Here is a 71,015-nt window from a genome sequence, read left to right as displayed (position 1 = left end):
CAAGATGATAGAAAGGCAACAGTAACTCAAATAACCACTGGTTACAACCAAGGTCTGCAGAAGACCATCTCTGAACCAACAACGCGTCCAATCTGAAGCAGATGGGCTACAGCAGCAGAAGACCACACCAGGTGCCACTCCTGTCAGCTAACAACAGGAAACTGAGGCTACAGTTCACACAGGCTCACCAAAACTGGACAATAGAAGATTGGAAAAACGTTGCCTGGTCTGATGAGTCTGGATTTCTGCTGCCACATTCAGATGGTAGGGTCAGAATTTGGTGTAAACAACATGAAAGCATGGATCCATCCTGCCTTGTATCAACGGTTCAGGCTGGTGGTGGTGGTGTAATGGTGTGGGGGATATTTTCTTGGCACACTTTGGGCCCCTTAGTACCAACTGAGCATGGTTTAAACACCACAGCCTACCTGAGTATTGTTGCTGACCGTGTCCATCCCTTTATGACCACAGTGTACCCATCTTCTGATGGCTACTTCCAGCAGGATAACGCACCATGTCACAAAGCTCAAATCATCTCAAACTGGTTTCTTGAACATGGCATTGAGTTCACTGCCTCCACAGTCAGTTATAACACAGTTTGCATGTGGACTAAGGTCAAAATGCATAGAAAAGGCAACATTTTAATGTGCCTGTGGACTAAGCCTGAATGTTCCTCTTGCACCACTAGCAGGTCTGAATAGATTTACTCATTCTGTGAAATCTCTTTAATGGGTTGTTCCGAAATGTTTTACTGAAGTTCATAGTTCCCACATGATGAATTCTAGAGATTTTTGTGATCCTGTGACTTTTCCTCTAGCGTCCTCAACAAGTTGACTTTGTGCCCTTTAATAAAATGTCTCAACAACTACTGAATTTTTCACCACACAATTTGCCACAGACATTCATGCTCCACTCAGGATGCCTTTTAATTACTTCCTCTTTCTCATCCAGCACCATCTTCTAATGTGTTAAATGCTTTTATGACCAAATACCTCTACAACTAATGACATCTCCATCATCCTCAGCTGTGGTTTCCTGTTAATGCCAGGTAACGTTAGCATGCTGAAACGCTAAACTAAGATGTTTTAGCATTTTGCTCAAGGCCTCACAGAGCTGCTAGCATCAATGTAGACACTAACAGTCTTTAGTCTTGTTACAGCTGCATGCGTGTATGTGGTTACACATAAATAATGCTGCAGAGTTTGTTCCCCCAGTGATGAGAAAACACATCAACACTTCATCACAAAAAGTCTTCACTTGTTAAAAGATTGTGAAGTTATTAGAATACAGTTAGAATCTTGTTTCTATGTAGTGTGCATGAAATCAGATGAGAGCCACAGGAAAGACGTAATGGATGTGCCTGTCAGCACTAGCTTGACAGTCACACACACACACACACACACACACACACACACACACACATACACATACACACAGTGTGGTGTGAATGACATGTCCCTGTCTAAGTGGCACAAATTGAACCCCATCAGTTTCTGAGCCAGTGCACAGCTACTGGCAGTGACGGAGGACCCTCGTCACTGGGCTGTTGCCTGCGGTTATGTCACCCAGTAAGACTCAGGCCTTTTGTCCCTAGCTGCCACTGTCAGTGTCAGTAACAGCCCTGCTGGTACAGCCCATCACACCTCTCAGGCCACCATTATCTAACTCGCTGGAGTGGAGTCACTGGGTCATGGCACCTGCCATCACGACCCCTCGCCTAGAAAGTTGCACTTGCGTCAGCGCTCCAAATGGTTCAGGCTCTGAGCTATTATCATTGCCATTCCTCTCCGGGATATCAATAGGGTTGAAAATAGCACCGTTCAGTGTTTAATGATGAAGAATGTCCAGTGAGCCACTACTGAACAATAAACTGTGTGTTCTGCTCTGAAGTCCCAACAGATTGTTCGTGCTGTGTATAAAAAAAGATTTAAAACCTGCGAGCTAAATTCAACAAGTTCAAAGCTGCCAAGGTGTAAACACATTCTGATAAATGAAAATGTTTTCCTTGTGAAGATGTTTTTCCTCTGCTGGATATAAATCAAATGAAAATGTATTGGTTCCTGGTAGAGCAGTAAGGTTCAGCCCCGAGGAATCATTAAAGGATATAATGAGGAAAGGGGTCTTTATTAGTTGAGAGAAGCTTTTTATTGAAGGTTCTCTGAGGAACTATTGAGTTTTCACCTTTTAATCTTGAGTAATGATCCAATTCAAAGCTCACAACAGGAAACCTTTCCTCTTTTTATATGATCTATCACTGAGAGATGATTCAAAACTCACATTCATATCCACCCACACACAAACTGCTGCCAATAAACACCATAAATAATAATCTACTGTAAGTATTTAAGCAATGGCAGGGCATAATAATTTAAATAAAATATAAATATTATTTTAAACCACTGAATTTTTTGCATTCAAATATTTTACTTGGAAAATCCTGATTTTATGTGGCTTGAATTCAACTACTCAAACTTTCTCCATGGACTTCTGGTGTTGAGTTTTACTTGATTTTATTTCTTTATATGTTTTCGATCTGAAATATTTAATTAAACTTGAGCAAATTGAATATATTGAGCAAAAATTTAAATGCAACACTTCTGTTTTTGCTCCCGTTTTTCACAGGTTTAAGTCAAAGAGCAGACTGTTTTTTATTTTCATGCACTCATTAGATATATTACTGTCAAATTTTTGTCGCAAATTTGTTATACTGCCAAACTCAGGGAAATTACATCAGAGACAGCTTCATTTTTGTTTTCATTCACTCATTTTCTGCAACTCCTTATCCTGTTGGGGGTCACAGGGAGGCTGGAGCCTATCCCAGCTGACATTGGGCGAGAGGCAGGGTACACCCAGGTTACCAGACTATCACAGTGCTGACACATAGAGACACACATGCACATTGAGGGGTAATTTAGAGTCACCAATTAGCCTGCATGTCTTTGGACTGTGGGAGGAAGCTGGAGTACCCAGAGAAAACCCACGCTGACACAGGGAGAACATGCAAACTCTGCACAGAAGGGCTCCCCCACCTTGGAGTTCAAACCAGAAACCCTCTTGCTGTGAGGCGACAATGCTAACATGGCTTATAGTAGTGAAATGAACATTTAGTTCACAGGGAGCAGCTCTAGTGGACATTCCTGCAGTCAGTATGCCAATGACACGCTCCCTCAAAATTTGAGACATCTGTGGTATTACGTCGTTGTGAATCAACTGCACATTCTAGAGTGGCCTTTTATTGCAACGATCCCAAGGAACACCTGTGTAGGAATGATGCTGTTTAATCAGCCACACCTGTCATGTGGATGGATTATCTTGGAAAAGGAGCAGTACTCACTACCACGGATTTTACCAAATTTGTGACCAAAATTTGTGAGAAAAGTCTTAGATCTTTATGTTAAACCTCTGAAAAATGTGTTTGAAAGCATCACTTAATTCACTGGTATGATTTAGCTAGTTATGAAAAATAATAAAAGTCAGGTTTTTGGTTGAAAAAAGGTCTGTTAATACCATTAATTGTGATTTTTCCTTTCAGGTAGTTTATGTGTTAGTGTTGCACGGTATACCGGTACTAAAATAGTACCGCGGTACTAGAGTATTCCAAACGGTACTATACTGCATTTGGAAAAGACCGGTACTTTGAAATTGATTCAATTCAATAATTTAGTTAATTTATTTTACTCATTTATGCACACAAACGCCTTTCTTGTTCCTATTGGAGCACGGATTGCACAAGTGGTGTGTAAGACAACACCTGTATCAACATTTGCAGCTGGCGCATGTGAAAAAAGACAAGAGAAAGTCTGAATCGCAAAGGGAGACAACACGAGACAACACAAACTTGGTGAAACATTTGAGCAGCCAAACCGTGACGTCTGTACCGAGGTACTTACCAAACCATGATTTTTTTGGTACTGTTACACCCCTACTATTTATTGTTCTAAAGGTTTGTAGCCAAAAGGACTTTTCCTTAGGAAAAGTACCGAAGAGTATCGAAAAGTATCGAAATTCATATTGGTATGGGTACCAAAACAAAGATTTTGGTATCGTGACAACACTATTATGTGTTAAGAGTATTTGTCTATTGGAATAGACAGTAGGGGGCAAAACACATAATTCGTGGGGGCTGGAGCCTATCCCAGCTGTCATTGGGTGAGAGGCAGGGTACACCCTGGACAGGTCACCAGACTATCACAGGGCTGACACATAGAGACAGACAACCATTCACACTCACATTCACAGCTACGGACAATTTAGAGTCACCAATTAACTTGCATGTCTTTGGACTGTGGGAGGAAGCTGGAGTACCTGGAAAAAACCCACGCTGACACAGGGAGAACATGCAAACTAGGAACCCTCATGCTGTGAGGTGACAATGCTAACCACTGCACCACTGTGCTGCCCCAATTAAGTATTCAGTAATGATTAAATTTCACAGTTAGGCCTCATGTTGCTCATAAGATTCACACCCTTATGTCCTTTCTTTGCTTTCATATATATGCAATGTACAATAGAGATCCTGCAGCATCCTCTTATTCTGACCTACTTGTCATCTTCTCTTCTTGCTGGGCTCCTCTATGACCACAGCTTACACATGCACAGCTGCATTGCTCCTCACAGAGTTACATATGTAAGTAATCTTTTGGTGGTGAGAGTGAAAGTGAAAACAACGCCACTGTTATAATCTTGACCTTTTCATTACGTTTGCACTTGAGTGTTTTCCTTTGAAACGGAGTGAGTGAGTATTTTTTCTGTGTAACTGCACCTGGTGAAGGTCAAAACAATCCCAGAGCAACTGTGATTCCCGCTCAGATGACTTTGCTCTTAAGAACATACAGCTTGCTCTCAGAAAAGGAGTCCAGGGGATCCTGGGGTTGACTCCTGATAGGAAATGCCTCTTTAGCCAACAGGAACAGAGCACAATGGAGAGCATTGTGAGGAATCACAGGGTTATTATGAGTCTGTGAAGTGGGAGCGGGAGGCAGGAGAGAGGAAGAACATGTCCTGGTTTTAATTTTCTCATTTTGCGTCATTGCTCTGTCAAAATGTATAAATCACAAAGCGTGTCATCTCGTGAAACGATAGAGACCCCTGCCGGCTCTCATCTCCTCTCTGCTCCATGTCCTCTCCAGTTTTTATCATACTGTTCCCCTACAGTTACACAAGCAGACAGATAAAAGAAAAGTAATATCAGCAGACAGAGAGAGCTGGGCTGAATACAGATTGACAGACAGATGCACAAAGAGAGTATGCATTGGAAAGGAGAGAAGTCAGATGAATGGAGGGTTAAGCAGCTGTTTGCTCTGATTCCTCTCTTGCGTCACACTCAGGCCCCTCAGGGGGAACACAGCAGTTTGAAACTAACCTCTGCACTTTATTGGGAGGGGCAGGGGGATACAGTTTGAAGTTGTGCTGGATGCCAAAATGTGTTTGCTGTTCCCCTTATTTTCTTACTGTGACCCTTTGGGGAGACTTGATGTCGAGGACTCACGTCTGTTTCTGTTTCTGCTCTGATCTCTCTCCGAGCTCCAGATGTCAGCCAAGTGTTAAACTATTCCAAAGGACACACTGGGTTGTTTCTGCCTATTGAGGAGTTTTCAATAAGACCTTCATTGTTAATGTTTTTTTAAGTCAAACTGGAATTTGAATTATTTTTTACACTCGAGCAGGTCCAACAAACATTGATACAAGATGTTGTTTTTCCCTGCATAGCATTGGCAATGTGTTGTGAACGATTTTAGCTAACTGCGCCCTTACAACATTCAACATTTGGGAGAATCCATCGACTGTTATGTTTGTATTCCACTCAGAAAGTGCAAACTAGCAAGCTAGGCCGCTAAAGTGGAAGCTTAGCCAAGCTTGCTAACGGTGTCGCTTTTTATTCATGTTATTTCAACACCTGTTGAGTCATTAGTGGCTCCTACACATCTGAAGTTGTGCTCAAAGCAGGGCCCCAATTTGTCATATACCGACGCTTAATCAGTGGCCTTCGGCATCTGATACCAAAGCACTAAGGCATCCTTAAGCGTCTATAACAGACGCACTGAGCCACGTCATTATCAGACATTCCAATTAACTGACGTAGCAAGAAAGTCTGTATAGGGTGGAAGGGAGGGGTGGAGGATGGGTCAAACAAACACAGGCCTTTTCCCAGGAGACCACTGTTCATTTCCAACGAGAAATGAAAGTCAACACTGAGTTATTTAATAACAAAACATAATACGTCATGTGATATGTCACGTTACGTAATGTTTGGAACAAACATACTTATTTTAACCCAAACCATGGGTTTGTATGCATGTAATGAGTGGACACTGTACATTTCCTGTAAAAGCGGAGGTTAATTTTGAAAAGACAAAATGTATGTAACGATCAGAAACTGACACGCCGTCCCTTTGTGTCCTAAACTGAAACAAGAGGTGCCTAGAGCGTAGCTTGACACGTAGGGCCACTTTCCAAGTGGTGGTTTTTGATGAGTTGGGAGAGACATTTTACATTTTACTCTTTGGTGTAGGGAGACTTTTTCTTGCACACCGGCACTTCTCCCAAGCTGCCAATACTCTTTTCTGTCCTCTCCTTATCAGGTTCTCTGGGTGATTCACAACGGCCCTAAATAAACTGCATTTCCCAGGGGGCACTGGGGGTACTATATACCCAAGGGGCACTACATGGAGCTCAACTGTTCCCGTTCTCGCCTGCTTGCTTTTCTCCGTCAGCGGCTAGTCTAAATAAGTCGACATTACAATAACGTTGGCTTGGCTCCAAATGGGCAACACAAAGAGAGCACAAATAGAGTCAGAAGATGACACAGCAGAGCTTTACATGTCAAATCCTATGCTACTAAATGCAGGTCGGGAGCAGCCGGCTGAGATTAGTGCCACTCTTGGCAGTGAAGAGCCTGTTGATGTAATGTTGGCATCAGCAAGACCACCTGTTGACACCACCACGTGTCGTGATATACCTTTGTTCAACGTATTGACATAGAACTAGCAAGTAAAGTTACTGTGGTTAGATTAAGTAAAAGGAACATGGCGAGGACGTACCTTGGAACAACAAAAGACTAACAAAAGAAATTTAATAAGTAATGCAACTTTTGTGAGTAATTAGCAAAGAAATGTATACTTTTTCAATGAGTAACAGATTACATATTCCTAATAGCTTGCCCAACACTGTCCATACGTTAGTCCATGATTTGAATCACGACACAGAGCGCGACTGGCACAGATGGGAAGAAGGGATATCCAAGCAATATCTTGTCCCTGGGCTAGTTTACTACTTTTGCTGCTGTTGAAATGAACAACTATTTTGTGCACCATTCAGAGTACTGACATAGAGGCCGCTATCAGGCATTTACAGGCAGTTTCCCCGTACTAATAATGTAACAGTGTGAGGAGTGCACTTGATCACTGGCACACAGACCCACACATACACAAACACACAAACCCAGTCGTGCCTCTGAGAAGAGTTTGACGCTGATGCACAGAGAAAGGCAGAGGTGGTGCATTAGATGGAGTGTAGAGCTGCTGTGAGTCAGGCTGTGTTGCCGTGTCAGCTCGTCCAGACAGACGCTGCTCTCCAGGCTGTGTGTAGGTGTCTCTCAGGGGACAGTCGGGCTTTTCTGTTACGAAACCCGGAGTCCAGGCCGAGCAGCCACTGCAGCTTTTCAATACTTCATGACATGCAAAGGGGCCGCCTGCCTGGTAACACAGCGGAGCACTTCATCTGAGGGTCACAGTGACTACGGAATAAAATGTTTTTAAATCAGACATCCATTAACAGATTATCTCTGGACCTCACTTTTTTTGAAAAGCTTGTTACATGACAAACTCACAGTAAGTGTTTCAGTCTGTGTTTTAATTACAGTTATCAAGGTCTTTCCTTAGTCACCATGTCAGACAACTTAATTATGTTTGCTCTCTAAAATATCAGTTGTAGGATTTTGTACAGGTATATGTGACTTGATGTAAAACCATGTGGTGTGATCACAACTGGAAGAAGTTTTCCTAGAGGGCTCTCAAACAGAAAGGGATTTCCTTTACACCTAAAATAGAGTAAAACAACTGGGTCACAACAACCAGGTTGGCGAATATGTGGGAACAGAGAGGCAAACCACACATATTTTTTGGGGATGTCACAAGCTACACCAATTCTGGGAAAATGTAGATCTTACAGTTGATTCTGGGATATGCAATACGTAATAACTGCGAGGTTATGTACCTTGGAAATACAAATGATTGTGTCATGGATTATGACAGCTATCTGGCCAAGATAATACTGAGTAACAAGGAACTGGTACAAGACTAAATCCCCCACTGTAGAACAATGGTTGGAAATTATAAGAAAGATTTGTGCTCTGGAAAAAATGACCTATCAACTTAGAGAGAAAATGTTTTTGTTAGTAAATGGAAGAAATGGATGATATACGTGGAAACAGTGGAAAAAACATCTGGACCAAGTGATATATGAACTTCAAGATACTGGATATAAATATATTCACCCTTTTTGCTCAGTTTTTACTTTTACTTTTCTGATTGTGGAAATAATGTTGTACACTGTATACACAAACTAAAACTCAATAAACATAAACGTGCTAAAAAAATAAAGGGATTTCTTGGTTAGGGCAAGTGACAACCTCTAGGGCTGAAAAATGAAGTCAACACTGAAGTGCAAAAAACTGCAGTTCCTCTAATGGCCACTTGAGGCTGGCTCCAAAATCGAGTCAAGCCCCATTGACGCCCATGTTGAAATGCCCAACTTTAAAGCAGAAATAAACATGTTTACTGCCTGGTATTTTTAGTTTTGGCCTCTTTAGCTAATGTCAGCATTCATGACAACTGTACAGAGGGAGAATCTTTATATTACTCACCTGTTTACATTTTATTGAGGCTTAAAGTAATGCATAATTGACCTTTCGCTAAGCCCCGCCCCTTTGTGATGGTCCAACAAGCTGTCAAAGTAAGCATGCAGTGCACACTGTAACTAACTGCACTCCCTGAAGAAATGTTATCATATTTTTGGAAATCAAGCACATTTTGTACACATCTGTCTGCTTCTCTCTGGAATCACTGTTTCATTTTCCCAATAATCATCTTGTCGGACCATTACAAAGGGGTGGGGCTTAGCGAAAGGTCAATTGTGCAGCTCATCTAGGCTTTCCAAATGTTATCAGACCAAATGGATCAAATCCTGATAGTGAAACAAGTCATTTTGCAGTTGTGTGACACTCAAAAAAACATATCCAGTGATTTACAAACGTCACTTTCACAATGCAAGTCTATGGGAAAAAGTCTTTTTTGGGCCGCGGGGCAACATGTAACAGACCTGGACGTTGTAGTTCCACTTTTGGCCACTATATGAAATTGGCTTCAAAGCCAAGCTCTGTTCCTGCGGGCTTGATGTTACTGGTAGCGAATCCAGCGGACGGCACTAGGCTTATATGCCAGTAATCGCTGACAACACCGTCATGAGTTTGAGTGAGCAGTACCTCCATTTTGAGAACCATGTGCAGAGAATCCCTGCTCTGAATCATAGATATGTTCTGAATGTCGCATACAGCTCCTTCATATATTGGTAGTTAGCATCAGTTGCTGGTAGGAAAGATATATAATACAGTAGGCCTATGTTTAATATTCATTGTTTTTCTTAGTGAAAATGACAAGAGTTTTTAATGTATGATCCTGTAACCCTCTATAAGAAAACCCATTGAGTTTTAAAGCCAGCAGCTTTGTGTGTTCTTTATTAATGACAGCAGTGTTGTCAGTGACTCCAGTGGCTCTTGGTGTTTGTCACTAACTTTACTCTGCTCCACATTATGAGCTCAGTATGAGCGGCGTCTCTGCTATTGGTGACCTTGCATACCACAGGCTTATGTAACTGTAACGGTCTCTGTTTTCATAGACGTGTAACATGAGCTCCGCCACAGACGTCTATAAGCACCGTGTGGTGTGTGTGAGTGAGATCAGTCTGCAGCATGTGTCGCCTCTCACACAGCTGCTATTAAGCACACGTTTCCATCAGGTTTCAGCACGGAGGTGGCAGATTGTGTGGTGTTGATTTAATGCAGAAAATCTTGAAATATCAGTGAGAGAAGTTTAAGACAGTCAGCTCTATGAAGAGAGTACATTTACAGTGCAAATTTTAGGTACTGTTCTGCTGCTTTATACTTTTACTCAGCTACTTTATTAAAGATATTCTACTTTTTGCCTGATTTCATCTGATAGATTAGTTAGGCTACTCTCAGGTAGTCCCTTCCTGTCTAGTGAAAACCATGTATTGCCACCACGCTCCATGGTAATAGCAAGTATGCATGCTGGTAACTCTAATAAAGTGAATTAGTGATGTCACCCTCATACATGTCACAGCTCAAGGTTCTTAGGTTATGTTTTTATTTCATTCATTCATGTTTGTTTCCTGTTTTACTTTGAAACTCACATCTCCTCTCTTTCAGATCACTTCACTTCCTGCCCCTGTGTGTTTTCCCTCCCTTTTGATGACTTCACCTGTGTCTGATTGTCTGTCCCACCTGTGTCTCGTTATCCAGCCCCTCACCAGACTATTCAGAGTGTGTCTTGTTTTCTCTCAGTGCCAGTTTGTCTCAGTTCCTTGTGTGTCTAGCCGTCCAGCCTTTTGTTCCCATGTGCCCTTTTCTTGACAAACAATAGCCAGCTAAAATCACATTATTACAATATATTTCATGTGACTGTTTCCACTAGGAATTTTTTTAGCACCAGGGGGCACTGAATAAGATGAATTTATTGTTTATCAGGCAACAAATGAGACAAGATATAGCCAGCGCACTCTGATGTTCTTCCACTTTACCCCACTGAGGAACAGAGATGGCAGCTCTTGAGATGGACATTCAGTCAGTGTGTGTAACAGCTCAGATTCAGCCAGTGCAAATCACAGCGGCAAGTGAAGGTCGGTCTCTAGGCTGCTGCTGCAAAATGCATATGGAAACACGGCATGTGTGGACTCTGTGTTGTGGTGGGTGCTGGTCATTTGTTGACGTAAGCGGACTCCATTTCTTAGCTAACATTAACCCTTGTTGCACGCTGTAGCACTGTAGTAGAGCTGTAGAGAGATGCAGCATGCTTTTGGGAGAAGTTTGCCCTGAGGGCTTTCTGTCAGAAAGGGATTTCTATGGAATTTCCTGGAAAGTTTGGCCCAAGTCCTTTACATAAAAGTCAACCCTCAGGCTGTTACAGGAAACTGAGAAAGTATGGAAAGGTCTCTGTTTTTAAGTTACGCAACAATCTGTTCATCCACTGACAATAACAAGTATAAAACATGCAGAAAGTTACATAATGCACCTTTAATCCCAAAAAAGTGTTGACAGGGGACTTTTACGTTTGATATTTTAAGTAAATCATGCAGATAATACTTACATACTTTTCAAAAGTAAGGGTTTAAATGCAGGACTTTTCCTTGTACTGTTTTCATATTTGGTATTTTACTGACACCAGTACGCTTGTTTATGTTTTCCTGAATGTGCGAAGGTGTTGTTTGTTTGTGCCACATGACGGGAGAGGTGCATATTGTTGTTCTGACTCAGGAGCTCCATTTTCGGAGCCCCTGTCCTCCCATCTGTTTTTATCATCTCTTACGTCAATGCCTCCCCTACTGTCACTGAGTGAAAGGGTTTTCCCGCTCAATGTCCCCCGAGAGCTGCTGCCAGCGCTGCTTTATTACTGTAGGCACTTTAACAGTCCGAGTTGGAGAGAAAACTTCAGAGGAAATACTGAATCACCTTCCTGAGTAGCCCCCAGACTTCCGTGTCTCCTTTGTTAGGAGCCTCGTTTTCCAAACAGGTATTTGTCCAGCAATATAGTAAACTATTTTTTAATGTTTTCCTTTGAGTAAAACGGCAAAAGTGAACATAAGATCATGACGTCAACAGGATGTGCGCTCACTTCCTCAGAGCAAAGTGCTTGTTCCTGTCATTTGACTTGAGGTCATGCAATAACTTTGTGTTACACAGACAGGAAATAATAACTGATAAAATCGAACAAGCAGCTTTGAAGTATGGTTCTTGTAAATGAATGGAGACACAGCCAAGCAGAGGATTCACAAAGTGACAGAGGATCTGAGCATGTGATTCAGAAAATAACAGCTGTGGACAAATGGGGAAAGAAAAAAAAGAGCAAAAGAGGGGCAAGAGGCACAAATCTCTTGGACGGGACTGTTAATTACCTCGACAAATTCAACAGAGCCTCATGACTGCTGGGCTGGAACAAAATATTGCTTCTTGTCTCAAACAATCTGCTCTACTAATGCCAACCCCTGCCCTCATACTCAACCCATTTCTTTGCCCTCCGTGCGGTTGTGCAAACACACATGACCCACTTAGGGAAGCTCACACACACAGACACAGACACAGACACACACACACACACACACACCGAACACACAGGCTCACTGCAATCTTGTATAACCAACAGTTCTGAGGAATGAAAGACAGACTTGTAAACATCTTGCAGACTGTTGGCTGTATTGTGGAGCTGGAGTAGCTGACGTCAGTGCAGGCTGATGACTTCATGTGTCCCCTACAGGCTGTGGAGGTGACAGACGGATGGATTGATTGACAGAAAGGTGACACAGATAAACAAACAAGCTGCATCGAGACAAAGCAGAAAGGAGACCCGGTCAATGAGAGGAGAGCATGAGGCAGCAGTTTTGACCTATTTCCTGCAGATAAATATGACAGTTGCGTGTGTTTATATTGACACAGGCAAATGTCCATTGTTGTGTTGTTGATGTTTTTAAAATGCAACATTACATTACGTCAAAATCTTACATACATGAGGGGCAGGTCTTGAGTTTGACATTTTGGCCAACGCCATATTGCTACTTGCACTTTTGCACTTAAAGATTCTGTATGCGACATTCAGAGAATTAATATAGCAGCAAACCATTATGTCCTATGTAAAGATATAGTGGAGTCATGGCATCCTGAGCACATAATGAAGTCACAATACCTCTGTGTGTGTTGTAATCGAGCTTCTCTGTTCGATGTTGTGGTACTTGTGCCAGCCACATGTTAATGTCAGGGCATGCGAGTCCCTGTGAGTGTATTCCACTGGTTAGTTCATTGTCGCGGGTTTGAACTGCGCTTATATGGCTATTACCACTGATATTGGGATCATGCCGTCACGGAAGCGTAGCACCCACCGTGTGGTTTCCCTCCCAGGAAACAATAGCCAGTCTTACACTGTGTCTTCGACGTGCTTCGCAGTGATGTGTATTAGGTACTATTGTGGAATGGAGGGACAGAATTGTCTCGCCTCTGAGCTGGGATCAGAGGTCGTACCAGCACCAAAATGATGTTTCTATAGTCATTAGAATAGGATCACGGGTGTCACATTTTGGAGATTTTCAAAGTAGCTGATAGCAGTTAGCAGCTAACTCAAAGAAAAAGAATAGCAGCTGAAAATGTCCACAAAGTGGGACAACAATGAGGCCTTGGAGCTCCTTATCCTCCGAGCAAAGGACGAGATCAGCCGCCATGCAACAGAGAAGGTAGATGATTGTTGTTGCTATTGTAAGGCAGGTTTCTCTGGGCAACTTGATCCACCTAGATATCCGAAAAAGAACGTAGAATGACAACTGAACATCAGCCACAATATCTCACATCTTATGTATACATCACTCTGCCAAACTTAATCATAACTCTCATCACCTACACCTAAGGCGCACAATATTAGATAGTACCAAATTTAACACAAAGAGCAAAATAATATATTTAAACAAACTGGAATGTAGTTAACATTAAATTATGTTGATGTAAAATAATGAGCAGAGAAAAACGAGACAATCTACTAGATGCATCCACACGAAAATAAAGCTCATCTTACACTATATTATGCCATTTTTATTGTTTATAAAGCACTGCAGACACGTATTACAGCTTTTTGTTTTGGTTTTCTGTCCTGCAACTTTAATTATGGGACAGCTGTGGTACTTTGGTTGAGTCTCACTGCTCTCATAGCAGATGACCCCACTACACACCACCTGCTCAGCACCAAAGTTCAGAACTTGTTCCTGCTGCCTCCAAGTGGCCAAAAAAAAAAAATCATTATTTACGTGTAAATGAAATCTGTGCACGATGTTAACAGGATACAGAACAACCACACCTTCTTTATGGCTCCTGAGCCGAGCACACAGCTTTTGTGTTCACTGTCCGTCACTGGTTGACATGAACGCCAACATGGAGCAGCAGTTCAGTCAGCATCCACTGTGTTAAGGAGTCAGATTAATGCTGAATATTGAGGGAGTACAAAATAGCTTTCTGGGCAACCCTGTTCCCATACAAGTGGTCATGTGATCTATTGTTCACCTAAAAATATTGATTACAGCTGAAGGTCGTTTCCCATGACTGAATGTTGCACACAGGAGGCAAGTTAATAGATTCAAGAGTCAAGACCTTTATTTGTCCCTGAGGGGCAGTGAGTTTTGCTGCAGAAGCAATAAATAAAAATAAACAGGACAGGGCTAAATAAAAAACCACACATCATAAATAACGTATAAATACAGGAGTGAAAAAGGTTAATACATGAATGACGAGTTACAGCGTTAGTGAAGAAAAAGGAGAATATCTAATACAGATGAAATTATAACGCTATGCAAAGACACCTGATGAGACTGTTTCTGAAAATCTACACTGAGGTACTTTATAAATGCAGTTTTGTGTCGATGACTGATGGAGACCAGCATCATCCTGCAGTGACGTCTTGGCCAGCTGATGTTGACAGATCAGGTGACCACACGCAGAGGACAGTCAAGGACAGTATGATGCGCTGTCTGTGGCTTTCCATCATGTTATATTGGTTGTGCTGTATGACTAGTTTGCCCCTGTGGAGCGGCCCTGTTTAATAATGAAGCTGATGGTTACAGTTTCTAGTTCAGCACACTGAGTGTCACCTCCACGTGAAGTCAATATTCAGTGACACTGGAGCTGTTGAGTCACTTGAAACGCTTTCTATTTTTTCCTCGTCAGGAATGACAGTCCAGTCGCCACAAGAAAATGTTGGCGTTGTACGTTTCTGCAAACCAGAGATACATTGCATTTGTATAATTTACACGTATCATATCAATGTTTCTGTAATTCAGATTACATGTAGGTTATATAAGGTGACCTTGTCATTGTGTGGTGAAGGTGATGGCGGATGATGTGAGACCTGGGCGTCACAGCTGGACGAGACCTTTGAATCCACCCACGTCACTGAGTTTGAGGTGACTGCTTTGTCTGGCATCATGATATGAAACAACGGCTTCTCAGTTATAATAAAGAATGACCAACAAGTGCCGCAGGGAGACATACACCATTGTCAAGCCCTTGTTCTGGAACCAGTGAGGACTAATAACAACAATGGCGAGCACTGTAGACAAGATAGATGATGCTATCAAGGCTGTTGTAAATCGGCATGTCTTCTTAATATTGCCCAAACCTCATAGTTAGTTTTACTTTTGCGTCACTGTGTAAACCCAAAACAGGTTTGTCGGCTATGCATCAGTGTGGACTTAAAATGGCATTAGATTCAGGCAGACACGTTGTCTCTAGTGATTGGTTAGGAAGAAACTGAACCCTCCTCCCGAGGAAATCAGTTAGAGTGGTTGCAATGTCTGACTAAAAATGGAAATGGAGTGTAACAGGTTGAAAAATTATCAGGCAACTGTTCCAGACCAACAAACAACACCACTGGCTGTGTTTTAGTGAGCCATCGCTGTGTTTCCAGCTGCAATTGGAGCACCAAAATCATCTTTTCCGGATCATGACCAAGTGGTTTTTGTGCCTAAACATTACCACATGTTAACTACAGCTTTGTTGAAACGTACAGAAATGTAAATACATATGTCTGCTACATAATAACAATGCCAACATTCATTCTTGTGATGTGGTCGCAAATGATGGTGCGATGAAAAACAAATAAATTAGGAGTCACCCATTTTTTTGTGAGAGGGGGAAAAAGTCGTCTTGAAACAGCAACCTGGGATTTGAAAGTATATAATGCAGTAAGGGCAGTAAGGGTAAACCAATGCACTCTCAAAGAGAAAAGGGAGATAACATAACACTCAGTGATGGTATTATTTGCTAGAGTTTTTGTCATACAAAACCTAAGCAAAACACAAATGCAGTGATATATTTTTAAAGGTCCAGTGTGTAGGATTTAGTGTCATTTAATGGTGATGCTGCAGAATTGAAACTCCTCCTGTGTGCAAAGTGTGTAGGACAACTTCCCTGGCCAATATCTGTATGTAGATATAAACGGCTCATTCCAAGGTGACAAAAACAAAATTATTCTTATTTTCAGGTGATAATAAACTAATGAAAACATAGTTAGTGCCAATAGATGACCCTAAATCCTACACACTGGACCTTTGATTAAAACGTATGCGTTTGTAACCTACAGTTAGTATTAGCTGATAATAGCAACAGGTCATACCAGACCATATGAGGCTGTGGCAGCAGTGTATTAAATTAAACTAGGTTGGATCTTATGTTGAGTTCACACCAAACGCAATGAGAAGTTTGAACACTAAAATAATTTGCATTGACCCATTTCATACACGCATGAAATTGCTGAATCTATGAATGAACTTCAGCCAATACATCCTCTGTGTCATACATCTGAACTTGAAATTGGTCGTTAAAGTTCAGATTTTTCAACTCTCGCAAAAAGGTGTATAATGCGAAATCATACTACTCGCTTCATTCGCACCACTTAATTCCTGCATTTCACATCTAATCGTATCTTTACATTGACTTTACGTATTGTTTTATTCGCACCTGGTGTGAACACAACATTACGGTTTATGGATTTAATTTTCATCATAAAAGGGAATATTTTGTTTTTTCTGTTTTCAAAAGTCTAACTTTAAAGTCTTTAACAAGCAATTTAGAAATCTCATTATAACTTTTAAAAGATGGATATGCTACAGGGTTTAATGTGAAAACAGCAGAAGAAGAAAAAAGAAAGCTTTATGGTAAAAAAATGTTAAATATTGCCAAAAGACAGGCTCTTTATGATGTAAAGGACACTGAATTACTTAGATTTTGGACAGCCAAGTGCCTAAAAAGTTAAATACAGATGTTCAGAAAGAAAAATAAAATAAAAAAAAAATCTTCAAAACTATCACTTGGTGTAAAATCAGAAACATGTGCCAAAACAATTGCAGAAAAATAAACGGGATGACATCCACTACATGTGGCTCAACTTATCCTCTAATATTAGTCAGAAAAAAATAAATTAATATTAATCCAATCATGTTATGAGGACATGCTGTGTATGTGTTTCCTTCTAACAAATATCCTCAGATGATTAAGCTAAATTAGGTTAAAGATTAAATCACATTTTCACGAATTAAAATTTGCTTTTGATCTTGGCATATAGTGTTTTGCCTCTTTAACTGGTTTCACATTAAGCCTTTTAATATTGTTACAGACAGTTGTCCAACTAACAACCATGTTATTTGTATCATAATGCACATATTTTGATATTTTTTAATATGGATTTATTTTATATTCTTAGTGGTGTGGTTGTTTTTGGTATTTGTTTTGTCTTGGTTTTGTATATTCTATATTATTGTACCGACCAAATATTATTGTGTCGTTTATGTGTTCAATTTGGAAAATATCAAGGAAAAAAGAAAATTTATTTTACCTATACCCAAAGCATCGAGCTGCACTTGAATGCAGAATTAATGGTATCACTGACTGAAGACAGTGTGGCCCTTTAAGCTCAACTGAACTCAATGTTCTCATGAGGAACTGAATATACAGGACAGTGTGTTTCTGTAGAGCTGTTGATGCATCACATCCAGTGCACAGCCTGTGTGTCAGTACTGCCTCCTTCTGGTCTATTGAGACACTACATGTGGTAACAACAGGCCACGTGAGGACATAACATAACAAACAAGAGATTTGTCTTTTTAATATGAAAGATTTCTCTTCTGTGATACACCATTTACTTCTGATAAGACATGTACATTTCATCTATCTAGAATAGAAATATGTGTGTCTCTTGCTACTCTTTAAAGTTTCCACATCACACTTGCGTAATTTGAAACTCGAACCGTGATTGACGTCAAAACTAGTTTTGTCAGAAAACCACTCTCATACAAACACTTGAACTCAGATTTAAGGTGAGCACAGAGAAAAAAAACTTTCCTCCATCAGCAGAATAATTTGGAAAAACAGTCTTCTGTTCGTATTATGTGTGTTTTAAGACACACTACTTCTAGATTTCTCCACAGATTAGTCCCAGTTTACTCTGTACCAGGCAGATAGCAGACAGCTTATATATGGCATGTGTGTGCAGGCAGTTTGCTAAAGCCAATGTTGTGGACACAGTGTCCCATGGTGGCAGTGGGGTTATGGTATGGGCTGGCACAGTGGCGTAAGGTAGTTACAACAGGCCCCATTGCACGCTATTGTCTGGTCACATGTTCAGTCTCAAAACAGCAACATACAGTAAATGTTACCCAGCAATCATCATTGCATCTGTATGTAACAAAAAATCCAAAGAAAATAAGAAATTATTCATTTAATTTAATCATTTTATAGTTTATTTATTTGCCTTTTTCAAGAGCATATATGGCAAATGGCACTTTTTTGAATATAATGCGAGTTCTTCTTTGAACATAGGAATATTTCCAAGCCGGCAATCACACATAAAGACCCATTCTCCCATTCTCTACCTGACTCATTGTTGGAGGGCCCGCTTTCTCTATGGGCCCCCCACCTCCCAGGCCAGAGAGCAACCGCACTTGCTGCACTGTCTTTATTTTACGACTCTGGGCTGGCATGAGCTACAGACAAGGAACACAGGTGCATTTTATTGATGGCTGTTTGAATGCACAGAGATATTGCAACGAGATCCTGAGACCCAATGTCATTACATTTGTCTGCCTTGCTGAAAACATCCACGTTCTTGCAAGGCCGCCACACTCAGCAGACATGTCACCCATTGTGCTTCTAGATAGGTAGGTAGGTACGTAGGTAGATAGTACCGTCAGCACTGTCTTCCACCAATTTATATTACTATATTTTAAAGGGTAACATCACTTTAATTAAGAATCCCAGTGTGTATTTCCATGGTCTATTAAAGTTCAGTCAATATTTGGGAGTATGAGCTCTCAACGCCAGAAACCAAAGAAGTCTCAAACTTGTGATGTTATAGGGTATATCTAGGGCAGCTGGGGCTCAGAGGTAGTGAGTCGTCCTCCAATCGCAATATTGGCAGCTCAATCCCCGGCTCCTCCACTCCACGTCGAAGCATCCTTGCGTAAGATACGAAACCTTGAATTGCTCCTGATTGCTGCCCCATTGGTGTGTGAGAGCGTGAGTGGTCGCTGAGCAGCAGGCGGCAGCCTCGGCCACCTGCATGTGAACGTGACATGNTCCCCGGCTCCTCCACTCCATGTCGAAGCATCCTTGCGTAAGATACGAAACCTTGAATTGCTCCTGATAGCTGCCCCATTGGTGTGTGAGAGCGTGTGAGTGGTCGCTGAGCAGCAGGCGGCAGCCTCGGCCACCTGCATGTGAACGTGACATGTTGTGTAAATGCGGTTTGAGTGGTCAGAAGACTGCATTCTATTTACCATTTATTACGTCTGGAGCTTCTCCATAGACAGTCATTTGGAGCCTGATTTGTGGACTCATAAAATGTTTGTATTTTTATACCCAAATTAGCTTTATTCTGTTGTAGTGTTCTATGTTCTGAATAGAAAATGTTCCCATATACTCAGAACATTCCCCTGGGTGCTCTGTGCCAACTAGAACATCTTTCACAGTTCATTATTAATGGAGCAGCTCCAGACTTTATGTTAACTAATATTTTTGGACTGTCTCAAACCACAGGAATAACACGTGAATTTTGAAAATGGGCATTGTTCCCCTTTAACATCTCTTTATTTACATATTTCTTCTCATTATGCATACACATTTAATACTGTGACAGCCTGTGGGCCTCTGTCAGGGTTTGTGTGTGTTTTGTGTGTACTTCCAGGGTTCCTGGTTTCTCACTGATTAGAGCTGAAGGTCATCACCTGGGCCACTGTCCAGATTGCTTTAAAAGCCACGCTGCTGGTTGTTTTTTTGGACTTCTTCTTCCCTGGTGCCACATCAGGTTATTTTCTAAGTTGTTATTGTCCTTTGATATATTCAAGCTAAAGAACTTTAACACTTGGATGTGAACAAATTACAAGAAACTCAAAAACTGTACTTAAGTTAATGTATTTCATTACTTGAGCACCATCTTAAATGGCACAAAACATCCAGGACCACAGCACAAAGTTAAGCTTCAGCAGATTATATTACCCTGTGCACAATACTATAAAACACGACCGTAGCCAGGGCAGAATGATTTCTGACGTACAAAACCCAAAAGTTACACATACACTGACCCATCTGGAAACCTGTACAGTAAAAAAAAACTCGCTGCAGAAATGATATAAGCTCACTCAGTGTAAGTGAACATGAAAATACAGCAGGGCTGATCTGATTTGAGGACTTTATGTTTGAATCTACTCTGGCTGTTCTCAAAACAAATTATCAGGTGTTTTTCAGAAAAGCGAAGACCAACAGAAAAAGATCTTTTTGCTGCCTTCTGTTTTAAAGGACTGTCAAAGGAACACTGATGCAGGGCTTTCATCTGAAACTGCGACCTCAGAGCAATGAAATGAGCTGAATAACTAACTATACGTTTGGTTTAATAACATTTAGTTCTTACTGTATTTCCAACAGGAAGGCAGCACATAAAAACATTATTAATGCTATGTAGTAACAAGTATGATTCATCAGTCATGTTAAGTAAAAATGTTAAATTTAATGAGGTGAAAGTCATTTTCAGAAATCAAGAACAGACAAGTTCATCAATGCTGTCACAGCTTCAAAATCAGGTACCTCTCAGTCAGTCCTTGAATAGACCTGGAAGGGTACAAACTTAAAAAAAAAAAAAAAAGACTGGGGATGGATACCGGGAGGGAGGGAAGGACAAGTAGTCATGGCTTGTGGTTCAGAACCGTCCTGAACGCTCTCTGTCTCGGGAGCGACGTCTCTCGTGGTCACGGCCACCTCCACCTCCACCTCCACCTCCACCTCCACCTCCTCGACCTCTGTCCCTCGAGCGAGATCGCCTCTCTCTCGATCGAGACCGGGACCTGTGGCGGCTGTGGGAGTGCAGGAGGAGTGATTATGAATTACTGTGAGAACACCCAGACGTGCATGTTCACCACTCACAACAGCAGGGCACTAGGGTGTAAAAGCAGAGGGGGGCGCCAGGTGTTGCCAATTAGCCCTCTATCATCCCCTGTCATCGAAACACCCTCCCTACACCGCTACCCCTCCTCCCGTAGCATGGCTCTAACTTTAACCCACAATCGCAAGTAGGTGCAACAACAATAAACCAGTTAAACTCCACCTTGATTAAAGTTCGGTAAGTTTTTCTCCTGTTCGTTTCTTCCCTCATCAAAATGAGGGAGTAGGAGGAGGTAGAGTGTACGGCCCGGTCCAGCAGGGAGAGCTCAGTCCGCACAGATGTCTCTCCTTGGCTCTGCCTTCCCTATGCTCTTTTCTATCCATCTAATCCTTTGGCTCCCACTTGGACCCCCAGACGGCACTATTACTCCCACTCAGAGTCTCAAGTTTGTGCATCAGGGATTGCAACATCTAGTCCCTAACTGAACTGAACTGTAGTGCCTGAGTGTAGGTAAGGTAACTGATATTCATACCTCTTCCTCCGACGCCCATAGAGCTCTCTCCTCAGTTCACGTGAGATGGGCTTCAGATGCATGAAGTTACAGAAGCCACCACGAGTGCATTCCCTGCGGAGAGAGGACAGCGTGGCGCAGTTAGAGCAGAAAAGAATAATACGTCAAATAACATCTGAGGTAAAAGACATGGAGGAATGTCAGTGGAGAACAAGTTTAAAACAGCAGCTGCAACATACAAGCTACAGTTTGCTGATGGAGAGAGACATCATCTTAAAAACAAAGATGTGCGACATACTTTAGGAATCAGAAATAATTGGATTATCTCAGGGAATAAACTGGGAGCATAAAGAATGTAGAAAAGTAGTAGAAAGTAGAAAGTAAAAAATATAAAAATGATCCTGTCCTTTATCTTTATGGGAGACAACTGGGTGCAGCGAGGTCATAGTAACCAGACATATTATTTTAAAGGGGTCATTGTTGCAATGGCTGAAACCCTGAACAGAGATGTCCTACAGATTTAAGTAAACACAGTGTTGAACTTCCTCTTTGTTTCATCAAGAGTACACCGTCATCGAAAGCATTAATGGGGAAGTGTTTCAATGAGCAACTGTTCTTCCAGGTTCTAGTCTGAGTCTGCCCTCCCACAATTTCTTATTGGTTTATTGTGTAACAAGCTGTGTCCTATCACGTAGCACTCACCCCATCTCATATTGGCGACAGCAGGCTTCTCTGAAGTCTGTGACGGGGGAGAGCTCAGCATGGATTGGCTGTCCATTAAACCACCGGTTATTCAGGTCTATCACGGCCTTCTCAGCGTCCTCCTCATAACGGAACTACAAAGGACCATCAAGAGACACACAGAGTTTATTTGAAGAGAAAAATCACCAGCTCTGGATCCAAGCTAAAAACACATGGCATTACAGCAGTGGTAACACTGACAGATTTTAGACCTGACACCCACCTTCACATACACATTTCCCACTAGATGGTCCCCGAGGTTGTCACATACGTTCATCTCCTCCACCTCGCCATACTTTTCTTCCATCTCTGTGAAGACCTCCTGCGAGAGAAAAATTAAGGGTGACGTCATGTAGTTGAGTGTTAGGGTGCTTTCAGACCTAGAGTTCGCTTGATTTGTTCATTTTAGTCAAACCATACAGTTTCAGAACGAGGCACGGCTACAACTAGAAAACAATGTTTTGATGCTTTGGATGTGCTGAATGTGCATATTAAGGCAGTACAGGAGGAGGTGCACATTAATAATCCTCCAGGACGGTAACATGCTCATGTTTAACCCAAACAATATGTCATGTGACTGCAGCTGGTTCGGATCGAGGTCCGAACATGTTCACACCTGCCCAAACGAACCACACTTAGAGCCAAACAGAGCAGGTGTGAAAGCACCCTTAGCTGAAATGTTGAGTTTCAGTCCATTAAAGGAAGAGTTTGACATTAAGATATAATTTGGTGCTTTTACATGTAAAACAGACCCACTGCCCTAATGTGACTGCATGAGGTTTTACAACAGGAAGTATTTATAGTCATGTTTTAAGTGGCCCAATTATTATGTCATCAACAGCTACATACTGCTTAGGTTTTAGTTAATTATGAGGAGAAATCTTAAATTATTTCCTCCAAAGAAGTCAAAGAAAATGTATCCGGGGCAAAGTGGTGTAGTCATGGTTTGAGGCAGACCTGCATTATATCTTCAGAGTGGCATTACTTACCTCAAAAAACTCATCATAGTGCTCCTGCATCTCCATGTCACTGATGGCACCTAGTGGTTATAAGAGAGAATTATAACGGGAATACAAAACAACGACACATGGATATTACATTATAATTTCTGCAGTAAATTCTGTGTTAAACACAAATTCTGGACACAATGTGCTTTTTTCAGGAGGGAGAATGACTGGATTGAGTGGCATGAGGTCACTTGGGTGGACTAACATAACGCTGATGCCTCCAAACAGGCTTCTTAAGGTTAGATCACTCGTCAATACAATTTAACGCCTGCTTTCAGTAGAGAACAATTACGTTTATAACTGTACAATAAATACAGAGGGGACTTTAGGTGCGACTTCTTGCAGGTTAAAACGCTGACATCACATCATAGGACTACCACTTAGGTACTACCTGAAGAGCTCCTAGAGGCTGGTGGCCTTAAATTTATTTTAATCTGTAATTACAATATTGATAAGATTCCAGTATTAGTTTCTGCTTTGCCTGAACAAATTATTTTATCCTGAGCTAATTTATAAACATGACGCCCCCCTCCCCCAAATAATCTTCTGAGCAATCGTTACATTCTACATAAAAGCAAGCCCTTCCTCTTTTAGAATTTGGTTTGAAAACAAATTCCTATTGATGAGTCAAACTCTCAACAATTAGGGCTTTTACTAACATATAAATAAATAATTAATAAATGTGGTCTCCCAGTTACACTAAAGAAAATACTCTGCACATCTCTTCCAATGCAAATTAAAAACTGTCAGAACGTATAGAAGCACTTACAGGTCAGCCCATCAGCAGACTGGGCACTGTTCTGAGGGTTCCGGTAAATGTTCAGGAGGGCAATTGTCTGAAACACAAAAATGTTAATTAAGAAATGGATTGTTTGTGTCAAGAGCACAGAAAACTATCAAAGAAACACTGTAAATATCCTTAGCAATCCTATGCTGACTGAGTATACGGATAACCAGAAAAAAGTAATGTTTTCAGTGCTTTCTGCAAATATATTCAGATATTCAGATAAACCCTATTCAAATATTTCCCTGTCCTGTTGCCTGCCTGATATTAGTAGGACTCAAAGTCTTTAAGTTCTACTAATATCAGCCAGACAACGTAATCATCTTTGAGTCAAAGATGCACACTACATGTGACTAGAACTTGTAGCAAGTCAAGTCATTTTTTCCCCTAATACTAAACATTACATGGTAGATATGCCCTGTCCATTACAGAACTAAGTCTCCCCATAATTTCCATTTGACTGAAAATATTAACTTCCCTTATCAGTTTATCTATATTAGGATATTTTAGAACAAGGAAAAAAACAGTATGATCTTACCTGGCTGAATGTCGGTTTATTGTGTAATCTGGAGCAGCGGTCGCCATGTCGGCAGGCACCAATTTTGAAATAAAAAGAGCAGTTGACCCTGGGGAGAAAATACAATAATGAAAATGAGTTAGGGCAGGGTTAAGCAACCCTGGAGCTGCATGTGGCTCTTTAGCCCCCCACCTGTGACTCCCTGCAGCTTTGACTAAAAACTATATGAATAAATAAGTTTCAGTTTCATTTATTATTGTTGTAGGCCTAAAGTGATTCCATTTTTTCCAGTTGTAAAAATGTGCAGCCTATACACTGACTAAAAAAAAAAAAGTGTTTAAACACTTCGTCAACTACCCAAATGGTGCGTCTACAACTTCTGCTTTGTGCCTTTTACTATGAATTTTGTGGAACCTTAATGGTAGTCTTGGGTTATCCTTAGTAAGCTAATTATAGATCCCAAATCCAAAAAAAGGAAGTCTCAAAGGATGATAGAGAATTTAATAGTGCCTGGACAGAATTGTTTGCTTTCACCACCAACACTGCAAAATTCAAGTACCAAATAATCATAACTAGCCCACTGCAGAGTAGCCACCTTGACTTAAAACATATTAATGAATGTTTGAATGTTTATATCTATTGGTAATGTTGGAAGGCTAAATTAGATTTAATAAGGGATGCACGATAATATCAGCACGTCATCAGTATTGGCCGATATCAGCTTTCAAATTAATTATCCGAATCAGCCAAAAATGCTTTTTCTTATTTTGCACAATGAATGAATATTACATACATTGAAAAGCTTTCTATTTCACGTCTCCATCTTCTGGTGGGCCGTCATGATAAGAGTATGCATGAATAATATGATGTTAATTCCACTACAGAAGACGGAAGAATTTCCACTATTTTTTCACTAAAATTGGGTGGGGAAAAAAGTGTATATATTGATAGCAGTATCAATTATCAGTTAAATAAGTTGTTACATATTGGCCTATTGGATATCGGCAACAAAATCCAATATAGTGCATCCCTATTGACAAGCTGTCTCAAATATGATGTACAGCTCCAAAAATATGTTTTAATTATTGGTTTTGCCTAATCTGGCTCATTTGATAATAAAGGTTGCTGACCCCTGAGTTTGGGTCAATATAAAAACACTCTTTACACTTTGTTACTATGTCTGAAAATTCAATCTGGCTCAATAAATGTAATCTAGCAGGGTGTAGTCTAATTTATACTTGAAAAGGGACTAAAATGATAAATGGATTATAGAAAAAATGCCACTATTCAATTAATCAACTTATGGTTCCAGGCCCTTCTGTGTACATCACATTATTTCTTTTGAGCCGGGTTGAACAAGGCCATTTTTGTCTGTGTTACAGAGAGTTTAAGAGAAATAGATAGTGAAACAAATAAGTGTTTGTTTTTATAATATGTTTAAAGACATCATCATGTCTCCAGGGGGTAAGCAATACCAATATAAACGACTTTAATATGGAAAATCCTCTATCATCTTAGATTAAAAAAGCTTTTCCATTAGTTGTAAAAGATCCGTGTTTGTGTTTCACTTAATTGAGGTCTGTAGGGGCATGGCAGGAGTGTTAGGAGGCAGTGAAGTTGGAACAAAGTAACGTTAAAGTAACGTGATACACTTAGTATCGAGTAGAGAGAAGAGACACACCTGCTTCCATTCATTTACTTTACTGTGAATTTACTGCTCAAAATGATAAATAATGTTAACACTGTGCGATTAAACGGATAGGGAACCGTTAATTAACGTTAATAACAAAGTGAGGGGCTCGCACGGTGGGACTATCCGTGAGTTTCCCACCGTAACAAAGACCATTATGGGTTTTACAAAGTAGCTAACTATGGTTGGCTGGCACGAGGGTAGGTGGGATTTGGAGTTAAATTTAATAAAGTTTGATAACCGAAATTATTCTGTTTTATTTCTGAAAAAAGTAACTCGTTTTAATTGTTTTCTGTCCGTCCCAGCACCACACAACACAGCACACAGATGCAATCACGGCGCGGTATTTTACAAACGTTAGCTAGCATGCTAACACTAGCTTAGCTTCTAGTTGCTAAAGCCGGCTACCAGCTGAAGTCTACGAACACCGCTTTATAACGTGCTGCTAGTCAACGGGAACTTCAGCGAATATAGCAAACAAAAACCGCCCAGCAATCAAATAAAACAACGATAACTACTTACTTATCTTTCTCTGTCCCAAAAATGGATGCCAGGTACTCTGCCATCTTGGCTCGCCTGTGTTCAAGCACCCGCAGCAACGGCGATACTTCCGGTCCACGTCCTTCAACATAAATGTATAATCTATAATCTCCAACATGTAGCTATTGACAAAACCTGCACACATAAATTAATTTTAACAGTGAAATAGCCGCACTAGGACAATATCAGGTAATTACATACAATATCCATGCAATAAGTGCTATCTTTGTGAAACTTATACAGCAAACAGTGCTAGAAAATGAAACTAAATTTTATTGATACTGTGTCCAAAAGTTGAGGATTTAACTGTGTTGGTTTTAGAGCTCATAGTTAGGTAATGTACTGGTTTGCATTGTGTATGCCAAACTACTCCTGTTAGAATTATGTACCGTAATGTTATCACCGAAATAATAATAATAAAAATAGAGACCCTGTGACTCAGCCAATCCTATAATGTGCTTGGATTTTGAGTCTATAATTTTTAAGTTTAATAATACACAAATATGTAAATATATACTCACTAGCCTGTTCTGCCCTCACATTTTCAATGAACTGTAATTATTTTTGTTTTCATGGTACTATTCATGGAGCTCATCTTGTGTCTGTAAAGCTAATTTTAAAACCACATAGGTTATAAAAGAAAACTGCTGACTATCAGTCTTTATGTGCAGACTCTAAGGGTGAAGTGTAAAACTTCTTCACGTCTTATTCATATGTGCCTTTACCAGTACATGCACTTCAAAACACTACTTGGAATTGACCGCTTTTATTTTGAAGTTACGACACCCAAACAGGATATTCATCAATATCGGTCATTTCCGTCTCGACCGTGCCTTTCGAAACAAGAGCTGCCTTCATACTGTACGTACACAATACACTCTTTATGTGCTGCACATGTAGCATCCTTCAATACCTCTGAATCTACTGGTTTAACCCTGCAGTAATTATTCGCTACGATCAGGATTTAAACTGAAGTGATCATGTTTTGCTGGATGAATAAACATAATGTGAATTATGTTCAAGGACTAGCAAATGTGATTGTATATAAATGCAAATGTAAAGCTAACTTTAACCTGAGTACTGGGGGGGGGGGGGGGCAGTGTACCTTGAAAGCATGACTTATACACATGATGCCATAGGATCCAAATGGTCTTTCTGTAGCCTAAATCCTTACAATAGTCTGGCTTTTTACATGTAGTTTCATTTCATTAAATCTTTCTTAAATGACAAATCTTAGTGATCCCCAGGGAGCAACATTATGACAGACATGAAAATGATACATTAAACAAAGGAATCATTAAGGCCACAAACAAGACCAATTTGTTTTCATCAAGTTTATTAGTAAACTCAACATTTGTATGCATTTAATTTAAAAAAAAATCAAGCAAGAGTTAGAAACATGACTGGAAAACATCAGAATCACATCTACAGATATCGGTTTGTCCTTCAGATATTAAACAGCAGAACAGCAATAGTGCAAATCTGTGATTCAACACATTCAGGATTCATGATAATGTAAGAAATTTTTAGAGGCTGATGTTGGACAGGCAATTGGTTTTGCCATTGCACAGAACATGCAACACTGAATATCACAGTTTGTCTAAACTATTCTTTACAAGTCTGCAAAAATAAAACGACCAAACATACTAGTGTGCATTAATGTAACCATCACACAGCTTTTACCTGATACATAAAGACACAAAAGCCAAGGCTGGATAAAGAACTGGAGAAAGGCTAAATGCTTTGAGCTCATATCTAGGCCCTCAGCCCTGGAGGGACCTGTGCTATGGTGTCTTGAAGGGTACACCCATCTCTTTTCTGGCCTTTTACAGTACACCCACCTATAAGCCAAAAAGAGAGGAGGGTATACCCAGTAGACCTGCGCATACCCTCCTTTCCTGGGTCCTCAGCCCTGGATGGACCAGTGCTGTAGCATAGTGGAGAGTACACCCACCTCTTCTTCTGGCCTTTTACAGTACACCTGCTTATCAGCCATAAAACACTGGAATATATGGGAGGGTATACCTACTTCTTCCTCGGGAACTCACCCATCTACATAGTAGTACGCCCACCTCATCCACTACACCACTGGATCAGGTACTGACTTGATAGGAGCCCTGAACTGGCCATTGCATGTTTATCTAGTAATAAGATTTAGTACATGCAGCCTGTGTCACCTTTGATATGTTATGCTTAAATTGTCCATATTCTTAAACACAGGAAATATGACTGTTTAGGGGGATGTGCGTGTAGGGGGAGGCTGAATAGAGGCACACGACTCATCTTTACCCCTGGGCACCCTAGCAGGGTAACCCACCCTGTTGCAAGTATCTAAAATAGCTGCTATCAAAATAGTGGCCTCTGCATACTTTGATTTTATTCCTAGGCTTTATTTCCGTACTTAAACATCTTACAGGAAACAGGAGGAACTTCAAAATAAAAATGCGGTCACATGAGGACACACAGCATGTTATTGAGTTAGTGGAAGCTGATGGGAATATGTTTATTTAAGCAATCAGAGTGTATTTTAAATGGATGATTAACCATGATATTTGAAGCTGATGGGGAAACATGTTTATTAAAAAGCCAAACTTCATGTGCTGGACACATATTAGCTCTAATAATACGATCCAAAATTATGATAAAGCGAATAAAGTCCACGCTAAAATAAAGAGAAGTGACATTTAGTGTTTTCCATACTAGTTTTAGGGTAACTGTCTTGCCAGTTAGTCTCCGCCCCTCCTATGAGTGTGTGTGTAGTTGACCAAAAACTTGCATGATACGACTCGACTGTGAGAATTTTGGCTGCTTTATCTACCACAGTTGAACACAATCCAACATCTACCAAGGCCTGAATTTTAAAAGGTATGGGTATGTCTCACAAAACGTGCTTGTTTTACAGAAAGTGTACTTAACTGCGGTCATGTAAGGGGACTGTTTGTCGTGCTTGGTCTTCCCGCTATTTTGTGGCTCACTAGCTAGCTAGCTGTTGTTGACTACTTAGCTTAGTGGGAAGAGGACGCCTACCTTTCAAGCTAGTCATAAAAACACACTCAGAGTATTGGCCAACTTCCACTGCAGCTAGCAAGATAGCACAGCTGCTCCTGGCGATTTCTGGTTATCTGGAAAAACTGAAACAGCGTTAGTTTATTTTGGACAAACCCAGTTTTAGCAGTTGTGTGTTAGCTAGGTTGCTAACAGCCGTGAAGAGGAGACTGTCTGCTGCCGCGGCGCTGATCACCGTCCAACCTCAAACACACAGTGCGTATACATCCAGAGACGATTAAAAACTCATTTTCAGTCCGTGCTTCTTTGTATAGCAGCAGTTTGTGTGTAACCGAGCGTTTTTAGAGTATATTAGCAACATCGCAGTGGCTCTGTGGTGTTAGTTTCCCTGTGTAGCTTGTGTCGCATTTATCGCGGCTGCTCTCGGAAGTCTTGTAACGCTGTAAACCTTAGCCAGGATTTCCGGCTCCTTTCCATTTGCCCTATGCTGTTTTGTTTCCGTTTATTCTATTTCCGTTTTAAAAGTTTTCTACGCGCAGAGTTAAAGTGTGATTTAACAAAGATTTGTTTTCGCTATGGAGCGCAATGCGTTTCTAGGATATTTTAACCGTTGTTTAGCACGTCGAGACCGACGGTTGTGTAATGGGCTGCCTCGCCCCGCGGAGCATTCGCTTCCAAAACAGTAGCTAACTTGGTTCACTGTGGACCAGCTTCAGTGGATCCACACGTGTGGCCAGGTGTTTAAATCCAACATTTATGCGTTTTTACAACATGTGTTCACGATGTGTGGATGTGTTTGGTGACTGTTTTTGGTAACTAATGGCCTAGCAGTTGGCCTTTAGACGCCAAAGCCTCGCCCTCGAGTTGGCTAACGTTAGCAGTTGGAGCAGACAGTGAACTGTTCCAGGCGGCCAACGAGGAGTCGAGGCTCAGAGGCCTTTACAGGAGAAAACCCCCCAACTGCTGCTTCATATTCACATCATGGACCCTTAACCCACTGCCACACATTTATACACTGCAGCCGAAATATTCTCTGTCAGCTGGGCATCAATTATGTCAACTTTTAAAGTGCTTTTCTAAATGTTTGTGCCACTAAACCTTTCAATTACAGAATAATAAATGAAAAAATGCAGTGAGCCATAGTGTATTTGTGCAATTTAGTGACATTACTGTGTTAAAATCAATGGTTTTAATGTATGTTTTTATATCTTCATGGTAGCGTTAAAATGACAACATCATTAAATCATTTATGAAATTTAATGCCATTTCAAATGTGACAATTTTGACTCTTTTCTTACTATGTTTATACTTTATTATTTTTTATGATAAGAAAAAGCAGACAACCATTAACACAAGCAGGGACATCATAGGTAGAGGTGAAATACTTAACATCTAGCAAAACAGATAATGGGTCCCCTATGTTTACACTTTTCTTTTTTTATTGAATATTTTGGGGTTTATATTAAAGTTTGCAGTGGTATGAGATCTTACAGTACGATAAACGTCCCAGAAAATATTGCGGTTCCATGGTATTATATGATATTTTTTTATTATCAGTCAGAATGACCTTTAAAGGAATGAAAATGGGAACGTTATTTTTGGTTGAACAAATGTTTTAATACTAAAATTGAAGCGATTTTATCAATAAACGTATGTGTGAAAAAGTCTCAATCAAGGGGAGATTCTCCATCCAGTTGCATTATAACCCACAATAGAGAGGAAACTGTATGAAAGTTTCATATCACAATTATAGTGACCAAAATTATCACAGTTATGTGTTATATTGTGGTGTTGTTAAAGGTACTGAAAATGTCCAAAAAATACTGATACACACACACACTGAAGTCATTTCACCAAGTTTTATATTGAAAACCACAAAAAATATTAGCAGCACTATGCACTTTTAAACATTGAAATAATATCATAGCCAATACCATATGTAAACATGTAAAAACATATAAAATGTGCTTTAACATTTAGGATAACACATCTCTGAAATTCTTGTTTAAGTGTCTGTGCCATTGTAGATGCAGATAAGGGACCGCCAGCATCACTGGGTTTGCCCGCTGCACACCCACTCTGTAAACAATAGTAAAACAAAACGTTGCGTGCTGCACCTGGGAGACTGTTGCTAACTTTGGTTGATACTGGACTGTATTTATCGTGAGTTATTCAGAGCATCTTAATCAAACACAATTGAAATGATAATTCAAATTTTAACGTGGTAATACTGTCTGGAGTTTCACAATGTTTCATCCCTAGTACTGACACAGTGGCATGTACACCTCTAAAACTGAATAGCTCTACGATTTAGGGCCTCAACTACAGCACTTATTAGTGATAATTAATGTCAGTTAATCGCTTGTTCAATTTTATGTATTTATTTTTCTTTTATTAATCGCTTGGGCTCTGAAATGTCTGAAATTGTGAGAATTGTGCATCACTAATTTCCAGAACCCAAAGCGATGCCATCAAATAAGTTGTTCTTATCTAACATACAGTCTGAAACCTAAAAATAGTCAGTGTACAATGATATAAAACAGAAAAGAGCATAACGTTTTCACATTTGAGAGGCAGGAACCAGAGAGAGTTGGGCATTGTTGCTTGATAAATAACTTAAATGATCAGCTGATTGACAAGATTGTTGATTATTTTAATGATTGTTTCAGCGTTACTGTCTTTATGAATATATTGTTAAGTGTTTCTCTTCCAACACTCTTTCATTACTTTCCCACAGTTTGGCTCTCTGCGTCGAACAGAATGTCTAAAAGTGAAACAGAAGAGATGATAGAGATCGAGATCGATGAACGGGAGAAACAGGCGTGCCTGGAGGAAGGGTAAGCAAGATGATGGTGATTTGAAATGCATACCCTCGGCATGCAGCATATACACATTTACAGTTATTTAACCTCACTTTCCTTTTACACGTAGGGTCGAGGAGCAGACCATCACTGCATCAGATCTGATTCAACAAGACATCGACATCAATGAGCCAATTGGCAATTTGAAGAAGCTCTTGGAGCCTCGTATCCAAATATCACTTGACGCATATGACATCTGCTTGCAGGACATCCAGGTAACAATGTACATTTCTTGTTGCTGTTGCCATTAAAACAGTCTGAGAGCTATCCCTTGAACAACAAAGTATGTCCTTCTTCACTTCTGACTCAGCTTACGTGTTGTTTTGTTCTCAGCTTCACCCTGACCACAGCCTCTTTGATCAAGGCGTAAAGACAGATGGCACTGTGCAGCTCAGCCTGCAAATTATAACCAAACCAGGTACCAATAAAGTGCCTCAAAGATCAGAACATGTCTGTGTCGATGTTCACATTTGCACATTCCTACATCAGCCTCACTAATTTGTGTTCTTTCCCCTCGTCCAGGTGAGGAGAAGCTAAACATTTTGGAAATTGTGAAGCCAGTAGAAACAGTGGAGGTGGTGATTGATCCAGATGCAGCAGGAGAGGAGGGAGCACTGGTGGAGGAGGGTCAGCTCATCGCTGTGGAGCGATCTGGCCTTTCTGATGAGACCTCCGAGCAGGTTACACGCTGGGCCGCAGCGCTTGAAGGCTACCGCAAAGAGCAGGTCCGCCTGGGCATACCATACGGTGAGAAACACTTTGATGAGATACATTTCTGTGCGGAAGACAATCCTTAATGTGGTGAGAATAAACACAGTTTCTCTCGCTCTCTTCAGATCCTGTGCTCTGGACGGCTGATCAGGTGATCCACTGGGCTGTGTGGGTGATGAAGGAGTTTAACATCGATGAGATGGAAATAGGCAGCATTCACATTCCAGGTCGAGATCTCTGCTCATTCAGCCAGGAGGAGTTCCTACAGAAAGTGCCCAATGGAGAGATACTCTGGAGTCACCTGGAGCTCCTGCGTAAATGTAAGTCAGAGAGAGTCGCTGTAGGTTTTAGGAGACTATGCGTCCATCTTGCACACACTGATGATGGGTGACAGTGTTTTAAGGAGTCAAATGAAGGTCAAAGTTGCATCTGATTTGTACGCGGGTCTGGTGAATTTGATGCAGATTTTGTCTTAATCCTTTGTGCTTCTTTCAGATGTGTTGGCAAGCCAGGACCAGTCCGGAGGTGACGCCACTGTCACCATCGATCAGCGTAAGTGTTTTACTGAAAAGTCTGCCAGAGGGGTAATTAAAGGTTTCCCCGAAACATGACAATACCCTTACATGCAGTCAGCTGAAGACTGGAATTGGCCAGTCATGAGTCACTCAAGTTATCTGATCTGATGGGACACAACACAGAGAACCCCTTTACTAGCCTGCAGGGCAGCAGACAGTTCATTCAAAGGGAGAAAAATGTCCTTTTCTTGCAGATGGAATAGCTTTATTAAGAACCAGGGCTTCCCAGAATTTCTCAAAGCTCCCAGTTCTAATTGATTTCCATTTCGATTTGTTCCAGTATCAATTTTATTAGGAATATATCAGTTATAATACCAATTTTTCTCAGATATGAAAGGATTTCTCAGAGGATTCATGCTGTAAATTGTACAAGAAACCCTCAAACCTGGTGTATATTTAAAGATACCAAAGTTTTCATTTAGAATCGACACCCCAAAACAGTCTCCCCATTTTCTCAATCACAAATGGACCAATTTCTCACCTTAGACTTTGATCAAAAACGGTTAATATCAATTATTTATGGGAAAAACCCCGGCCCCACTGCACCTCTCGAAGACTCCTGGGAACAAGACTTGGGTGTTCACATTTCTGAAAACCACTGGAGCAATATTCTTGCCTTTATGCACTCCTTATCACTATGTGCCAGACACGGGACTATTGCATTGCAAGGTCCTCCAGATGGCACACTTACCAACACCAAATTGGCTGGAAAATACCCTGATCAAAGTGATGCGTATAATAGATGTATGAAATCCCCAGCTGACCATTTACACGTTTTAGACATGCCTCAGGCTAACTGACTTTTGGTCCAGTGTGTTCGACACCCTTAGACAGGCCTCTACAACACAGTTCTGGTACCTAACCAGGCTAACTACAGGCTATCTGTATTAGTATCCATACAGTAGCAGGTGATAAGCCAAGTACGTGCACATGGCTTTGCTTTTGTCCTGCTCTTCTCTGTATTCATAGTTTTTAACTGAAATGCACCAGGTATCTGCCTTAGGCTTGGCCATGCCTTCAGTGGAGCAGCTCCTGGTATGTTTGAATAAACAGAGGTTCACTAGCCTCTCATCCGGCCACATCTCGTGCGAAGAACCAAAGTGCGGCCACACAAGACTAACCGGGTTGAAGCTTCACACGTCTCCGGTCAAAGGCATACATTAAAAGACTCATCTCAGGATTTTATGAATCGATGTCGAATCATTTAAACACCAGCAGTTGTTCTGATGAACAATATTCTGTTTATCTCTAACCTTCCTGTCTGTGTCTGCAGCTGTGCAGATAATCCCGGCCCAAGTGAGCACACCCACTGCCATCAAGGTGTTGAAGCAGAACCGTGGCCCCAGAGCTCCCCGAATTTCAGGAGGAGAGGAGCGCAGCTCGCCTGGCAACCGCACAGGTACTATACACACAACACACATGGGCTCTGTATGTAGCTCGTATGTAGACAGCTTACAGGCCTCTGTTCAGATAGCCTGAAAGTGCTGAAAAAGGCAAAGGATGATGGGTTGGAATCAGACCCTCGGCCACTACGACACAGCCTTTGTGCAAGAATAATGAAAATAATTGAATATGAAATTGCTCCAAAAATGAAACTAAATTGAATGCTGTGTTTCTGTGGTGCTAGGAAACAATGGTCAGATCCAGTTGTGGCAGTTCCTGCTGGAGCTGCTGACAGACAAGGACGCACGGGACTGCATCTCCTGGGTGGGCGAGGACGGCGAGTTCAAACTCAACCAGCCGGAGCTTGTGGCCCAGAAATGGGGCCAGCGCAAGAACAAGCCTACGATGAACTACGAGAAACTCAGCAGAGCCCTGAGGTTTGTTTCTGTTTTTGAAGGGTACTCCAGTGGCTCAGCATTACACTTCCATAGAGTTGGTGACGGATTAAGAAATGGTCGCAGTCACATCCTGACTTGTAGTCCCTAGGGGGGAATATGATCCTGACACACTAGATCCTACATTTCCCTCAATGCAACTGCTTGATAAACAAGGGGGGCCTTTCTGTTAAAAAAGACTGAGATGATGATGATGATGATGACAAAGCTCTAAGGCCACAGAAGACACTATAAAGCTGTTAACATGATGAGTTATCACCTTTTTTTGCAAGTACTTGACCCAATGCAGATCTCCGTTATGACAGCGGCATTGAAAACATGACATGGTTTGCTTCACTCTTAAACTGTGTGGTTTTATTCGTGAGATTCTGACATTCATGTTCTCATTTAGGTATTACTACGACGGGGACATGATCAGCAAGGTGCAGGGCAAGCGCTTTGTCTACAAGTTTGTGTGTGACCTGAGAACTCTGATCGGCTACAGCGCTGCTGAGCTCAACAACCTGGTGACCGAGTGCGAACAGAAGAAACTGGCCCGCATGCAGATGCACGGCATCGGTCAGCCCATCACTACAGTGACGCTGGCCACCACAACACTAGACAAAGACAGTTGAAGGAGGCCGCGGCAAAGCGCCGTCCAGCTGCCAAAGTTTGCTCTCCACCGCTGATTGGAAATCAACTCTGTTCTCTTCTTTTGACACAGCTGTGTTTATCAGGCACAGGAATGCAAGACTGATCCCCGATCAGTACGGATTAACAACTTTGTTATTGTCTTTACAAGTTAGACTGAGGCAGGTTAAAAGTTTTATCTTTTCTTTAACTCTAACCAAGAGACGTGTGTTCAGGATGAGGAGACAAATGTCTGCGTGATTACTGAGATGTGCTGTTGTTGTGTGCATGTGACTGAATGCTTGAATGTCTGACTGAGCTGTGAGCTTTGTGTAATGCGTTCCTCGTCTGTAGTTTAGGATCATTTCCACTGTATATACCGGTACTTCATGTTTTTGATAGCCACAAGGACAAGTGTATTTTCATATTTTCCATTTATAGAGGATCTGTTTTGTATTTTATTTAGTGTTTGTTCCCTGAATTGTTGGACCCTTTTTTGTCCACTAGAGGGAATAAAGTGGCAAGCATTTTTCTTAACGTCTGTGATTCAGTCTCTTCATCTCTCAGCCTTGGAAAGTAATGTTTTATTTAATTAGTAAATGTGTATTTGACACACCTCAAGACCTTTCAAAGATGCAGGATTTTCTTTAAAACAATGTATAGAATTAGAAATAATACCAGGGTTCCCACAGTCATGAAATTCCTGAAAAAAGTTATGAAATTAAGAAAGCAGTTTTCCAGGTCTGGAGCTGATTTGGAATTAAGAGTGTGTTTTGGTTAAGTTTTGAGTTTACATGGTTTTGGCTATTGTTTCCGATACACTCAGAAAAATCCCCAAACGTCCTAATGTACGTACAATACGTTGCTTATATTACTAATTTAAAATATTGGATCACTAGTATCAGATACACAAAGACGAGACCAGCATCACGTCATCACCAAGGCCACGTCCCTTTTTGGAAAACAGGAAAATGCCAGAAAGCTCCGATGAAGGCTCTGTGCTGAAACATGTAAGTGTAGCTTTATTGTGATGTGAGCCAGTTAAAAAAATTAAATGTGGGTATTTTGTTGTCCTTTTCTCAGAAATTTGGGACACTTTACCTTTTCATACTTTTTGGAATTGTTGAAGCACAACCTTCTTTTCAAAACAATCGCAAAACAATTATTAGACACGTCCATAAAACACATTTAACAAGAAATAAATGCAGAGGAACTCATAAAACAAAATTATAATCCAAATACAGGTGAAATTGCATTAGGGATCCTTGGTTTTCTCATCCCCAAAAAAACATTTTGCAGGGTACTCATATTTTCTGGTCTGGGGTCTCTTTTATAGACATTGCATACGCACAAAACGAGTCCTGAAAGAGGCATGCACTACTTCCTACGCAAGAGTTGGGGTCTATAAAAACAGACTTGATGGGTGAAACTTTGACCCATACTTAACAACATTTTGGAGGTAGGAAACTGGCGATGCAGATGGTGAGGTGGAAGTCTGATTGTAGTTTTTTTGGCTCTTGTCCATGTGTACATTTTTAGTATGGATCCTACACATCGTTCTATAAATGAGACCCCTGGTCTGTTGGCATGTTGCAAGTTGGCGGCCATATTTGCAGCTTGCAAATACCCAGGAAGTGTGTTTAGTAATGTGTGGCTGTATGACTATTTAGGCCTATTCAATCAATTAGATTAAGTCACAGAAATCGAGTAAAGTATAATGGAAAAGTTTTGAAAATTCATTGGTGACAATGTGTGGAACCCTGTAATCCCTCTCAGTTATCACTATGACCAACTAGAAATGTGTGGAAGAGTATTTTTCTGCAGAGACTCTGCCCTCTGCCTGTAATTTCTCATTTTCTGTACTCGGGAAATTTGTGGGCATGTTTCCTCCACAGCTTTCAGTTTTGCTGGTGAGCGTGTTTATAAACAGAAACCAACAACCCTGCATAGTTTAAAATCCTGCATGAATCATCATAAAAGATCCAAAATGACAAACAGCCAGAAATGTATGTACATTCAAAATTTTATTCATGGTATAGTGAGTGTAGAAAGCCTTTTCTTACTCTAAGCAAATGGTTCATTTAACTACACACAGAGGAAGGTCACTGAATCGATGAGAGAAACAAAAAGCATACTTTTTTTTTTTCTTTTTTTAAAACACGAGCCTCCAAAGACATCCAGGGTGAGCATCGATACAAATTTTTAACATTCACCTGATTAAGAGCTTCAGTTAGTGTGTCTGTACATGTGTGGATATCATATGTAGAGAGGTGATATGTGTTGTATTTCTATGGTATAAAAGCACACTATGCATGTCACATTCATGTTGACTGAAGGTGGCGTTAATAACTTAATAGTAATGGGAGAGGGAAACGTGTCTCCATGCTGATGTGAGTCGTGGTCATCCTCCTATTGTTGTTAACTCTTCACCTCTTCGTGAGGACTTGACAACAGATAACGCAGACAAAGAAATATCCACCACAGGACGAACAGAAGCACTGTACATGTATACACAGGAAATGTAGAAAAATAGAATGTGAGATTTGGTGAAGGAATGTGTGTGAAAAGGAGAAAACGTTTGTAGGCCCAACGAGTCCCGTCTCTTTAGCAAATACTCAAAAGTGCTGCGCTGTACAATATTGCTGACGCAGCCGGAAAGAGAGGATAAACAGGACAAACGGGGTTGGAAAGAAAGACTGAAGAACACACGAGCAAGAGACGGAGAGGTGGAGCTTGATAATGAAACCAGGCCATTGAGAGCCAGATCTCCATCTTCCAAATATTTACAATCAAGAGAAAGAGTGGAATGATAAATCTGGAATGATACACTTTCAGAAAACCTTTGAACTCCTTGTTCTAACAAAAACCCAGATGTGCAGCGACAGCGTGAATTGGCATCAGGGACTTAACAGCAATAATAATATTTGGTGATAATAATCAGACTTCAAAAATGACAGAGTGCATAGAACGCAAACAGTAACAAAATCGTCTTCCTTTCGGATACTATTACACTTCATATATTACATATAGAGCATTTTGCCCATGCAGCTAACACAACAGTGAAGCATGGAGATGAGCGTTAACGAGCCAAGATTCAGTTAAAGCAAGTCTGTGTGACGACAAAGCAGACCGGGTTCTGAATACTCTTTTTCTTCTTCATATCACAAGGTCACAAAGAAGACACTAGAAATGTACAATCCTGCTAAAATATCTAGTAAGAGAGGACCGCTCCCGAGGACCTCAACATACAGTATACTGTATCTGTCATCAATATTGCCATGCACTACATTTACTTACAGCTAATCTCTGTCTTAATATATTACACATAAAAAAAAATCAGAAAACAAAACATTCAATATTTTTCAACTTTTACATATTTTGATTATGTAGAATTTTTCTGCATTTTTTTTTTTCCTTTTTTGAAAAACAAACCTGAAACAGTTGGGCTTTAATCGTGCGGAGAGGCGCTTTGAGAGCCCCTCCTCCCATTGCCAGCTCTAAGAGCTGTTATGTCATCAAACACAGCACAGCTGTCATCGGAGAGTGGGGGTGGGGGTGGGGAGGGTGGAGCAGTTTGAGGAAAACGGAACAGTTGGAGTGATGAGCGAGTGATTGGGAATTAAACTGCTTAGATTTACATCGTCTCAGCTCCGAGACGTCACATAAATCATCAGCAGGGTTTTTCAGTAGGAACTCTATGACCCTGTTTACACCTGGTATTAAGGTGTCCTGGGTGATCAGATCACAAGTGGACAGCTCTAAGTACATGTGTGAGTGAACCAAATGTGTCCTCAATGCGTCTGGAGATCCAAACGCTCAGACCACATTCGGAGCTGGTCTGGGCCAAATGTGGCCACATTGTTTCAGCAGTGTGAATGCTACTGTGTCCTGGGCCACACTAACGTCCTTGCTTATCTGCTACCCGACCGGATAATAAAAGCCTTCTGTCTGTGCAGTTGCGCAGGCACAGATCCGAACTACCGTCTCCGAAGCAACTCTGCTCCCAAAGAACAGTCAGTTCAACATCTGCCTGGTTAGCAAGAGCTAACACAGCAGAGTTTACAGCAAGACAAACCTCCTCACGGTTAAAAACAACTAAGCAGCTGGTCTTTGCAAACGGAAATTATTCACCAGTTTATTTTGCAGTGGTCACTAAAGACCCATGTGAAGATGCACTCTAATGCCTTGTGTTTACAGACACACTCAAAGCCGTCCACTTGTGATCAGATCACCCAAGACGCACGATAACACCAGGTATAAACAGGCTGAATAGAGTTTTTGTTGTTACTGGCCAAAGTGCAGGTGAAAAAGGATACCCTTGTCCGATAAATTGCAGGTGGATGTAAGCTCTTTACAATCAAGTGATCAGGGATTAGGCAGGCTTTGTTCCATGTTGTTTTCCTTTGGCTCAAACCCCTGACTGAGACATGAACTGGTACAAAGGCTTCACTTATCTGCTCCTAACTTTCCAACAACATAAAAACGAGCCACCTTTGCTTTGCCTTTAACAAGGTGAGAACCTGAAGGTGTATGGGCTGAGGGCAAGGGACCAGAATGGAACAGACCTGACGAGTGAAAGTGTGAGGGGAGGAAATGCTGATGAGCAGTTCTTTTAGTTCTGCATCTGCTCGAAGAATTTGTAGGTGGGATTTTCATAACCGTTCTGCTGCATCTTGGCCAGATGACGCTCCTCTGGTGTGACTGCTGCATCCACCTACAGACCGCAGATAAAGCAGGTTAGTGAAACAAGTCTTTTATGTAACTTAAAAAAACACATGATAACACTGGGAAACATGACCCCTCAACATAGGACTTTACTTACCTCAATTACACCGTGATGAATGGAAGTGTACTGTTTCTTCCTCAGCATCACCAAAGTAATGACAATGACAGTTGCTATGACAACCCCTCCAACCATGAGTCCAATGATAGCACCTTTATTCGACCCCACATCCTCAGCGAAAAACACCTGCCGATTAAAAAAAAAACTGTTGATGTGAACAGAGCACAGACTCCACTGCAGGACCAAAGATAAGGGGCATGTGTTTTCATACCAGTTTTTGATGGTAAACTTCATAACCAGCACTTTGCCTCTCTTCAGTCTCCATCCGCACTTCTGGCATCTCCTCTGGTTTCAGGGCAGATACTGAAATTAAATACAGACAGAGTGTGTAATAAAAAGACATTTAGTTATGTCATCACAGTTGTTTATCCTACATAAAGTAGGAAAGTATTTGTACAATGTGATATTACACAATCGCGTCCCAGTTTTATTTGCGTCAACAGTGAAGTGATACACTCTCTTCATTGATTCAAGCTGTTGTGCTTATCAGCTGTTGCTGGTGGTAAAGTGCAAAGAGGCGCAGCAAAGTCTGTGAAGAAGACTGCTTGCAAACAAACTTGATGAAAACAATGCATGATTTGAGGGTTGTTGTTTTTTTTTTTACAATAAAAAACATACCTACATACATAGATTTTTATGAGGAAGGAACTGTATTTAGCCAATTAGAGCACAAAGAAAAATGCTATGCGTTTTAGTGAATTCAAACAACTTTTGTTTGTTTACAGAACATCTTAAAAGGTATACTATGCAGGAATTGGTGGCTACTGTTTGTAAACTGTTTGGTACAGCCGCTGCAGTGATGTAGGTGCTGTGCCAGACTGTCATGGTCCCAACCTTCACCTATGGTCATGAGCTCTGGGTAGTGGCCGAAAGAATGAGATCGCGGATACAAGCGGCCAAAATAAGTTCCCTCTGTGGGGTGGCTGGGCTCAGCCTTAGAGACAGGGTAAGGAGCTTGGGCATCCAAAGGGAGCTTGCAGTAGAGACGCTGTTCCTTTACGTCAAAAGGGGTCAGCGGAGGTGGTTCAGGCATCTGATCAGGATGCCTCCTGGGCGCCTCCCGTTAGAGGTGTTCCAGGCACGTCCCACTGGTAGGAGGCCCCGGGACAGACCCAGAAAACACTGGAGGGATTACATATCTCGTCTGGCCTGAGAACGCCTTGGGGCCCCCCAGGAGGAGCTGGGTAGAGGGACGTCTGGGGTGCTTTGCTTGGTCTGCTGCCCCCGTGATCCGGCCCCAGATAAGCGGATGAAAATGGATGGATGGATGGATGTTTGTAAACAGAATCTCTCGTGAAAGTGAAAGTCTTCCCCAGCTTTGTAAGTTTTGCGTTTCACCTTGCTGGCACGATTTTTCTGTACTGGAGCTTCCTCTTGGTTGCGTGCTGCTTTCGGTCTGGCACCTAGTCACTACCTTTTTATAAAGCCCCAACCTCACTTCCTCACTGAGTCCAGAAACATCTCGAATACAGCAAAATAATAAGAAAATACAGGTAGGGCAGCGATTGGGAGGGATTACTTTTCAAAGAGTCAATATGTTAAGAAAATCCTGCACAGTATACCTTAAAGATCTCATGCTATCACTATGGTAAATGTTAACTTGTTATATTGTATGAGGACTATGTCATTAGACAGTTATATGTAGATATGATCAAACGTAATATTGATTAATTGCCATGTGTTCAGTACTTCCTCTCAGCCATGCGTGACTCAGTAATACACACAAATACACTCACCAGGTCGTGTCGGGAGTCCTCTATCTGGAATTGGACGAGCATCAACAGGTTCCACTGCAGGAAATAATTAAGACCATTTTTGAAAAGGGATCAAATGCAAAATTGCAAAATCAAATTTGCATGGATTATCTGATCAGTGACTAATTTCAGTGAGCTCCTGCTGAGTTTCACACTTTATGGTATTTAAACAAGTATCTTTACCATGGTTCTCTGTGTTGGGCTGGTTGAAGCTCTCAGGGTGGATGAAGCCCAGTCCGTCCAGGCCGGGGTCCATAGGAGCAGAGCTGTAGGCCTGGTCAGGCATCAGCGCATCATTACCGTAACTCACTCTGCCATCCACCTGCAACACAAAGCAACATAAATCGGGACGGATCGATGTGGGACCCCTAAGGGAGGCTTCCTTTGAAAGTGTCATTTCATCCTGATGATTACCTGCTAAAAGGCAGAAACACCTGACATCACCCACAGGACTTCAACTCGCTGAAGTCATTATTTTCCCAATACACAAAGCTGAAACTACGCCTGTGATCTGACAGTCTAAATCTTTTTGCCCTTCAGGCACAGTATCCTCCTGGGAGATCATGTATTTTCAGATGGATGATTGATTTCTCCACTTCTGTTCATTCACTGTACTTGATTACAGTCATCACTTCCTGTGATCAGCGGAGACATTTTAAAAAACACTGAACAATAACTGTATTCTCTGCCTTTCCTTTGGCCACTTAGTGTGTGTCTGCAGGGTGGTTCTATTCATATAAGTGAGACAGTGCGGCTTTCACAGAACAGACTCCCTACATATGTGAGTGGGTGCAACTCGACTCACCCGCCCATCGCTCTGCAGGGAAGAGACTTGCTGAGACAGCTCCGACTGAACTCTCTGCATTATAACAGCTGTGGAAGAAAATGAAGACAGAGAGTGTGAGAGAGGGAGACACAGCATGGTGATAGATGGGAGGGAGAAACAGTGCCTCCAGTGTCCTGATTACTAAAGAGAGACTAACAGGAGAGCTGCTGCTTATCAGCATATTATCCATCACTGGACCTCAGACATGCTGTTTAACCGGTTTTAATCCTCACTCAGCACTAAGAGAGGCTGTGGGGCTACTTAAATTAAGTCTGGTGGTAATATTTAAGGTTGTTTAATTAAATGTTATTCCAGTACAGTGGTGCTGGCAGCAGTAGATGCATTTTTTAGCTGTGTCCACTCACTATGATGTAAATACATTTGGATGCCGATGATTGGTGCATATGTCACGGCCAGAGGTCAGATAAACATTTCTGCCGCTCAGTTGTGATGCTAGCAATATTGTGTTACTTATCTTGTTTGTTAACAAACACAAGTAGTTAGAAATGAGCAAACAAAAAAACTGAGCATTTTATAGGCTTTTGAAATAAGAAAGCAAAAAAGCCTCAGCAGCGACAAGTATGCAGAGCCATGAATAGCTGAATATCACGGGATCATCATGATATTGGAATTGATGCAAAGGCTGTTCTGCAGGAGTTTGATGCAACAGGGAGACGCAGAATGAACTTCAAATAGGTGGTTCTATTCTGTTTTCTTGCTGGCTGTTGTTATCAGGTCTATTGGCTCGTCTTTGAAATGCACGTGATAGGCCAATCAGAGTTTTATAGTGGTGTTGTGTCAGTAACATTTATGTTAATGTCTTGCTCACTCACTGAGTAAACTGTACATGTCCAGGCGTGGGAAGTGCGTGTTAAAGGTGCCCTACAAGTGGGCAAGCAGATAAAATATAATCCTGCTGGTGCCACTGTTCCAGTGTGAGCTCATCTCTCTTTAAAGTAAACACATAACAACATAACAGATACAAAAGACATGTTTAAAGCTGCAGTTGGTAACTTCTATAAAAATCCTTTTGTGGAATTTGCTAAAAGTGTTCCTATATTCAGACAATAGTAGATGTGACAGATAATCTGTGTCCCTCCTTCTAGTGCTCATTTTCTTGCATTTGCAAGGATCTGCTGTGTCTTTCCAAAAACAACCAATGATCATTGCTCTGGCTGGTGGAGGGTGCTTCATTCTGGCTTGGCAGTTTTCAACATGGCAACCACAAACTTTCTCATTTTAAAGCTAAACAGCATATAAAGGCAATACAGTAACAATCTTGATTCATATTTGATCAGCAATGCATAGTTTGACAGTTCAACCATAATTCACAAGCAGTCACTGATATGACTGACAGCAGTGTATTATAAGGAGGCAGAGGGGCATGATTTTTTTCCACAAATTATCAGTCTTGTGCACTAGAGTCAGGATATATTGACAATTAAGTAAAACAAAAAAAGTATTATTCTTAAAGTTACTAACTACAGCTTTAATTTCTCTGCAAGTCAATTCTCTTAACGTACCAACCTGCTACCAATCATTATTTTCATTATCGCTGATTATTCTCCCAACTAATCACTTAATTGTCATTTGGTCAATAAAAGGTCAGAAAAGGCAAGAAAGGCAACAAAGTGCATTTTGTCTTTGGGAGACGGTTCTCTTGTGGGCAGACATGATTTTTAAAAAAAAAAGTTTTTTTATGAAAGTGAAATGTTTCATAGCATTTACTGTAGATACAAAATAATTAATCCTCAGACCCTGACTGTAAAGAGAAGTCATTCAAAGTCAGTAAGAAAAATAAAAGCTGACACTTACAGACTTGGTTTTGGATCTCATTCGCCACACTGGGCACTTTGTAGAGCAGGCCAACAGACTGATTCATCCTCTCATCAATCACACGTAGGTGGGTCAAAACCTAAAAGGTCAGAAGAAAGTGAAGAAGTTCCAGATTAATTTGGAAATTACACATTACAAGTTTAGGATAAAGGGGTTTTTGACTTGATGTGTGTGAGTACCTGAGGTCGGATCTGTGCAGCCTTCTTGGGATCGACCGTGCGGACGTGCTCGTAATGTTTCAGCGTGTGCTGCCTGTCCTTCTGCTCAGCACGGACGTACTTCTTCAGCAGGCTCAGCACCTGACGGGCCTGGTGGAGGCAGTAATGTAAGGTGTTACTGATATTATTACACTTATGCATGCCTTGTCAAAACATATCTGCTGTTTTTAATACAGTTACACTTAATTATATTTCCTGCCAGGTACGACTGCAGAATAATTTGACACATTGGGTAAATGTACTGAGGCAGCTATTGTTACTTGTCTCTTAACTCTCCTATTAAATGGGTCCTTTGACTGTGAACACACCTATGACTTCATGTAACAGCTCTGCTTTTGTTGAAAAGTCCAGAGGTGTGTGTGTGTGTGTGTGTATGTGTGTGTATATGTGTACCCGTGGAGGGTTGGCCTGTAGGGAGCTGAGGTAATTTTCCAGAGCCAGGCGACGGCGGCTGTTGAGCAGAGCTTCCACCCGGGCCATGTGGGTCTCCACTAGCTGCTGCCTCTCTCCTGCTGCCTCCCGCTCCAGAGCCTCAACTTTCTCCTGGAAGTGCTGCAAATACAGTACATTTTACAACAACCCATTAATACTACATATGTGATTATACACACCAACAGTTCAGTTTTTGTGTTTATAAAAGGTCCTCCACCTTGGACACAAAGGAAAGTGTTAGGAAATACACATTTACCATGAGGGATGGTGGAGGAAAGGATCACAATACTAAAATAATTTTGGTACTTGATATAAAAATGTAACGGGTTTTTTTTGTCTTGCTTTTAAACAAGTTTAATTATTCCTTTCTGACGCGCCGCGCTGCTCTCCTTCAGCCCACTGCTTCATGTGTTGTTCTGACATAAATTGAGCTTCTTGAAATGTTTTACTTTACAAACATGTTCAGGAATTAAAAGGCAGTTTCTTTTTTAGATTATAACCTTGTTTTAGAAATCATCAAGTTAAAAATAGATTTAAAAACACTGTGAAACAAAAAAAACAACAACAACACTTTTTCATGTTATAACCCATGTCCCTGTGTTCATCATTCAATTTAAGTCAAACATATGGCAAAAATGCACACTTAAGTTTTTTAATTTGGAAATCACTCTTTTCTTACATATTATTATATAATATATATTATTTCTTACATTATCCAATCAATCAAAAATGTAATAAAATATATAAATATTTATATTATTATTATTATTTATATAAATAAATAAATTGGCAAAAGACTCTGTAGCTCAACATGCCACTTGTTGTTTATGTACGATGACGTATTAGAGCCATTGTAAGAAAAAAATTAAATAAAATACAGAGCTGGGAGAGTGGGATGAAATTGCTAGAAAAAACTCAGAATTTACATGGACAAAAATTAATATTATGAAATTACAAAGTGGTAAATTTGCAAGGAGATTAAAGTCACACATTTATGAAAAAAAAAAGTTATTTTGAAAGTCAAGGAACCACATCACTTTACTTTGCAAGGTTGAATCAACCTCATCACACCACCGACAGCCCCAGTAAACGGGAAATCCCAGCAAACGTAGAGGCTTTAAATGACCGCTGTTCAAATGTCCAATCAAGATTTATCATTCAAAAATACTTCCAAAATGAAAGTCGACATTATGAGGTTAACAGGAAAATGCCGATTAAACTATTCTGCTAAAGTGTATGTACACAGTGTGCATTCAGCAGCTTTATGCATCCTAAAAACTGAAGATAATAAGTCAGCTAACTCTAAAAATAATAAGCAAACGTTGACGCGCACAGAACACAATATCGCTCTCCTGAGTGAAAGTCCTGTGCTTGACCCAATCACCCACCATGACTTCCTTCTTTGTCGCTCTTTATACTACGTCACCTGACCTTCTGCCAGAAAGCCCAGGAGACAAAAGGATATTTAAGGCTTTTTTTTTTCGTTCAGTGTTTTCTCAGAATATTACCCCTCTTCCCCAGCTCTGTATTTACTTCTTTTTTCCTTACAATGGTCCTAATTCACATTGAAATAAAGTAATAAATAAACTTGTCAGAATCTTCATCCTCTGCCACCTGACTCATCAACCCAGCTGACTTTTCATTCATTTTGGCCAAGATAACGGAACAAAAATATTTTCATAACAAACACCTTTGAAATTTATAACTGATGGTTTAAAAACACAGAAACACAAAAGAAACTATGACGTGCGTCCTACCTGGATGACAGCCTTCTTGTCAGCGCGAGGAAGGTTCTTGGCCTGCCTCTCAGCCTCCTCCCACTCTCTCATCACCTGGACACAAAGAGGGTGTCACATCACGGACAAAAGCATCACAGACTGACAAACTCAGGCTTTGTCTCAACAGATCAGACATTTAGACGCCTTGACAGGGAAATACTCCAGACAGAAATGTGACACACAAGCATACCTGGGACATCTTCTCACGGTGTTTGGCCTCCAGGCTTTCCTTGGCCTTCTGGAAGTCAGAGTGTTCGTTGTCGTCCCCGGGAGATTCGAGGTACCGATCCACGGCATCTGGAGGGCTGGGGGCCATGGTGGGCACTGAAGAACAAGGAGGCAGGAATCAAATACCGGGCAGGGGGAAAACATTTAGATGATATTAAGACAACAAGTAAAGAAGATGCAGAAGAAACACAGATCCCAGTGCATCTGAAACACAATGCATTCCATAAAGGCAACATAACAAAAGGTTTCAACAATTATAACTGAAATTTAAGTATGTTAAAAATATCCACTATGTTAGGTACATACAGAATGTTTTAACACACACACAAATAACAGTATAAAAGACACACAGGTTATCGAGGGACAAAGGATGAGTAGTTTCCCAGTACAAGTGTTGTGTCTACATCTCTATTTAATGTGGGAGCCTGGAGATAAGATGAAAAGTGCCGAGTCAGGATCAGGGCAGACGCTGCACCACTGAGGAGTATGGGTGGAAACAGCAAATGAACCCATTAACCTTAAGCAACACCCTCCCCCATTCACACACATAGACACACACTATGGATATCAACACGACAGACATGTTTATGACACCATTAAGAGACCCATAGCTGTCAGGTCAGGCTACTACGGAGCTGCAGCAGCAGACACAAGACCTTGCATCTGCAAGGCATGCAAACACACGTGTGCAGAGTAATGCATGCAGGCACACGCAGACATTCAAGGTTCAGTATTCACGCTGCCTCGTCCACATGCTGTAAGAAGTATCAGTTAGTGTTATTGGTTAGAAAATGATGAAATGAGTAATAAAATGATGTCGAAGTGAATGACTACTAGAGTGTCATGGCTGCTTTCCAGTAGGGACACATCAGCTTGCCTTTCTTTTCATTTTCCTTTCACTACAGTGTTCAAGCATCAATCAAAGAACTGACTTTACTGATGTAAAATGGCTGCTCTCAAAGCTTCTTCAATGCTACAGTTGGTAACTTTTAGGGAAAATAACTATGTGTCACATGCTGAAACTGTCACTACATTCTGAAAGATGTACGAGACAGAAAGTCTGTGAAAAAAAAAAATCACATCCCTCCTCCTCTTCCTCCTGCTTTTGATGGCATTTGCTAGAATCTACCGCGGCATACCGAATACAGCCAATCAGAGCCAAAAAATCTCTGACGCAGTGCCAATTATTGTCAATCACTGCTGGTAAACTTTGGCCAAACTGTCAAACTAGGCAGCACTGATCAAATATAAATCAAGATTTTGTTACTGCATAGCCTAAATGTTCTCAGAAACATATTTTAGTGCACTGTGCACAGCTGTAAAATAAAGAAGTTTGTGACCACCTGCCATGTTGGAGACATTCGACCAAAGTACCAAGCACCTCCCACCAGCTGAAGCAAACATTCCCATTTTACAGCTGAACCGCACACTAAATTATGCTTCTGAAAACATCTGAGGGGAGAAATTGGCAATGAAGTAACAGAATCTTAATCAGTGCTGTCTTCTCAGCTCTGATTGGTTGATTTCATTCACATGCGGTATTGTCATGAGAAGCACTACAAGGTAATTATCTGTCTCCGTTATTGCTGTGTGAATAAAGTGACAGTTCAGCAAATATGAAACATTATTTTTTATAAAAGTTACAAACTACAGCTTTAAGAAAACAGCTGGTGATATTCTATATTTATCTTACTTTCAATTAGTCCAATAAAGAGATCAGAAACCATCAATAAACTGATTCGACTAACAAATAGTGCCTGTGTAGTTGAAGCCTGGTATAGTGAATTCCTCTGTGGCATGGGCCTCCATTGTTGTCCAAAAACCATTAAAAACACATCAGTGAGCCACACTGTTGCACCAACTGATGTTTCACAGGCACTGTGGCTTAGTTTCTAAGTAAATCCCATATTCATTGTACTGGTAGCTGTAAACACTAACTAGAGAACCAGAGAACCAAATGTGCTTTAATCTGTGGCTCAAAAATTGTCCCCAACGGATGCTACATTTACTCCAGTAACTTGACGTTTTAGGGAATTACATTTTCAAACCACATAAATATGTATTTGTGATGCACTTTTTAAGATCAACATACTCTGTAGGTAAGGAATGGGCTCAAGGCTAAGAGCCACCAACAGGATAACAGAGTTTGAAAGTAGACAGACTGATGCATTGTTGGTTTTGGTCTCTCCATTGGACTTCCTGACGGTAAGACAAATATAGAAAATCATCAGCCTTATCATTTATCAGTTTGCTTCATCTTTACCACAAATTGAAAAACACTGTCTTAGTTTTGTTTGAAAGGTACGCAAACAAAAATCTGTTATACCAGGGACGTGGGTGATTTCATGGCCTTTTCTTTCCCAATCAAAAGTTTATATCTTCTATCTTGAGAAAATAATCCTTTAATACTCAACACAAAACTAGAAGACAAGCAAGCAAATCCACTTGTCAGCGGTCCAAGTGGTTAAGAGCCAACAGACACTCAGGACAGGGAGAGAAAGAGAAAGTGGATGACACACAGACAATCTGCAGCAGCCTGAGGACAGGAATCAGGCTCATGATGCGGCCCCCTCTGGGTTTCGACGGCTCCAGTCCTGGGACTTACGCGAGCTGCCGCAGACAGCTAGGCAGTACTCCTCCGAGTCAAAGTTATTCCTGTTGCCCCCACAGCCCCCAAACAAGAAGGGAGCACAGCGGCCCTTCTCAGGCACGAAGTACCAACGCTCCAGCATGGCGTGACACGGGCCTGACTCGGCACGAGCCCAACAAACAGCTGAGATAATGTACACACAGGCAAACGCAAATTAAGAATCAAAATAAAATGAATGCAAAATGTGAGCTTGTTATGTAAATAACAAAACAACACACGATGAAAAACAACTGCTAAATGAATACACGTGAACAAACGGTGTGTATCCACTTGATTTCTCACCTCGAACCACTTCCTCGACTGACTCAGTGGTGGTGGTGGTTGTGGTTGTCATGGCGATGTTAGCATTGCGCTCATCGCTATCCCGTTCATCGGTCACGTCGTCGTCTTCCTCATCCTCCTCCTCATCTTCGTCGACGTCTCCGTTCTCATCCCTTTCAAAAGTCTCCGCCTCTTCATTTTCGTCTTCATCGTCCTCTGCAGTGGCTGGCACTGTCTCTGCTGGGCGTGACATGCTGCAGGGAGAGCGGCTGGTTCAGTTTATGTTTCAACAAGTGTGTGTGTGTCCATGAGACTGTATGAATGTGTGATAATACCTGTTATCAGAGTATTCAGTCTCGGCTCCGCCCCACCAGACGTCTGACTCCTCCCCTTCTAGTTCAGCGCTGTCTGACTCTCGCTCCGCCTCTGCCGGACAGCACACAAACTCCACACCACGGAAACGGTCGATACCACATGGCAACAGCATCCCGTAGTCATGGAGATTCATGGAGCGGTCTCCGCAAGACTAAATGTAATAACAGGCATTAATCATCACTTCCTAAAACTCTATAAATAACCAAAATGGAACCACACAATATTCAATCATTTCATGAGAATTTGAGAGCTTATTGTGGTAAACCTTGGTGAGTAGAGATAAGGAGCAGAGCCACACACTCATTATTCAGCTCTGATGCACAGATTACTGAAGAAGAATCAATGTTTGACAGTCGATTGTCTTCGTGGGTGACTGAACATGAATGAACACTCAAAAAGGAGTGACAATAAATGGAATAATAATCAGAACAAAGTGGCGGAGATGGCTGATGACAGAATCGAGGGAGGACAAAATTAAGGAGTGCTGAGTCATTCAGAAGGAGCCAACAGAAGACCAGATAGAAAAGAAAGAAAAGACCACTAGCAGATATAATGACAGCAGGAGCATTACATACAGTATGAGCAGTGTTGGGCAGGAACGTGTTACAGTACATTTTCCAGTAACGAGTGGTGCAACAAAAACTCATTATACTTGTATTGTCTCCCCTACTGATTTGAAATCTGACAATCAACGTCATCCCTAGATTTATTTTCACAATTGCTGCGCTGCACGTGCACTTCACAAAGCAGCAAGCTAGCTCAGAAAAACGAAACGCTTACATTCAGCAGCTGGAAATACTCCTATTACGTGATTTTGTTGGGAGGAAAGATGGCAAGAACATGACGTCACACCTCTTGAAACATCTAACATTGCTACGATAGCACAACAACATGAAGCTTGTGGAAGTACGCCCCACCAAAAGTGAGCCCTCCTCCGCAGTGGAGGATGGCTGTCGCCCAACTCTGGCGAAACAACCAAAACTGGATTTTAATTGTGAACAGCTGCAGGCTCTAAGTTCCAAAGAACTAATGAAGCTTGTGGCTGGATATGTAGTGATGAAATATTGCCTGTCTCCACAATTACCTCTCCATCTTTTAGACAGATCCTTGGAAAGATACTGGTCACAGGCGAATTTTTAGTTTTGTGGAAGTGACAGAAAAGTTATGAATTAATGTTGGTAGGGAGTAAGAAGTAAAAGTAATAATGAGTGTTATTTTATTTATTTTATTGAGTTATGAGCCCAACACTGAACATGACGTGCAGACAGTGACACTGAATGCTGTGTTATTGTCTCACCTCTTTGGCTACAGTGTGCCAGTGCAGGTGACTCTCACACTGATCCATACGCTCCTGATGCAGGAACTTACACTTGTCGGGAACAAGCAGGGCGTCGCTCACAAACTCCCCAACTGCAACATAAACATGCCTTTGCTTATTTCATGCAGTTAGTATTTCAATTCAAAAACATACACACACACAGACACACTCAGTAACATACAACTGTATCATTAAAAACTGGTTACCCAGGCAGCGGTATGGCACCACAATGTGAGTGTGACTGCGGCATTGCTTGCGGCCTTTCTTGCACCAGTTCTGGATGCTGACGGGCTGGTTGGCCTCCACAACATTTGTGATCTGCAACTCTGGGTACACCTGGAGAAAAGCGAAAGATTTTCTTTCTTACTACATTAGTTGTGTCTTCGAGTCTACTTGCTGTAGTTAGTTTCTCTTTCACTGCATGGCAGTCTCACTCTGTTTAAATACCTCTTGGCAGTACTGCAGGATGCCCTCTTTGGTGCCGATGCAGCTCTTGGTCCCAGAGGGATCCGACTCCCATTTGCCACTCTGCACATTGATGTGCATGTTGAGCTTCCCGCAGAACATGGCCACCTGGGGCTCAGTTAGCAAACCCACAGAGTCATCAGCAGGCACCTGGACAGAAAAGGGGAAAGAGACAACAACGATTAAGATTGACAGTATGACACTGGCTTAAGTAGAGCTTACCCGTAAATATACTGATGTATCTTATGCGTATTTAGCCACTCTCAGTTTATTCTACTTCAATCCTGTTCATCCGTCTCTGTATACAGTTCTGGGATTACTGAATCATAAAGATAAATTACTCAATAACATCGCTGCACATTTAAGGTATTATATAAATAAATAAAGGAATTTACTACTGGTTTAAGCCTAAGCAAGGCATGATACTCTGTTTCATCCCTTTGAGCCCATAAGCCGGAGAGTTAAGCATTACGGCCACGGGGCAGCACATGTGTCCTTTGTTAGCCTGTCTTATGAGGTTTTATTCATTTCTTATATCTAAATAAAGTGCAATACGAGTGTGGAGAAGACCATATGCTATCACATCAAAGATAAAGTAGATAAACTTATTAACTTACAGGCTATGAATATCCAGCTGTCAACCTCGTCTTTCAGCTGAGCCAGTTTTAGGTCTTGTGCTGTCCAATAGGACATAGCTCTCTGCGCTGTTTTTCTTCCTTTGTGTTTGGGGAAACAATTGGAGGAAGTCTTTGTGTGTTTCCCCTTCTGTGCCTTGTATTTTTCTGGCAGACATCAGAGAAGACTGGTGCTGCACGCTGATAATACGTGAGCCAACAGGCCATCTGCTGCCAATCTTTAAATGACTAACTCGGGCTTGATGCTATGTTTGCCTGTCAAGATATGCATAACATTATCCTCCTGTGATTTAGAATGATAGCCCATTGTTCCTTTCTACAGAAATGACTCTCTTCTCACCTTATCAGCCCACTGCATAATTCTTTCCATCATTTATTTAGTCATGGAAATTCCTTCTTTTTTTTGAGCGCCTTGCATCATATCGCACCTCAATCTTGCTCATTCTGTTTGAACCAAAGTAGTTAAAATAGGAAATACAAACTGTAGGAACCAGCACCCACTTGAACACAGGGAGTGCTATATGAATCTATGTTACAGTCTACAGTGTATAAAACAAAACAGTGTTAATATGTAGAATGTGTGATTGGTGGGATGAGAGTCCTAACACCTGCAAACCTGTGCTTCAAATAACAAAAGTCTGAACATACCAGTCCACGTGCAGTTGTTCACCACATGCCCCTGGCTAATGCCCTTCAAATCAAATCCCTTGTAAACACATTTAAGCCACAAGGCACAGTGATATCAAGTCATGTGCTACCAGTAAATTGCACTTGTGCTTACTAGCTACTGAGACAACCAGTCCAACCCGGTCTTACATCAAAGAAAAAGCTGAAAAGCACTCCTGCATGACAGTTAGGGAGTGTGGCAGCAAGCTATGACAAAAGGTTATCACATCTAGGTATTGCTGCTGCGGGGCATGTGTGACTCTTTTAATCATGACTCAGCCTGCAGCCTTAAGAACATGCAGCACAAAAAATGCAATACATAGCAACACAATGGGTGGACTTGACTAGATTAACCAGGCTGGCTTGAGTGAATCTCACCAGACAGGTCATAAGACCCAAGGAAAATGGCAATCGTAAAACAGTACAACAAAAAGACAAGAAACTGGGAACAGGATTGTGACACCATAGCAAACAAAAATACAAGTGAGCATGATAAGATTTATTTGCATAGGCCTACATGATGTCCCACCCAAATAGTACAGCTTTACTATCTTAGGGCAGTCACGGCTTTGGCAATATAGTGATATTCGTTGAATGCTACATCAAATAGTGTGCCCTGCATAATTCTGCTGTAGAGACATTTTTCACTGCAGCACAGGGGGTTGGTTCAGGTGGGAAACCTACAGAGGGTGTGTTATTATCTTGTGCCTGCATTATAGTACAAAAATTTCCCTGAGTAACATGCAGCCCCAGATGCAGCATGGTAATGAGAAAACAGATGCATGCATATAATGATCTGCATTATGCAATGTAGGCCCTGTTCATATTTCCAGCTGGTCCTGAGCTGGGTATTTCTCTGTGGTCCTGCACAGCAACAGCAGCAAGCTGCAGGCGCCATCTTGCTTGTGTCAAACTAAAAAAGGCTGCATCCTTTTCCATTCTCCTCAGCAATATCACCACCCTGCAGCTGCAACGCTGCTGGACTGGACCAAGTGGGCCAGGTCGACGCAGCAGCAACAAATAACACTGGACATTAGCATTGCTAAATAAAGAATCAACGTCGCTCCCACAGGGTGTAACATATAATAGTCACATCACGGTTGAATGTGTTGTGTTTGTTAGGTATATCTGAGGTATTGACGGGTTTATTGGAAACAATTAAGACTTTAAACAGGGTAAAATGATTGCATACGACGTTATGTTAGCCGTTAGCGTGTAATATAATGGAAAAATAAGCTAGCGTTAGCTGCCTACACCTTATCCACTGCGCTAGTTTGGTGACCTAACGAAGCTAGCTAACAATACAAAAGATAACAGCCGTAAACTACAGGTATTTTTATTATACAGTAAAAGAATAACGTTAAAAAAAACAACCCAAGACTAACCAAAACATGTCCAACATGGCAGGGCCGACCTGTCAATCACTGACATCTAACGGTAGGCCTTGGTAGCATTGCTGACATAATTTGGCTTGCTAATTCTACGCAGTAAATCTGTGTCACAGTAAAAACCCGTCACATCAATGGACACGTATAATAAAAGGTTTCTGACTGTCAGGGAAAACTAATATACTGGATAAAATGAAGGGTGGGCCTCGGTAAAGCGCTGTAATAATGTTATCTTTGGTAGCAGCACGGTTGTTAACGGTTACACAGCCTCCATGTCATCAACGGAACGTTATAAAATACGCAGTTACAGACGTTACATTACATTTCAGTTTAACTGTTAGTATAAGACGTCGTTATTCAGATTAGACACGGTGGTTGGCACTGTGGTGGGTTTGGTGGCCGCTGTGGCTACAGGCCCGCGGATGAACGGAGCCAAGGGAACGGTTCAACCGACTCCCACAGCCTGAGATTTCTCCGTTGTGCTCACCTCGGATGAAAGCGTCAAGGTCGCCACCAGTAACAGCAGAAACGCCGTGAGCTCTCCCATGCCGTCCTCCCAGTATCCAGCACCCCCGTTATGGTCACGATTATTCCGTTAGAAATAAAATAAAGCCGGTGGTTGTTTGTGTCGACAGCAGCAGCGGCGGCTGAAGTGTTCCGATCCCAATCCCGGTGATCCCTCCCTGTTTAGCTCCCGACGGTGACGGCGTGAGGCTGGATGTGTGGGGGGTGGGTGGGGGCGAGGGAGTGGGTATGCGTGCGCGCGCGTGCAACTGTAGGCTTTCCATTAATTTTATTATAGTAGAAAATCCTAATAAATGAAGCCACTATGAATCAAATAGTGTTTTATTATAAGCCAGCCATGTTGTGCTATGATAATATTCACGCAGGGCCTTCTGATTCCTGACTTGGATCAATATGGTTTCCATCGTCCCGAGTGGGAGGCGGATTACTCAATCCCTCTGCAGACACTAATTTCCTATTATATGTTTATGACGATGATCCGGAAACTCATACCAGAGGCTCCTGAACTTTCACTTGGTTTCACTCAGTCTGAAGACCGACGTGTGTGGATCGCTGACATGATCACGGGTCGGGATTTCAACCACCTGTACTTGACGGATCTTGGAAATGTGACCAAGACATTAACACAACGCGGGGCGGATTAGAGTAACCATACTTCTAGACATTTTTGGACCAAGTTAGCAGCACATTCCTCGACACACGAGTCTTTTTTCACACGCGGGGTACAACATGAGGACCTTTCTGGGAGTGTTAATGGTGATCATTGTCTCAGGTATGCCTTCATATCACTCAAACTCGACAGTAATGCCTCTGGCAATGTATTTTAAATGCTATGGTGCAGAATAATCAAATGAGTCTATTAGTGTGTCATTATTAACAGCAGGGTATATTGCCCAAGTAGCCTACTGTAGACTGTACTGCAATACTGGTTATTACTGACGCATGATTGACATGTACTTTGTGTTTCAATTCCCATTTATGGATTGCCTAACAAACGCATCACAAATTTGTGACCCAGTTCCCCTTGTAAGATTTCAGCATTTATGAAATCCAGCCTAAGAGTTAAAAAGTACTGTGTGGCTGCAGGGGTTCAGAAATATAAGTAGGTCTAATAATGTAACACTGATTTAACACTCAATATTTGAACCAGCAGCTGCTCTGGTAATACCTAAGATCAATAGAGTTTTGCCACTAGTGCCACATAAATGCAGTGTTGGAAAAGTGCAAAGTACAAACTCAAGGTACGTGTACTTTAGAGCACTTTATGCTACTTCATACTTCCACTCAACCACATTACAGAGGTAAATATGGCACTTTTTCTCTCTCTTACTTACTCTGATTTTAAGAGTCTGTGATAAACTGAAGGATGAAGTGTTCCTTAATGTGTTGAGAAAATCCTCCTACATCTGGAGCTAAATAAACTCTTTAAAATCCCTCTTGGATCAGATGAAAAATGCATCATGACAAAGCTGAAAACACACTAGCCGCGCTAAAAACATATGGTGGTCTTATAGAATAAGATGCAACAGTATGTAAAGGAGTTAAAATTAGTACAACCTTAAATATCTACAGCAGTAAAGTGGGACATTCACAGTAATGCAGCAGTAACATTAATCCACAAACATCATATATAACAGTAAAATACTAATACAAAATTACTTTTACTTCAGTAAGGTGTTGAATGCAGGACCTTTACTTGTAGTGGAGTATTTTCACAGTGTTATATTAGTGCTTTTACTTAAATAAACAATCTGAATACTTCCTTCAACACTGTATGAATGTAAGTCCTTTAGGCATTCAGTATAAAAACAGGGTTAAAACAACAAGAGGGACTTGTAGAGGTCAGGGCGTATTCATGGAGTAAGGTGAAGTAAGGTTAATAATGAAACTTTACTTGGATTTTGGTTTGTTTGATTCTTATGTTTAACTTCATGTTACATGTTTTGTGTCTGTCTTTAACATCTTTGGACTGAGCTGGTAGTAAAAGTTTCTCACTTCATCAACACCCCTTGAGTAGTTTTACAGAGCTGTAAATCAAATCCAAATGATTGGTTTTTGTTGTACACGTATAAATGTGTCATGAGGTAAATTCTTTGAATTCTCTGTTATGACTCGTTTACAAACTGAAACAATGCATTGTTTAATCAATCAATCAATCAATTTTATTTATAAAGCCCAATATCACAAATCACAATTTGCCTCACAGGGCTTTACAGCATACGACATCCCTCTGTCCTTAGGACCCTCACAGCGGATAAGGAAAAACTCCCCCAAAAAAAACCCTTTAACGGGGGAAAAAAACGGTAGAAACCTCAGGAAGAGCAACTGAGGAGGGATCCCTCTTCCCTCTTTAAGAGCTCCATAATGACTGAAGGCATTTCTTTAATACATCAAGTAGCAAATACATTTATATTGTTTATTTAAATTCACTTAAACACCCTTTACTTGTCAGAGTTTTGTGGTTTGGGCTTCAGTGAAAAAGTCCATTATTTGGTTTAAGGTCACCAAAGCATGTCTCCTAGAACAAACTATTTTATTTGTCGGATATCAGCAGGACTGGAGCACTATGTAGGTCAACGTTTTTACATTGTTTAGGCTAAATGATCTCAGACATCACCAGCTGGCTTCATCTGGTTTCGTTCTTCATACACTTGAGGTGGAATACAAACAAAGTGAGTCTCTGATTTTTAACTAGGAGTGGCTTTGCAGTCATGTTTTAACAACAAAGAACCAAAAGGTCAGGGTTCACAAATTAAGCACCATCAGTAAAATCTGCACAGTTGTTTGCCAGATGGAGTTTGTACAGTTTATAAATTGATTTTAATATGTAACTATGAGGCACTTTAGTTATCACAGGCACAGCAAGGGGAGACAGAGGCTATGGGAGGTCAATGGGGGGGACAAGGGACTTTGCTAATAAATGCAGTGAAGGTGTTACTGTGGAAGGAAGTAATTGGATTAGTAATAACAACGCAAACATAAAAAATGCTAGCAAATGCATTAAAATTATAGAAGGGGGAAATGAAAGCAGGACATTGGTTACTGGACACGACTGGATACTTAATTCAAATGTCATTGTGGTAAAAAATGACGATTGTTTTTGTTACACAGAGAAAGTGAAGTAGGCTTTAAGAATTAAGTGGAATGAAGTTGAACTAGTCTTTTATCATTAATTTAAAGAAACAGTGTACAGGGGCGCTCAGTAGCTCAGTGGGTAGAGCAGGCACCCCATGTACAAAGGTACTGTCCTAGCCACAGCGGCCGCAGGTTTGATTTCCGCCCCAAGCCCTTTGGTGTATGTCATCAACTCTCTCTTCCCCTTTCACTCTGTCTGTCCTATCTAATAAAGGCACAAAAAGCCAAAAGAAAGAAGATGTAATATTCAGGAGGATTTAGTAGCATCATGTGGTGAGGACTGCAGATTGCAACCAGCTAAAACTTGTCGAGGTTAGAATTCTCTCAGTGTTCATTGTTCAGGAAGTTTTTACCAGGAGCCAAATTATCTGCAGAGCAAAAACACTGAATAAGGCAGTTTCACGTTACAGATTGTTTTTACGACACTCTTGCCAAGACAGGGCTGCTACCTGTGATGGCCAACTTGAAAATGCAAATGGTACATATTTTTCCTACAACCTGTGGTGCTATTTATCAAGCTAGATTGTTTTGGTGTGAGTTGCCGAGTGTTGGAGATATCGGCGGTAGAGATGTCTGCCTTCTCTTGAATATAATGGATCTAGATGGCACTCGACTTGTGGTGGTTTAAGTGCCAAAAAATACATTTGAAGATCTCAACAGCTCTTTCCTGAAATCATAACACTTCCTTCTGTAGCGTGATACAGTTGGCAGGTGTAGTTTGGAGGAAAGAAGAAAATAGTTCCTGTGAAACTGCTCACAACAAGGTCTGTGGATTATCTTGAGAATCCAGGTCATGATTTCGGAAGAGACATTGCTGTTGAGTTTTGAGAAGGCGGACATCTCTACAGCTAATACTTCAACACTCGGCAACTCACACCAAAACAACCTAGATTAAAAATACCTAAGCTTTATTAGTTTCGAGTGAAAATCAATCATAGTTGTACAGGTAAGAGAAAAAATGTGTATTTTTGATTTTGGGGTGAACTATCCCTTTTAAGTACAAGTACAGATGTATCATCAGCTAAATACAAGCTACTTAAAGTATCAAAAGTAAAAGTAGTAATTCTTGACTCACATGTTATTGCATATGACATCATTAGAGTGATAATACTGATGCATCAGTGTGTAATTAGTATTTTAGCTGCTCGAGGTGGAGCTAGTTTTAACTTCTCTCCAGTTTTGTTCCAACCTTTGAAGGGTCACGAGATAAATCTGTCAGAATTGTAAGATGATTAATGAGGGGGGAAACAAGTGGAAATGAAGCTCAGATACAGCGGTCTGTTTTCATTGTTTGGATTTTGCTTAAATCTTGGCTTTTGCTTGTGAAATACGTGATAATTGTAGCTCTTTGGACCTCAAACAGTTACTTAAATGCAACCATGTGAGAAGTTCAGAGAAAAAAATTCCTGGGGAGGAGATGTTAACAGCTTATAAACATCTGAAGCAAGGCAAAGTGACTTAAGTTCAGTGTGATTTTAATGAAGTCACAAGACAAAAAGTTTGGGAACAACTGGATTAATCTTTCGTGGTGTTTTGTATTCTATTATCCTATCAGATTTTTTAATGTCAAATCTTGATTTGAAAAGTAATTAGTGAATACTGGTGTTAAATATAAGTTGTGGGGTAAAAAGTTTCCAACAGTTTCCTCTACATGGTAGTAGAGTAGAAGTATAAAGTAGCATAAAATGGAAATACTCAAGTAAAGTACAAGTACCTTGAAACTGTACCTAAGTGCAGTAGCCTACATGAATAAGTGTACTCAATTCCTTACGACCACTGGGATCACATATTAGCAGATGTCCTCCAGATGTCTGCCAGATGCACTTCTAAAGAAAATGTGAAAATGTGCGTCTGTGTTTCAACTGATAACTATTAAAACTATTCTAACATGATGAAGGGTAGTATTTAAAATATTTCAGTCCCCTGTTCACACTGCTCAGCATCACACAAAGGTCTAAATGGACCAAAACGCGAGTATGATACATAAATCGTGATGCTGAGAGAGGAGAGAGCAGTGTGGGATCTTCTTTCTTAAGGCTCAAGTGATATTTCCTATGCACCTGCATCTGAGATAGCTTAAAAATTACATACCATGATGTGAAAGTGACCCCAGCAGGAGCAGAGACAGCTGTAACATCTTCATGTCAAGCTCAAAAATGGCTCTTCTTTAGTGAACCTAACTCAGTTGATTTTATATTTTCATAACACGTAAGCCCACTTTTGAACTTATTATTCATGTACTCACATTTTTAAGGCAGACGTTTTTGAATTAAATGTTTCATTGTATATGTGTTTAAAATATTTTTATGGGAGGTCAAGAACTGCACTTATCCCAGTTTACCTTTTCTCCAGGTGACAACGAGGCTATTAAAGGCAGCTTAGACGGCAGTGTCCTTCTGCAATGCAACTGCTCAGAGAGGAATGTGAATGAGAAGCTCCAGTGGCAGAAGGAAAAACCATTCATGTTGATGGTGTTCAGACACAATGAGACGAATTCAATGTTTAACGAAAGATACAAGGGCAGGGCCAAGACATTTCTGTCCGACAACAGAGACAACTGCTCCATTCTGCTGAACAACATCACAGCAGACGACCAGGGGATTTACAAGTGCAGTTTTTACATTCAAGAAACATACCAGAGATCATTTGTGAATCTAAGCGTGTCTGGTGAGTCAGTCATTCATCACGCATACCGACAGTGTTTGATCACTCTTTCCTTCATGCGACAATTTCCAATAGAGAAGCAATGAAATTTTGTATAATTTTAACTTGAGTCTTCTCTCACCAGCGGACTACCATGTCTGTCAGAATTGCGACAACCCGAGTGGAAGTGGAAAGGTTTTCCATTGTTGCGTGAAAGGACGCTACAGGAAGACTGAGATTCAGTGGAGGTTGGATGGACAGCTTCTTACTAATTCAACCACAACTTACATAACCCACACATACTACCTAGATGCTACAGGCTACTACTATTTCAACAGCACAATCAGCACTAAACTCAACTGGACATCAAATCCTACATGTGATGTGAAGGCAAAAGGCGTGTCAACTAAAATCTTCAATGACTGCAGCACTGGTAACTATTTGTTTTAGCTGTAGCAAAAGTCATAAAAACAACATATTGTAAAGCATTACAAAAGTTAAGTTTAGGATCTGACATCAAATCATTGAGTTAGGTCATCATATTTTTGTGTTTCTTGCACAGGACCCTTCCGGCGGGTGCAAGATTCAGGTAGATACCGGCACTTAACGATCATTCCCATTACATTGGTGCTTGGACTTTCCCTGCTCTTGTGGCGGTATCGTTCCAACACCTCACGGTAAGTTTTGCAAGTGTTTGTCATCATGCCAGAGATTTTTATTCAAGATTTTTTATTTCAGTTTCACCGGTTAAACCAGATTTGCGCAACACTTTCTGCAGTTGTTAACCAAGCAACCAACGCTTTTGCTCGTCTGTGTCAGTGTGTCATTGTTACTGGGTCTCCCAGTGGAATTAATCTTTACATGTCTTTGTCTTTGAAAAAGGAGTACGCCGAGGATAAGAGATGACCTATACTGCTAAGAACCCATGACGAACTCCAGTGTGACAATGTGAGAGTGTGTTCCACTGAACTGTTAGTCACGAATGTGGCATCATGCCCACACAGAGTCTCTCAACAGGCAGGTTACATCCTGTGTTCATGCCGCTCAAGGAATGTGGTGTTTATTTTGGAAGAAGGTACCAGCCTTGTGAACTTTTATGGACGTTTGCAGGGAGGTGTTTTTATTGTTATACTTCCTTATCACTGTAAGGAGAGATTAACCTCTGTGATCTGAGGAAAAAGTGAGACATTTAAATATAATTAGATACACATGGTGTTGACCATAGACTCCATAAAAAATGGACGTAGCTATCATGACTTCACCCATTGGTTTGTGGAATGCTGTTTTGAAGCCTCAAGTTCGGCATTTTGGCTGTCGCCATCTTGGTTTTTTGGAGCAAGAAGTGACCATATTTGGACGAGAGCTTGGAGCTGTGGAGGAGCGAGGGATGGATCCAACTCTAGACTGTGGTGAGGCCTTAAAGACAGCCTATCACTCAAGTGGCCACACACTTAAATATGGGTAACTCTCGGTCTTTAAAATGTAAATGGGTGAGTTTTTAAAAAATTCACCCCCCGTGCAGTTGTCATGACTGCTGACATTAGCTGTAGAAGCCAAAACTTTTTTTGTACCAGGCTGTAAAGTTGTAAGGCTGGGCATTTTAACATGGGAGTCTATGGGGATGGACACTGTTTTGGAGCCAGCCTCAAGTGGCCATTAGAGGAACTGCAGTTTTTTTGCACCTCCACATTAGGTTCATTTCTCAGCCTCGGAGGTTGGTTTCTACAGGTATCACACACTTACATACTTTAAAGATATTTTTAACCAAATTTAAGACTGATTTTTAGACAAATAATCATTTTATTATTCAAATATTGCAAGTAAAGGTATATATATATGCTCCTGTGCAGGAGTAGGTATAACGTATGGTTATGAGAGTGAGTTAGGTTAATATAAATTTTGTCAACAAGTAAGTGCAAGTGTAAAGTAAAAAGACGGTTTAGGTTAACACTGGGGGTTTAAGGTTTGTAACATCAGAAATGTGGACCAAAAGTGATGAAAAGAAATTAAAAGATGGATAAAGAAAAATAGATAAAATGACCTTAGAAATCCAAATCCAAATTTAAGACTATTTAATGCATTTGAAGGTTTTATATTTGAAATTAAATTTGAGACAATTAAAGACTTTTTAAGAACCTGCAGACACCCGGGTTACATGAAGAAAACACAAAAAATACAGGAATCATCGCACAACAACAACAAAAAGTTGATTCTGTAGCAGGTAAAATTTGACACTATTCATATTCAAATTGAGCCAGAACAGCTTTGAAAATGTGTTTTGTTGACATGGTTAAATGTAAATAAGACCATTTTCTGAATGTACAAAAAAAGTTAAACTGTTTCACATATACTCCCATATACTTAAGTCCAGACATACAGCAGAAAACTGAGCCATTTAATGATTTAGTTTATCTATATATACTGTAAGTGCCGTACTTCAAAAAAGGTTATAAATACATTTATATTTACTGTAGATATTTTAGGTAACTTCATCTATATTGCAACAATTGTAATGAATGGAAGTTGTATGAAATGTGTTTGCATTAGTGTGACTATCTACTGTGATTACCTTGTAAAGGTCCTTGATCGAGGCTCTTCTAACATTGTGTGTTAAAATACAGCCTGTTTTTCTGTAACTGCCTGTTATATACTGGTTACACTGAATGTTGTTGCTTTATCAGATTTGTTTTACATTTGTAAACAAACACATTAAGGTCATTTTATATTATATGAATAATACATCAAGTTTTGGAGGGAACCCCTGTGACAATTTTGTGCCATTTAAGCCTGTGAATGAGCCCTACCTGGACAGCCGAACAGTCAAAGACATTTTTATCTTTCTCAGTCTGGAAAGATGTTGTTGAACTCCTGGAACTGGGACACATATTGGTGGTCCAGATGGCCAGTCAACCATGAGTCTCATATTCTGGGTTCGGACAGCAGCCTTGCTTCTGCAGCTGCAAACAGGAGACCACGCCAAATCTGAAGCGAGCTGGATGAGAGGGAATTGCAATAATATGTGAACATGTGAATGTGTGGACTTTTTTATGATCAGCAAAGGGTGACCTGAAACCTACACTGGGTGTGTTTTGCTCTGGAAAAAAACTGAACAACCCTTTTCACCTGCATACTACGGTTTGTTTTGTTTTTTTTGAGTTGCTTATTCCTTATGTTGTTTTATATCTTGTCATCATTCTCACTTTCTTTGTGTAAGTTGTTTGCTTTGTGCTTAAAAGCAAAACACTGTAAAAGCATAGTACCAGTGTCATTTAAAGCTTTCCAGCATGCTGAGACTGGTTAGTGGAGCTTGGGCAGAGATTAAATTCAGCCTTTTTTTGTCTAGCTGGAGGAAATGTGGCAACATTTGGCACTGTGTATACAGTATGTGCGTGCAAGAGAGATTACAGATGCCATTAAATACAATAAAGTACATCAAAGAAATTTTTTTGTTTTAATCTGTCTTCTTCTTCATCATCTGCATGGTTGCCTTGTAAACATTTTCAAGAGAAGTTAATGAACCCAAATTTGGCAAAGCAACAAAGTTTGATAGACAAAACGTGAATGGCAAACTCATTTCTCTTTAAAGGAATAGTTCACCGACAAAATTACCGTTTGTAAATCAATGCTGTGTTACCTTGCATTGGTGAAGAAAACTTATTTTTCTTTCATGTCTCCACAAAAAAATGGCAAACATATTGATTTATTGGGCACCATGTTTACCAACAGCAAACATCTGTCAACAAACTCACACAACTCTTGCAGTATAATCCAAGTTTCATTTATCCAGTCCTTAGCTCAGTACTTCACAAACACATGCATTTTCGCTAAAACCTTAACTATTTAAAACTGGACTGAAACATATACACTCACCGGCCACTTAATTAGGTACACCTGTTCAACTGCTTGTTAACGCAAATAGCTAATCAGCAAATCATGTGGCAGCAACCCAATGCATTTACGCATGTAGACATTGTGAGGACGACCTGCTGAAGTTCAAACTGAGCATCAGAATGGAGAAGAAAGGTGATTTAAGTGACTTTGAACGTGGCATGGTTGTTGGTGCCAGACGGTCTGTCAGAAACTGCTGATCTACTGGGATTTTCACACACAACCATCTCTAGGGTTTACAGAGGTCTAGGGTTTACAGAGGATGGTCCCAAAAAGAGAAAATATCCAGTGAGCAGCAGTTCTCTGGGTGAGAGGTCAGAGGAGAATGGCCAGACTGGTTCAAGATGATGGAAAGGCAACAGTAACTCACTTGGTCTGTGCTGATGAGTCTCGATTTCTGCTGCGACATTCAGATGGTAGGGTCAGAATTTGGTGTAAACAACATGAAAGCATGGATCCATCCTGCCTTGTATCAACGGTTCAAGCTGGTGGTGGTGGTGTAATGGTGTGGGGGGATATTTTCTTGGCACACTTTGGGCCCCTTAGTACAAACTGAGCATGGTTTAAACACCACAGCCTACCTGAGTATTGTTGCTGACCGTGTCCATCCCTTTATGACCACAGTGTACCCATCTTCTGATGGCTACTTCCAGCAGGATAACGCACCATGTCACAAAGCTCAAATCATCTCAAACTGGTTTCTTGAACATGACAATGAGTTCACTGTACTCCAATGGCCTCCACAGTCACCAGATCTCAATCCAATAGAGCACCTTTGGGATGTGGTGGAACGGGAGATTCACATCATGGATGTGCAGCCGACAAATCTGCAGCAACTGTGTGATGCTATCATGCCAATATGGACCAAAATCTCTGAGAAATGTTTCCAGCACCTTGTTGAATCCATGGCACCAAGAAAGACAGCTTTGAAGGCAAAAGGAGTCAAACCCTGTACTAGCAAGGTGTACCTAAAAAAATGGCCAGTGATTGTAACTGCATAACATACAACACAATAAGTTTGCCCTTTCCTCTGAAGGCATGCATGAAAAACACATTTTTCGTCACCAATTCAAAGTAACACAGTGTGACTAACTGAGTATTCCTTTACAACATTTCATTATTATTTCTGTCTTGAACCATATCAGCAAAAATACACACATCTCTTAGCAGCCGGACACATGATGCACGACTTTGCTCATAATCACCATTATAAGTAACCAATAATATAATTATATTTAACAATAAGAGCTGTAAAAATATGCATCTAATAAATAACCACCTGAAAATATAATGAATAAACAATTTGTGGTTGTTCAGGGGATTCTTCACATGCGTTTTCACCATACAGTATTGTACATTTTTGTTTATGGCTAGCATTAAGCTAACCTTAGATAGCCTTACCATAATATATCCTAGAGGATAAATTACATCTAAAAGTCATTTATTTTGGAAAGAGACGTATAAAACAGTGCTTTGTATATGTAAAACTTACCATGTCCGAGTATAAGACCGTGTAAGACTTCAATAACACACAAATTAGGCTAAATTTTACACAATAATGTCACAAACATCCCAACAGCAGATGGCAGCAACGGCTGCCTTGTACGTCATTGCGTAAGACGCAGTGACGCACCAGGAAGTGATACGGGCGGCTAATTGGCTAGCTCCGGGCTAGCGAGTAGAGATGAATCTACATCTGAAAAAGACTTTTGTGTGTTTTCACAGTCTGGAACAGGATTGACATTTTGTCCACGGTAAGGCAGTTCGCACAGATAGGAAAACGGTTTGCTTTAATGTCCGTCAAGTGCTTAAATATGAACAAACTTTGTTAGCTTGATGCTAATTTACGATGAACTTGATTAGCTACAAACAACGTTAAGGTAGCTTAGAAGAGTGGGCTTGTAGTATCCTTACATTGTACCAGCTAGTCTTTGAGGCGTTTGTACATGCTTGGTTTGTGCTGAGAAGTGAGTTTGACTATTCTGTCGTTTAACGGAAAGCAAATGCGAATTAAAGGGTCAAAATGCTAAAAGAGAAGCTGCTACATCCAGTAGTGAAATGAGACAGGTGCTTCACTGCAGCACCAAGGGTTGCTCGTCAACATAGGTAAGAAAGTGCGTATTTATGGGTCACTAAAAAGTGCCTGAGGTAATTTAGAAACAGTTATCGTGGCAGTTTGTTTAGCTGCCTGTTTACATTTATCTGCAATGATGAGAATGAGCATCATCTCACTGCTTACATATGATAACAGCCCAGATTTTGTCTGATGTCATCATTAGAACTTTGGACTCATTTGAATAATTGGATGTAATTAGTGCGTAAATGATTAATGAATTGAGAGAAAGTTCAGTGTCAGTTATTCTGTTAATTGAAATCTATTAAACAAAAAGTCCAAAAATGTGCTTCAGATTGTTTTATATCATTGTAATCTAAGTATCTTTGGAGTTTGGGCCATTGGTTAGACGAAAGCAAGAAACTGAAGATGTCACATTGGGCTCTGAGAAAACCACATCAGTATTTTTTACTACTTTCAGACATTTAATAAACTAAACAAGTAAGTGATTAATAAAAGGGGATCAACACAACAAGTTGAAAGTGAAACCCAAAGATATATAACCTACAGTGACATTAAACTGAGAAAAAGGCAGATTTCCACACTCAAGAATTTGAAAACAGTGAATGTTTGGCATGTTTTTGTCATCAGGATTTTCATAAAAACACAATGTATAGATTCAAACAGAAGTAATCCCTCTCAGTCATCACTTTTGAACCACTCGAAGCATATGACAGTGTATATTTCTGCAGAGACTCTTCTATCTGCCTGTACTTTCTTAATATCATCTTATTTTCTGAGGCAGCACCAAAAGAGAGTGAATCTGGGGTTGGCTTATACTTTTGCTGGCATGTGTGTGTTCAAATAGTAACTAACAATCCTGCGTAGTATACCTTTAAACAGTTAATTAAGTCAAAATTGTTGCAGATTAATTTAATTGTTCAGCACTAAATTTTACTTGAGATATGTTAAACTTATTTATCAAATTATCAAAATACTTTTGTCATCAATTAATCTTGCTGTTGATCAACTAATAGATCAATGCACTAATTGTTTCAGCACTCGTGAGGTGCACAGCCACACAAGGCATCTACAATGGGCCAACGAAGGAGAGCGGCAGCTTCATCTCAGAGAGCCTCTGGAGCTCCTGCAGAGGTCACTGGGATCCCCAGCAGGAAGCACAATATCTGCATGGTGTCTGACTTCTTCTATCCGAACATGGGAGGAGTAGAAAGTCACATTTACCAGCTATCCCAGTGTTTGACTGAAAAGGGACACAAGGTGGTAATTGTCACCCATGCCTATGGCAGGAGGAAGGGTGTCAGGTACCTGACCAACGGACTGAAGGTCTACTACCTCCCCCTGCAGGTGATGTACAACCAGTCCACAGCCACCACCTGCTTCCACAGTCTCCCACTGATGCGCTGTGTGTTTGTAAGGGAACGCATCACTGTGGTGCACGCACACAGCTCGTTCTCCGCCATGGCCCATGATGCACTGTTTCACGCCAAGACCATGGGTCTTAATACGGTATAGTACTAATTATGAGCCAAGTCTTTAAGTTATGATGCTGCAAATAATCTGCCGACATAAACCTAAGTGTGTTTATCCCTAACAGGTGTTCACTGACCACTCACTCTTCGGCTTCGCTGATGTGAGCTCTGTGCTGACCAACAAACTTCTGACTGTGTCGCTGTGTGACACCAACCACACTGTGTGCGTGTCATACACCAGTAAGGAGAACACGGTGCTCCGTGCAGCACTCAATCCAGAGATAGTGTCTGTTATTCCCAACGCTGTCGACCCTACAGACTTCACCCCTGATCCCTCCCAACGCCAAGATGGCAGGATCACTATAGTTGTGGTCAGCCGTCTCGTCTATCGCAAGGGTACGGAGAGGCTCTTGTGTCAGACATTTTCGCCTTTTTGATTATATTTTGCTGGTCAGTGTGGACATCAGAATGTTATGGTGAATAGGACACTGCCCTTTTTTTTTGTTTGAGTTCACGTATTGAGTCATTCCCACCTAAATATGTCTTTTAGTTTCATCTGATTATCTGACTTTTGAACACTCATATCAAAAGTGATACCAACTACAAATATTCAGCATTGGTCAGGTTATAATAAGCATTAATATAGCCTAGTATTGCATCATCTTCACTGTCAAATCAAGTGTTCACAATCTCTTCCTCTGTTAAGGAATCGATCTTCTCGGTGGAATAATCCCAGAGCTCTGCCTCAAACATCCAGATCTGCACTTCCTAATCGGTGGAGAGGGACCAAAGAGGCTTTTGCTGGAGGAAGTGAGAGAGAAATACCAACTACATGACAGGTATTACTGGATATTTAGGGGTTCCTCGGTTATGGCAAACCTAGAAAAGTCATTGAATTTCTAAATCTCATTTTCCAGGCCTCAGAAAGTCATGGTATGGGTAAAGTCTTTTTTAGTTTTGAGAAAATCGCTATCTAACACTAATTTTTATTATTTTTACTGGTCTCTGTTTTTTACTTTCACGT

At 40.9% G+C, this 71,015-nt stretch overlaps 5 protein-coding genes across 10 annotated transcripts in view; 3 read left to right on the top strand and 2 right to left on the bottom strand.

Annotated features, from left to right (window-relative positions):
- Positions 1-20,799: 20,799 nt before the first annotated feature.
- On the bottom strand, positions 20,800-27,054 carry u2af1 (U2 small nuclear RNA auxiliary factor 1). The gene is made up of 8 exons (XM_050049382.1): positions 26,964-27,054; positions 24,773-24,860; positions 24,220-24,286; positions 23,433-23,482; positions 22,667-22,765; positions 22,405-22,538; positions 21,724-21,816; positions 20,800-21,162 (listed from the first exon to the last, which is right to left on the bottom strand). Exons 1-8 carry the CDS (start codon positions 27,005-27,007, stop codon positions 21,009-21,011), a joined length of 729 nt encoding a protein of 242 aa, XP_049905339.1. The 5' UTR covers positions 27,008-27,054; the 3' UTR covers positions 20,800-21,008.
- A 1,344-nt stretch (positions 27,055-28,398) lies between these two features.
- Positions 28,399-37,118, top strand: gabpa (GA binding protein transcription factor subunit alpha). Of its 3 annotated transcripts, none has more exons than XM_050049020.1 (10): positions 28,399-29,846; positions 32,725-32,824; positions 32,919-33,063; positions 33,182-33,266; positions 33,371-33,595; positions 33,685-33,879; positions 34,058-34,111; positions 35,408-35,533; positions 35,762-35,954; positions 36,364-37,118. In XM_050049020.1, the coding sequence occupies exons 2-10, from the start codon at positions 32,748-32,750 to the stop codon at positions 36,584-36,586; spliced, it is 1,323 nt and encodes a 440-aa protein (XP_049904977.1). In that variant the 5' UTR covers positions 28,399-29,846; positions 32,725-32,747; the 3' UTR covers positions 36,587-37,118. The 3 variants fall into 3 exon arrangements, with proteins under 3 accessions (XP_049904977.1, XP_049904975.1, XP_049904976.1); XM_050049018.1 differs by having other exon boundaries at positions 28,404-29,846; positions 34,055-34,111; XM_050049019.1 differs by lacking the exon at positions 28,399-29,846 and adding an exon at positions 29,893-30,242 and having other exon boundaries at positions 34,055-34,111.
- A 1,468-nt stretch (positions 37,119-38,586) lies between these two features.
- appb (amyloid beta (A4) precursor protein b) lies at positions 38,587-56,965 on the bottom strand. Of its 2 annotated transcripts, XM_050048385.1 has the most exons (18): positions 56,742-56,965; positions 53,548-53,715; positions 53,307-53,436; positions 53,080-53,192; positions 51,743-51,933; positions 51,429-51,661; positions 51,102-51,269; positions 48,459-48,592; positions 48,248-48,322; positions 46,452-46,610; positions 46,020-46,148; positions 45,820-45,919; positions 43,984-44,051; positions 43,362-43,500; positions 43,161-43,214; positions 41,636-41,727; positions 41,404-41,550; positions 38,587-41,295 (listed from the first exon to the last, which is right to left on the bottom strand). In XM_050048385.1, exons 1-18 carry the CDS (start codon positions 56,799-56,801, stop codon positions 41,194-41,196), a joined length of 2,262 nt encoding a protein of 753 aa, XP_049904342.1. In that variant the 5' UTR covers positions 56,802-56,965; the 3' UTR covers positions 38,587-41,193. The 2 variants fall into 2 exon arrangements, with proteins under 2 accessions (XP_049904342.1, XP_049904343.1); XM_050048386.1 differs by lacking the exon at positions 51,102-51,269 and having other exon boundaries at positions 56,742-56,963.
- Positions 56,966-57,235: 270 nt separating this feature from the next.
- si:dkey-192g7.3 (putative butyrophilin subfamily 2 member A3) lies at positions 57,236-65,992 on the top strand. Of its 2 annotated transcripts, none has more exons than XM_050049264.1 (5): positions 57,236-57,551; positions 62,267-62,581; positions 62,703-62,990; positions 63,120-63,234; positions 63,440-65,992. In XM_050049264.1, exons 1-5 carry the CDS (start codon positions 57,509-57,511, stop codon positions 63,474-63,476), a joined length of 798 nt encoding a protein of 265 aa, XP_049905221.1. In that variant the 5' UTR covers positions 57,236-57,508; the 3' UTR covers positions 63,477-65,992. The 2 variants fall into 2 exon arrangements, with proteins under 2 accessions (XP_049905221.1, XP_049905222.1); XM_050049265.1 differs by lacking the exon at positions 57,236-57,551 and adding an exon at positions 58,024-58,080.
- Positions 65,993-68,064: 2,072 nt separating this feature from the next.
- piga (phosphatidylinositol glycan anchor biosynthesis, class A) overlaps positions 68,065-71,015 on the top strand; it is a 9,630-nt gene continuing 6,679 nt past the window's right edge. For both annotated transcript variants that reach the window (XM_050048066.1, XM_050048065.1), the window contains exons 1-4: positions 68,065-68,199; positions 69,558-70,028; positions 70,117-70,387; positions 70,698-70,830. In XM_050048066.1, coding sequence (XP_049904023.1) covers positions 69,594-70,028; positions 70,117-70,387; positions 70,698-70,830 — 839 coding nt within the window. In that variant the 5' untranslated portion in view covers positions 68,065-68,199; positions 69,558-69,593. The remainder of the gene's footprint in view (positions 68,200-69,557; positions 70,029-70,116; positions 70,388-70,697; positions 70,831-71,015) is intronic.

The sequence above is a fragment of the Epinephelus moara genome, chromosome 7 (genome assembly GCF_006386435.1).
Source record: "Epinephelus moara isolate mb chromosome 7, YSFRI_EMoa_1.0, whole genome shotgun sequence".
Classification (NCBI taxonomy): domain Eukaryota; kingdom Metazoa; phylum Chordata; class Actinopteri; order Perciformes; family Serranidae; genus Epinephelus; species Epinephelus moara.
Note: the sequence above shows the minus strand (reverse complement) of the source record. Positions and strands in the feature narration are given on the sequence as shown.

Excerpts from the sequence above, each read along its gene's own strand:
- appb (XM_050048385.1), bottom strand. The coding sequence starts at position 56,801 with ATGGGAGAGCTCACGGCGTTTCTGCTGTTACTGGTGGCGACCTTGACG. Across the intron at positions 51,934-53,079 it reads GGCACACTGTAGCCAAAGAG|TCTTGCGGAGACCGCTCCAT; the intron begins GTGAGACAATAA and ends TATTACATTTAG. Across the intron at positions 41,728-43,160 it reads AGGACTCCCGACACGACCTG|TATCTGCCCTGAAACCAGAG; the intron begins GTGAGTGTATTT and ends ATTTAATTTCAG.
- si:dkey-192g7.3 (XM_050049264.1), top strand. The coding sequence starts at position 57,509 with ATGAGGACCTTTCTGGGAGTGTTAATGGTGATCATTGTCTCAG. Across the intron at positions 62,991-63,119 it reads CTTCAATGACTGCAGCACTG|GACCCTTCCGGCGGGTGCAA; the intron begins GTAACTATTTGT and ends TTTCTTGCACAG. Across the intron at positions 63,235-63,439 it reads TATCGTTCCAACACCTCACG|GAGTACGCCGAGGATAAGAG; the intron begins GTAAGTTTTGCA and ends TCTTTGAAAAAG.
- u2af1 (XM_050049382.1), bottom strand. The coding sequence starts at position 27,007 with ATGGCAGAGTACCTGGCATCCATTTTTGGGACAGAGAAAGATAA. Across the intron at positions 24,861-26,963 it reads TTTGGGACAGAGAAAGATAA|GGTCAACTGCTCTTTTTATT; the intron begins GTAAGTAGTTAT and ends TTTTCTCCCCAG. Across the intron at positions 21,163-21,723 it reads TATGGGCGTCGGAGGAAGAG|CCGCCACAGGTCCCGGTCTC; the intron begins GTATGAATATCA and ends GCACTCCCACAG.
- gabpa (XM_050049018.1), top strand. The coding sequence starts at position 32,748 with ATGTCTAAAAGTGAAACAGAAGAGATGATAGAGATCGAGATCGATGAA. Across the intron at positions 32,825-32,918 it reads CAGGCGTGCCTGGAGGAAGG|GGTCGAGGAGCAGACCATCA; the intron begins GTAAGCAAGATG and ends TTTTACACGTAG. Across the intron at positions 33,880-34,054 it reads CCTGGAGCTCCTGCGTAAAT|ATGTGTTGGCAAGCCAGGAC; the intron begins GTAAGTCAGAGA and ends TGCTTCTTTCAG.